At 32.7% G+C, this 72,089-nt stretch overlaps 3 protein-coding genes across 3 annotated transcripts in view; 2 read left to right on the forward strand and 1 right to left on the reverse strand.

Annotated features, from left to right (window-relative positions):
* LOC106110250 (GATA zinc finger domain-containing protein 1-like) overlaps positions 1–2,510 on the forward strand; it is a 2,827-nt gene extending 317 nt beyond the window's left edge. The window contains exons 1-3 of the mRNA XM_013292003.1: positions 1–763; positions 1,634–1,820; positions 2,159–2,510. The exon at positions 1–763 is cut by the window's left edge and continues 317 nt beyond it. Coding sequence (XP_013147457.1) covers positions 368–763; positions 1,634–1,820; positions 2,159–2,340 — 765 coding nt within the window. The 5' untranslated portion in view covers positions 1–367 and the 3' untranslated portion in view covers positions 2,341–2,510. The remainder of the gene's footprint in view (positions 764–1,633; positions 1,821–2,158) is intronic.
* Positions 2,511–19,877: 17,367 nt separating this feature from the next.
* LOC106110234 (inhibitory POU protein) lies at positions 19,878–52,750 on the forward strand. Its single transcript, XM_013291976.1, has 4 exons — positions 19,878–19,982; positions 40,731–40,787; positions 46,086–46,268; positions 52,043–52,750. The coding sequence occupies exons 1-4, from the start codon at positions 19,878–19,880 to the stop codon at positions 52,748–52,750; spliced, it is 1,053 nt and encodes a 350-aa protein (XP_013147430.1).
* Positions 52,751–66,141: 13,391 nt separating this feature from the next.
* LOC106110240 (laminin subunit gamma-1) overlaps positions 66,142–72,089 on the reverse strand; it is a 15,555-nt gene continuing 9,607 nt past the window's right edge. The window contains exons 16-29 of the mRNA XM_013291984.1: positions 71,877–72,001; positions 71,618–71,773; positions 71,368–71,488; positions 70,998–71,182; positions 70,739–70,856; positions 70,328–70,569; positions 69,849–70,053; positions 69,403–69,640; positions 68,912–69,114; positions 68,728–68,809; positions 68,510–68,598; positions 68,204–68,333; positions 67,801–67,894; positions 66,142–67,508 (exon numbers count right to left, since the gene is read on the reverse strand). Of these exons, the coding sequence (XP_013147438.1) occupies positions 67,358–67,508; positions 67,801–67,894; positions 68,204–68,333; positions 68,510–68,598; positions 68,728–68,809; positions 68,912–69,114; positions 69,403–69,640; positions 69,849–70,053; positions 70,328–70,569; positions 70,739–70,856; positions 70,998–71,182; positions 71,368–71,488; positions 71,618–71,773; positions 71,877–72,001 (2,139 nt within the window). The 3' untranslated portion in view covers positions 66,142–67,357. The remainder of the gene's footprint in view (positions 67,509–67,800; positions 67,895–68,203; positions 68,334–68,509; positions 68,599–68,727; positions 68,810–68,911; positions 69,115–69,402; positions 69,641–69,848; positions 70,054–70,327; positions 70,570–70,738; positions 70,857–70,997; positions 71,183–71,367; positions 71,489–71,617; positions 71,774–71,876; positions 72,002–72,089) is intronic.

The following is a 72,089-nucleotide window of genomic DNA, read 5'->3' on the forward strand; positions in this document are numbered from 1 at the left end:
CCGATTTCGACGGGATGGTAATTGACTTAATACACGCGGGAATACTATAGAGGACCATCTTTTAAATTCGGTGTTCACGAAATTTGCGGCCGTCAGCACGGTAGCCATATAGCTACCAAGATAAAGTAACTAATAGCAACGAATCGCAAAAATCAAGTAGGCACAAAACATCCAGTTAATAGACTAGCCTGTCCATTTATCGAGGTCCGAGAAGGGACCTAACTTCACAGAGGTGAGGTCCTTAACTGTCATTCGCTATAAATATCGATTTTAAATTTTAAATGGCATCCGAAACCTACAGTAAAGTTTCTTGTATTGTAAAGAAAATTCAAGTGTAATTGCATAGATTACAAAAAATCTCTCAGATATGCCTAAACCGGTGTGCGTGCAGTGTAACTCGCTAGAATCTTTACTCTGGCGAATGGAAGAGAATGGATTAATATGTAACGATTGTCATTCTTCGAATACCGTAAAAAAGAATTCAAATTTAGGTCCTACAGAGGCAAAATCTGAAAATCTTGGGAAAACAGAAGATAATGAAGGAAATATTGGGAAGGGTGAAGATTCTATGCCCTCTAAAGCTACGAGAAAGAGAACAAGAAAAAGTACTAGAGCAACAAGATATAAGTCTAAAACATCAGCTCCACATGCCAAAACTTCTGTGCCGCTTGGAAGAGGCCGTAGAAGCATTTTTAAACGACGGCCAGTAAAGGCTCCGACAGCTACAGCCACTGTAGTGACCAGTGATTCCATATTTTATAAGGTATTACACAAACTTTTTAATTGTCAATTTTAACTAAAATAACTAAAATTCAAATGTTGGAATAGAATATTCTAGTCTTTGGTAGATTGATGTAGCTATATGTGCAGCACAGTGCCTTATCCCGGCAAGCCATTGAGCCCCACTACTATCTGATTTTTAATTGCAGTGAGTAAAATTACATTTTGAGTTTTTTAAATATAAGAATATACTAATATTATAAAGAGGAAAGATTTGTTGTATTGAAATTTTTGTATGTATTGAAATTACTCAAAAACTACTGGGCCGATTTTAAAAATAATTATTTCTCCGTCAGAAAGGTAATTTATCTGTGAGTAACAAAGGCTATATTTTAAAAAGTACATGCAGTAGTATTTAGAAAAATCATTGATAAAAGTTAATAAATACTTGTATCCTGAAATTGTGTCTGTTGATCTCTAATTATAAATGATAAAACTAGTCATAGGTGTTCATTCAACATTCATGCATTCTTCACTACAATGGTTTTACAATTACTTTTTTGAATATTAAAATTAATTCATATTCATAGACATTTGCCAGTAGAGGCAAAAGTTGTAGTTTAAAAAAATGGTATCATTGGTACAACACTGCATAGAAAATGCTGACATTGCATGTGTTACTTATTTTTATTTCGTTTATTTTATTTATTTAAAGCCACTCAGCACATGTACAATTACTTGCTGCAATTAAAAAATAAGGGATATACCTATTTTTGTTTTTTAAAACAATAATGTTTATGCTAATGTAAAATCATTATTTTAAATTATCACATTTAATTTTTGCAACTGAACAGTTGCTTTATTTGGTAAAATGTATAAATTTGTAGTGTGAATTGTAAAATTATATTTACAGGGCAGTTATATGCAAGTTGGTGATATAGTTGCTATGGTACACGTTACTGGTGGTGTCTACTATGCTCAAATTCGGGGTTTTCTCACCGACCAGTACTGCGAGAAGAGTGCAGTTGTCACCTGGTTAATACCAACCAGGGCCAGTCCAAAGCCTGAAGACGGATTTGATCCTGCCACATATATCTTCGGTAAGCTTATAAGTACAAAGATTTTTCATCCCATTCTATTATCGAGGAAGGGAAGTGGATATAGGGGCAAAATAGAATATATAGATTTCGAACTGATGTCCAAGGAAAGACACCAGTCTCAATTCTAAAAGTATTCCTTATTCACCATATCCATAAATACTAATCATATGTATAATCAAGTATGTAAGACCTAGACCGGAGTTCTAGAAAGTTTAGCCCCAACTTTGGTTGAATCCAACATAAAAAATTTAAACATTCTTGCTTTTAATTTCAATCAAGGCAAATATGATTATTGTTATACTTTAACAAATACATAAAATAAATTATTTTTTTTATAGGTCCTGAAGAAGATTTGCCACGTAAATTGGATTACATGGAATTTGTAATGCATGCACCATCTGATTACTACAAGGATAGTAAAAGCCCTTATCCGCCATGTGACTCAAAACTCAATGATTGCAGTGGCTTTATTTGGACGACATTAGAACCGAAAGAAAGAAAACCTGAAAAAGCAAATTAAATTCAATATTCAAGCAAATTTAATTCACATATGTAGCTGATAATTTGTAATAATGTTTGAAAGCCTGAAAAACTGGTAGCTTCATTTTGAACTTCGCTTCGTATTACTGCACTATGATATCCATTTTTGTTGTTTATGATATTATTTGCAATAAATGACTTTTAATGCTATGGTATTTTGTTACAAACCAAAAATGAATCTTTTTCAAGTTGTTTAAGTCCAACTACCTACAATACGAAAAGGCATTCATCTTAAAAACTACTGGAGTTTACGATTGTAACTTGTTTACGATCGATCTAAAGAGATTTCTTTAGATCGATCAAGTGTTCGTTCCCCGCATATATATGTAAAGTTCAAGAGCTATCAGTTAATCGGCGGTATTTCCAAACCTATACAACTTAGGGTCCTTCAAGAAGCGAACCTATCATTTCCTCAAAGGCTGGCAATACATCTGTAGTTCCTCTGGTGTTGCGGATGTCCATAGGTGTCGTTGATCACCTCGATGTGCTCGCCGCTCGTTTGCCCCCTTTTATTATAAAATAAAAGTTAAAGTAAAACTGGCACTAAGGTAAAAGGAACATTTGTGGTTTCCAAACAATTAAGCATGTAATTATTATGTTACTCCTTTTCATAACGCAAAACAATGATTGATACAAGAAGGTATTAAATCTACTCTCACATCGTCTCACAGACATCTACTATACAACACAGATAGGACACTTGTAGTTTTTACCATTATAGTGTGTCTAAATCAGATATATTAGTTTGATAAATGACGCCTTATGAAGTATCGAATTCAATTTGTATGAAGGTAAATGCCATACTTATAGTGTATCTAAATAATTTAGATAAGTTTGACAATTCATTTCAAATTTAGTAGGGATGGGTTGTGTAAAATCAGTCATGAATCTTTTCGATTTTCGATTTTTATTCTTATAGATGTTTGAATCGATAGATTTATAATTAAAACATATGAATTAAAAAAAAACACTGTTTTTTTTAAATTAATAATGACACATAATGAGAGTAAATAAATGTTTATTACTACTATAGCCGTACGTAATCGAATTGGATTTCGCTATCATTTCTGTCATCGCTAATCTCTACACTATAATCAATACTAGATTGTCCTATACATTAGTTAATAAGAAAGTAATATTTTTTGTCGAGTTCGATAATTATTTAAACCGAATATCGATAGTTCCAAATTGTTCGCTATGCGTGTTTGTTTCGTCAGTACGATACCTGTCTATTAAGTATAGCATTTGCCATAGAAATTGAATTCGATTCTTCATATACGTCATTTATCAAACTAATATATTTTATTTAGACAAATTATTATAGACAGGTATCGTAGTGACGAAACAAACACACATAGTGAACAATTTTGAACTATCGACATTCGGTTTAAATAAATATACAGAACATAATATTAATATCACAACATTCAATTGAATTAATGGCAACTAAGTATCATTATTTATAATTTATCATACTCCATGTATCCTATGTATTTCCTTACTTCCTAATCCTTTTCCAAAATCCCGATTTTTCACTCTTTTTTATCATCTTTTTTTACGCGACTTGGTTCCCGAGTTTTTAAATTTGTCAGTGGCTAAATACACATAAGTGTGAAAGCCAAGAAGAAAAAGAAAAAAAAAAATTAGTGACAATTACTCGACAATGACAACGTCAAAATTGAAACAATGTAACAAATGTTATGGCGGCACAAGATTGCGGTCGACTAATCAACAGATAGCTTACTAGCGCTTTACGCAAATAATGAAATTATGGGTGCACCTCCCAGCTTCGTCTGCATCTTCTTCTTCTTTTAATAATTAGTAGAAGCTTCGTCGTTGATAGCAATGACAGAGACAGACATCCACACTTATGAGTTATGAAATTCTTGTTATTAACAACAGATGGCGTTGTATCCACACGGAGCGTTTACAGTATAGTTTGACTATAATAATATAGACCTACAAGGGTTATATTTGATTTTTGACATTGACAAGGGGGCGCTTGCTAGTTTTTATAGTTACCAATAAGCGAAAAATTCCCACCTTTCTAAAATCTTCCACGATGAAAACAAAACTAAACTATATCCTAATGGTTGTCTTATGACCTAAGTACCCATAGTAATTGTTTAGTATTTGAATTGATACATCTTCACAAATTAATACCGCGTTATGATTATTCAAGCAAAGACAAGGTACCCTTAATACTTATTGTTCGGAATTAACAATAACTAGAAATCGTAAGTTAGCTTTATCATGTTCATGGCCCTAATATCAGGAAATAAGTCATGTTTGTTATAAGGAATTTCCAAATAATAAACATGGAAACATTCGCACTTGTACTTCAGCTTCACTTTTATATGACGTTTTCAAAATGACATAGTTAGTTTATAAAATTGTCACCTGCCAAATGATGCTTCTAATTTGTATCATTAGTAAAAGACCGAAGATCCTAATTCACAAGATCGCACTAATGGACACAGATTTTTTTTTCGAGGCTTTCGAAGTTCGTTGAAGTTATTATAGGTAAATGGTAACCTATTGAAATTCAAATTTCACAGATCCTGTGGATTATAGATTGGTTTCATGATTTTTAATTGTACAAAAAATAATGCAACGGTGTTGATAGCACGTATTGTACAATTTTTAAACCGTAATATTTTAAATTACAAATAACATCACAAACACTTTGTTTCTTACAGCAATAAAACTTTTCCTATAAGCCTGTTTACAGGACCTACTTATTTACTATTTATGTATTGTAAACACTGTACAAAGGAAGTAGCCATACAGAAGGTAGACCGCTGCTATTCAAACTTGGGGTCTCGCTCGGAAATATGACAATGCTTCAGTATACGCCGATGTGAGCGCACCTTTATGTAAAGCCGTCGGGGCGCTAAAATGTAATTCTTGTTACAAAATTTTTCCATTCTATACTTTTTATGTTATCCTGTAAATACTGCAAGTAAAATTAAAAGAACAATACTACTAATGTTAGAGTAGAAGGAATTACAGTAGTAGATTAATACGTAGTAACAATCGTTTGCTACAAGTGTAATCTCCCGTTCAGCTCTCATTCTATTTATTTCCGTAGGATAATATTATCAGTCCATTTTGCGGAAGGTTGCAACGTTGTCTTTTACATGCTAGTGACAAAGTAAAAAAAAATGTATTATACATATTCTAGTGAGAACATCTTGATTTATTTTCTTAGATTATACAATTCTGTTCCCCAAGAAGTAAGTTAATTTCTTCTTTTGGGTTTTGTTACTTGTGTATGAAACTAATGCAGCATTTTAGAGCAACCCAGCCGTTATTGTTCCCAATGGGGCGGGCGCGCGAAATTCAACGCAAAGACTACCTACCTACACCTCCAAAGTTTATTGCGCACAAATTGTATGCATTATTTATTTAATTTAAAAGCGAAGAAACCCGAGCGCGATCATACGGCTCTACGCCGAAATGAGAACGCGAAAGAATGCGAGGTATAAATAAGTCGTCAGAGAAGAATATAAAGGTGAAAGAATGTTGTTTTGTATGATGATGCATAGATGCTGAACAACTGAGGCTTTTACAATTGTAGTCTTTATAATCTTTTTTTAAAAAAGCTATTTGAGTTTTATGTGTTTAATTATTTTTTTCTTTTGTTAACAATGTCAGAAAAATATAGTTAAGTATTTATACCTATTGGGACACATGAAAAAAAAAGGGTTTTGTTTGCAAAGTATCTACTGTGATATGGAGCAAAGATAGCGCCAATTAAATTCCACAATTAAATAAATATATGTAAATTTGCAGACTAATTATTGATTATCATCAACAAAATACAATACAACTACTTAGCCTTTGTTCAAGGGTTTCAAACAAAACACTACGGTATTTATGAATGGTTTATAGTTTTCGATAATAGATGGCGTTAGTTGTTTCGTAAATGATAACGTGTTTTGTTTTGAATCAATTCTATAAATACATGCAAGTTGTACCGAATCGAAAACGAAGAATGTTATCAATCTCGTGTAATAAGACTTACATTTGATCCTTTTTCTGTACCAATAAACATTTTCTTATTACCTTTATAAAACTTACACGCTACTCAAATATCATATTTCGATTTATTTTTAAATGATGGTCTTTGTTCAATATGTGGAATAATACTGTAATTATTGCTATGAAATTAGGAAGTCCAAAGTCAAGATTCTACTTCGGTTTATCGAACCTTAGTGAAGTCTGAAGAGATAAGACTATATATATAACTATATAACGTAAATGGTACCGTTAATGTAATTTTAAAATAAAAAAGGTAAACCTGTTTAAATAACTGAAATTTTGTTAAGGAGTTATATGCGAACGGTATTCATAGTTAAGGTTTTAGGCTTTTCGAATAATATATATCGAAGAAAATTCTTTTTCTTTTTCATAAGTTATTTAAAAGTCCTCATCGTTTTACGCATCCGAACCACGTCCTCGGATAGCGTGGCCAGATGACAAAATATCGTATAAAATACAAAGAGCACGGGGACTGCTTTGCATCTTTCATGGACTTTGAGAAATATGTGTTTAGCTCTCACATAGACACAAATGTCTACGGTACTACAGAGATTTCATTTTTTTCAATGTTTATAAGAAAGATTGCATTTGTAAATTCATGTGTTTTTTGAATTTAACGCAAACCAGGGCTTAACCCTCGTTCTCACACCAAATAGGCTATTCACGTTGCAAAATTTTTATAATGTATAAAATATTATACAATATTTATCATTGTGTCGATTAGTTTTTAAAATACACTTATGAGACCACAACTTAATGCCTGATAAAAGAATCAATTTATATAAATTCTATGGATCATACCATAAACAATATAAATAGTGTTTCAAATGAGTGTAGAGTGGGAGCAATTTCAGGTTTCGTTCGATGGTTATGCATGCTGGAGGCGTAATTTTAGTCCTTTCCCTTCCCATCTTTTCCATATAAGAAAAGGATTTCAGAAAAGAGCATTTGACGGTGAAGGAGTCACATATTTAGGATAAACATCCATTTTATATCTTTCTTTCTATCAGGGTAGGCAGCGCATGCAATTGCGGATATCTTTGGGCAGCGGGCACCTGATGATTTAAAAAAAAAAAACGGAACCTAATTCACGGTGCGGATTTTTGACATATCATGGTTATTGATTCATTAATACGCATTGGCTTGCTAAAAACGATTGTGTCCAATAAGTAGTAAAGTACTTTAACAAAAGCGGTTTTGTGATAAATATTTTTGTGAAACATACTATTGCTTCGACGTTACTGACATCGATCTTCAATAGACAAAACACTTAAAACCTCATTTTTGGGGTAATACAATAACAAGAGAAAAATAAATTATAGCGAAAAGTGTTAACGTCACATCATTGTGATTAATGTACCATTCGCTAACAGTACACAATTACAAGTCTAAACCCGCAAAATTGACAATGAAAATAATGTTGAGTCTATTAATTCCCTCGACAACCTATTAACAAGGGGTAGCACTCGTATTAAAATGATAAATGATTCTAATCATCATTTCTACATGACTGTTCTTATTAGACCTCCCTTGGTCCTATATAAGAAAAAGTATATTACTTTGAAGTGTAATGTTTAAGCGTGCACCAGGGTTCTTGTTAGGTTGGCTTACTTTACCCTAACTTGGTCGCTATGTGCGTTAACTTTAACAAATTACCAAAGCAATGAGAGTGGAGTTGTGCAACTCAGTTTTGTCTCGCAGAGGTAAGAAAGATGAATTGTTCTTTTGACCCTTTTCGCAAAAATTATTACACTCATCTAGAAAATGACTTAAAATTTGTTACCAAAACCCCCGAACGCCGTGGAAAGGAAACTTCTGTAAATTGTGTTTATTACGACGAATCGGTTGCAATTGTACTTACTTAATTGTTTAATTAGGATATTTGTTTATTCAGAATTAGTGATAGTTCTATTGAGGAAAGAAAATGATGATGAATGTGTTTTTATAACAAAAAGGAGAGCTAAGAAATATGAAATTATCGATTATTGTCAATCGAGCCATAATGTTAAAATTAAGAATAAGGATTAATAATATCAAGGCTACTATTATGTTGTTATAACAAATCTTTATTGCCTAGTGTTATTTGTAAAATAAACCACTTTTTATTTTTTTCTTTTATTGCCGCGGATAATGCAGATCTATGGCAAGACTCAAAATACATATTAATTTAAACGCAACCGCTAAAAACGGAAATTCAAAAGTTGCTCTCCCGAAAGGGTTGCCATTATTAAAATTAAAATTAGATTACGTTTTTCGGTTAAAGCCGTTGTTTTGCGAGGTAATTATCTTGGAGGGAGTGAGGTTGGTGATTAACAGCGCACGATCTAATTCGATAGCTGCTGTAATATTAACAAGCATCTCGGTGAAGCAGTTTTTGGTATGTTTTTGATTGCAGTTTAGTCCCGATGATAATTACTTTTGGGAAAGGGTTGTAGAAACGGCATGGATAAAGGGTGTTTTCTATTTCGGAAAATGTATCCAGTAACAAGTAAACATTACGTTCGTTTTCAACGGAATAAATATAATGGGTAATGTTATCATTAAGAATCTTAGTATAAAAAACTATTTAGTCTACAGAATGGTGAATATTTAATAGTTGTGTACTCATAACGTGAATATATTAAAACTAGCTGTAAAAGCTAACTGTAATTAGAAAATGTAATGATATATATTGAAGTATGAACTTCAAGTAGACAATTTAGATGGTATTATATTGAATCACTAGCTGTTCCCGTGCGGCTTTAACATTTGTCAAATTCTCAATTGCAAATGTCAAAACTACCGTTATCATGATAACCTTGCTTCCTTATTGTTGGCAGCTTGCAGTTTATGGTCCTATTCCAAAATTGAGTCTAATTTGTTTATCCTTATATTTAATAGCGTGAAAATGTATAGCCTAAAGCGTGACGTAAGTGTAGGGCTTTTTGTTAAAGAAAGAATTATTAGATTTCCTGCGATTGCTGACATCCTACGCCACGAAGTAGTTTGTATTCACGCTTTAATAAATTAGTATAGATGATTAACATTTAATAATCCTTATTATTTATTTATTTATTTATTTATTTATTTACAATATTTACAATTATTACAATAATACTGTCATTATATTAATGAATGGTGTAGTTTAATTTGAATCACACTGTACATAATTCCGGCCGGTTGTTACTGTTATTGTGATTATGTTCGGGGCCAAGTTAACCCGGCGCGGTGTGACAGTGTTACGTCTGTATACATTAATAATGGAATTACTTATAACTTGTATGCCCCCGGTGATAACTTGCTCTAAACATAGTTAAAATTACATAAGAAATTTACGCGAAGATTTTAATAATCCTTCATAGTAGAGAATTTATTTTCTATTAATTAATTTGATTATTATACACATACTAGCTTTCGTCTGCGATTCCGTATGTCAGGAATTAAATAATAAAAAAGTAGCCTATGTGTTCTTCTAGACTATGCACTACATCTGTGACAAATTTCATTGAGATCCGTTCAGCCGGTTGGACGGTGAAACTCTAACAAACATACATCCATGTAAACCCTCAATTTATAATATCAGTATGATTTTAGTTTTTTCCCCAAAGATCAAATGTACATTTGTGCAAAATGTCTTATTTTACATTAATTACTATTTCGCAAATGCATCTGGTACTGACGCCCGGCTTCAGGTAAAGCATTCTTTGATGGGATGATCGCCTTAAAAGAAGTAGGGTCACAATCTTTGAGATAAAAGAAGGAAGCAGATTTAGAAAATCTTAGTGAAATCTGAGAAAAAATGTTGTGACTATCTTCATAGTAACTCTTTTTCGAACTTTATTTGTAAGAAGTCCAAGTTAAATATTCTTAATATAAAAGTTTTACTTTTTCTTAGATAAAATGCTGTTGATTTTAACCAATGAGTCATATACCACCGTATTTGTTGCGACAAGAAGAACCAAATGAAATACTGAGAGGACATACGAGAGGCAATAATGAAAACACACTTTAATTTTCTACAAAATTCTTATTTAGGTTTTCTAAGAATTCTTTCTTTTGGAAAGCGGTGAAAATGTTAGAACGTAAAAGAATGGTTTAAGGGAAAATAAATTGTATCCTATAATAAAATTATATTGCCACAGAGCATCGTCGAATGGGCGGACTGGAACTTTAAGTCCCCTCACTAGCACCATCTAATCGGCATCCTATGGTCCCTATAAAATCACATTAGGGCCCACAGTATACGTCTGGGGTCGCTGAGGGCTGTAACAAATTTACACAGTTCTTTAAATACTAGATGTGACACGGAATTCATTTCAAGTTAAAAAAAAAATTACAAGCATAATTTTAAATAGTAATACTAATTTAATATTCTTACTTACATTTACTTTATGAAGTTATTTTTTAAAATAGCACAAACGAACAATATTACAATTAAAGTTTTCTTTAAATCTAAGTATATGTAATTGTAATTTTAATTTCTATCAAAGATTTGGGTTATACTTTAGAAAGTTATTATAATATTTTAAAAACAATAAACCAAACTATCTAGATATTTTAAGTCCATGTTGTTCACCTTCTGCGCACGTTTTTGTAGATTAAAAATGTAATTAATTTTTTATTGCGTACTCTATTGGCTTGTGCAAATGTTGTTTTTATTTTTGACTTGCAAATACGCTCGCGGCAAATTAAGTGAATTGTAAAGTTTACTCTGTCTATTCCTCTGTCGGATTCACAACAATATTATTTAAGGAACATATCATAAAACAAATAAAACAAGTTTACTGAGAAAAGTACTAGAAATTTAGAACTTATTTTAGTGCATTCCTATAAATCATTGTTATTTAGAAGACAAAAAGCAACCAATATCTAACTCCTTTGTCTTCAGTTCACATCCTTAGTTAATTTCATTTAAATTAAAATAAAAAGAGATTCTATTTTCAAATTTAATTCAAAAGTATAAATTCATCTTACTTCTTACTAATATTATAAATGCGAAATTTTAGATGGATGGATGTTTGTTAGAATTTGTAGCCTAAACGGCTGAACCGATTTCGATGAAATTTGGTACAGATGTAGATGATAGTCTATGCAATAACTGGTGCTTTCAATGCATTATTAACCTAACATTAAGATGCCGGTTACAGAATTGGCAGTTTTTTTTTAATAAAATTGTGAAAATTGTCACCGCACAAGTGGTTTAAGGCGTAGTTGTAAGCAACATTAAAACGTCACCCGTTGCACCGAAAATAATCAGATCAGGGGCACAAGTGGAAATTGAATTAGGGAGGATTTGACCCATTGGGCTCTGTACCCAAATCTATTACTGTAATAATTAACTCTGTGTCTAAAAAAACAAAGCTCAAAATCGTCTGAGTGGTAATAGATTGTGCTGACTTTTGAAATGCGCCTTTAACGCATTCTCATCAAAGGCGACATTAGCGCGTATCGAATGTATTGGTACTGCAGAGGGGTGACCAGCTAGATCAATGCTTATTTGTATCTAATAGCAAAAAAACCAACAGATGCAGACATTTTACGGGTATAATAATGTACTTAGTCGGATTTAGATAGGACCGCTTTGATCTCGGCTTTGCACTCCAGTGCTACCAACCTTTTATTGTCAGGTGACTGAGTATAACTTTTATTTTGGGTTCGCAGTACAATTGGCTTATGATTTCGAGTGCCGATTGTCTTTAACGAGGTGTGACGTAATGATGTTTGTGTTACAGCATTTGGGGGACCTCAAGACGGATTTACTAGAGATAAGTATTTAAAAAAATGTTTTAAAGATGAACAATGTTTTGTCATATTCTAATATGCGGAAATTATTAACTAACTTTTAACAAATAAATAGCCATTACCTATCTTTGGGGCACGTAGCTTAATGGGATTGTGGTTTATTTATCTGAAAGAAATTGTTAAATTTGATGGTTATTAACAAAGACCACATCACATCTTTTTTGTATTAAACTTCTAATTCTTTAAATTATTTTTACTTCATAAATTAAAAAAACTAGCTTCAAAAATTTATTTACGATTTATGAAATTAATTAATATTTAAAACATGTTTGTTTGACGTTTCATTAGCGCGTTGATTGACGAGTGATAATAATAGTTAAATTTGTAAACAAAAGTAACATATTTTAAGCAAACAATCACCCTTATCCTTTTGAGCACTCAGCCGTATAATCCCTCGGGTACAGATATACAATACAACATAATCGATTATACGCCCCGAAATTTATTTCTATACTAGTATTATGCAAGTTTTAATTCAGTGGCTCTCGAGATTATTGACATTTATAGTTAAGGTAATAAAGTACATTTACGCTTGGTTTACATTCTGATGGCGGCATCTAGTTGGGATTGGTGTTGTTGTACGGTTTGCTGGGCCATTTGTCGGGCTGAGACTCAAACCCTTGGTAAGCGCATGGGCGGAATGTTGTCGGTGTTCAACTCTAATTTTATTGTTATTTCAATTCCATTCGCTGTACCCTATAATGTATCAGTACATTTTTAGGGTAGTTTTTCTGACAATCATTGTTTCTACTGCTGACGTTTTATTGTTACTTGATTATTTATTACCACTGGAGAACGTAACGTATCGACAATAAAGGGGTACCTCTGTAGTATTAGTTCATCTTTATTATTAAGTATCTACTACAAAGTGACACACCATGTTTTTGTGGCAAAAGTTGGTGTTCTAATCTCCTATATAAACCATCGAATAAAAGTTTTCACGTCGAAGAATTTATAAATATAGTAAAATTTTCATAACCGAAAATAAAACTTCTACACGAAGCTCGTAGTTGACCGACGTAATACCGTCTCAATTCACACATTACGACAAATTTATCTAAAAAACTTTCGTCGGATCCTCATTTGGTGCAGAAAAAAGAACAATTTGTCGAGTTCTCGCGGGGCAACATAGGACTGTCAACAATTTTATTCGGTGCTGGAAGTTTCCGCGCCAAATAGTATCATAAAGTGACGTAATGGACAAAAGTGGCTCTAACGATGCGCCGGCTGTAAGACCGTCTTAATCTCGTAAATAAAATATTAAGAAGAAATCACTGGAACCGAGAGAGAGGGCAATGGTACAATTTTACGGCATGGAGATTGGACAGTTTATTTGTGACTTGTTTTTTTTTTAGTTCTTACACAAGTCCTTAGGTACAGTTGAGTAAATTTAATTTTGAAAAATTTGTGTCACTTTTTTTAAACAAAGTGCAAACGAAACACACATAACAGTGATCTATAATCGAATGTGGTTGACACCATATCTAGATGATTTACTATCACTGATTATTATTGGAGCTGGCCGACTCTATTTAATACCACTACTGATGACTAAGTTTAGTTAAGATTAACAAGCTATTATAAATAATATATAACATTTACCTGAAATATTATTAAAAATGCATAGGTCCAAGTTATATCAGAGATTTACAGTTTTGTACGTCCATGGTAAAACCACGAAAATGTCCCTTTGGTTTTACCTCGTAAATTATTCTACATTTTTCCTTCGCAAAGACATAATTAAGCCCTACGGATAACAATTCGGTTAAACTGGCCTCTTAACGGTATTCCCTTTAGACTCCATTCAACTTGAATTTTAATGCGCAAGAGTCGTCACTGAATGTTCCGTAAAATTACTGTAATTTTATTTGATTGATGTTAAATCGCATTGAACCATACGCTTTGTAATTTAAGTCTAAAAAATAAAGTAAAAGGATAACCTTTACTTTAGGTGATCAATTAAGCTAAATGGCGTTAATCACATTATAGTAAGCGATTACTGCGTTTATTCATAATCTTTTAGAATACAAATGACTTAAGTTAGATTCCCCAGTGAAAATCATTTGTTTTCTCAGAAGAGATTTTTCTCATTTGTATTTTCATTGAGAAGGATGGTTACATATTTCTCTATTAATGTTTCGGCAGTTTTAAATTGTAATTCATTTAGACATACGACGAAATATCACGCTTACCATCAACAAAAATACTTGGTATATGTATGTATATGGTATTTCAGATAATAAAAATCGTTACTTTTTCTGGATAAAAAAGTACAAAGGTAAATCACTTTTACAATTGTCACAACAGCTCCTTTATATTTCGTCCACGTTCAGTAATTCCCGAGCAAACACAAGAATCACCCCAAAAATTACAATAAAGAAATACTAGGTAAGTGCTCTTACCTTTCAATTTTGACCAGTGACAAATGACATGCAACTGCTAACATTTATTTCTAATTCAGTAGTCGTCTAACACGAATCGATAAAAGATGGAGGTCTTCATGCATTGGTTAGGGTAAAAGCCCCAAATTTCGTCGCGTGGCCAACACGTGCCTCTGGATTGTAACCCATCAGTTAAAGTTTACATGACAATTTGATGTTAGGTCGCTAATCGTTGACGATTGCAGCGGGGTTGTTGATACTAACTTTATTTGTCACCGGAATTTCGAACGTTAAATGTATCTAAAATTATTTTTATATGCGATTCAATTTAATGTATTAATTAAGATTTGCGTTTGGATGTTACAATTAAGTTTTACACAGAATAAATAAATACTAATCTATACTATCATAATAAAGCGTAAACACACACTTATTTGTTGCCTAAGATGTCAGCAATAACAGGATGTTTTTGAATAATTCTCATTGTAATAAAAAGCCCTACACTTGCGTCACGCTTTAGGCTATATATTTTAACGCCATTAAACTTAGGGGGTAAATATTTTGGATAAAATCTAAAATCTTAACTTCCACATTTATAATAGAAATAACAAGATTTGATGATCACAATAAGAATAAGTTGTCATAAAAAATGTGTAACATGCAATTTTTCCTAAAGGCAATTAAATGTTACCATTATAAATGTAGGGTCACACAGTGGACTTATCTCGTAAGTCTAATGTAGAAATTTAATCTATTTGCGATAGATAAACTAATCTATTCGCCATAGGCCCGCCACGTGGCGAGTTCTCTTTCTCCCTCGAGACCACATGACTTTTATCTCTCCTCCAGTTTCATCCGCTCTCAATGCAACCCCGTGTCATGCCTTAACTATAATGCTATGTATTAATTGTTATTAGACAAAGTTAAGTAATAAAGAAAAAACATACTATGCTTCTATTGTATAATGCTGACTATTTGACCATTTTATTTAATACATATATCGCGTGTAGATATATTTATAACCGGAAGAAATATGTTTGATATTATTTAATTCTTTAAAACCTCTATTTATACTATTATAATAATAAAAAGCCCTACACTTACGTCACGCTTTAGGCTATATATTTTCCATAAATTAAAATAGGGGGGTAAATATTTTGGATAAAAACCTTAATGTGAGAAAGAGACCATCAGTTGATGCCAACATCAAGGAAGCAAAATTGCCAAGGATTGCCATGTCATGTCATTTTGACATTTGCTATCAATATATTAATAAAATGTTCATAATTTCATGCGAATAAACCCGCACAGGAACAGCTAGTATTAGAATAAAACCCTTACGATTCTAATAACATTTTATTTCGTTCATTCTTTTTTTAAAGTTTTCTTTAATGTTATTTTTTTAATTAGACAGACGAGTTTCTTATTGCAACACGGACGACATATTTTATTGTATTACTGTAACAGAAATTTAAGTGAATAAATAGGTTACAAGAGTCCCGAAAGTATACTAAAATAATTCGAGCCCTCGATAGTTCTGCGACGGCACGTGACCTCTAATCATACAAATTGAGACATGCTCACTTTAACGTTCAGACAAACAATTACATAGAGTACATAGCAGGATTATTGTAATTAAATATTAAAAATAAAATAAAAGATTAAAATAACAAAAACGAAAACAAATATGACATACAGTAATTAAAAAAAAGAGGTAACATAAATTTATATTTACATTTTAAAATGAGGAGTCTATTTTAATACTTTAATTTACAAAACCAGTAAATAAAGCGAAAATAACAATAAAAGGCAATAATAATTGAGTTTAGCGCTCGCTTTTAATACAACGTTGATTATGGTTTTAATTGAGGGAACGCGAATAACATATTTCTTCATTTTCACGAGCAAAGGTTTTACCTCCATCCCTGGGAGTACCGTCCGCAGACACAAACATGCTTATAAATAGAAAATTATCATATGCTAAATACAATATCTAGAACAAAACTTCAAAACCCTAGACTAGACTAGATTTTTGTGATCTTTTGGTCACCTACATTTTTCATACTTTCCTATACATTTTTGGATGGATAATATCAATTACTAATAAGCTATTATAAAACAGACGCTCACATCGTTCTAAATATGACGAGCATAAATTCAAGTTTCCAACGGGCGAAAATGATTGAAAAATTTTAGGTGACAAAATTTATTATAAATCTCATGTATGTATACGAGAATTGTGTGAGTTAAAGCTTCCAGAAAACTTTATTGGTCGATTAATGTTTATTAACAATTTGTTTAAAAAAGAACAGTAAACCAAAGCTTTATCCCAGAGTATAAAAGGATTTAAGACAATTTATTTGCAATCGTTACGTCGATTTTCGTCGGAAGGGCTCGTATGCTTCCGGCGGATCTGTGGAGTGGGGGGCGGCCACATCCGCCGGAAGCTGGTACCCCCGTTCTATGTAACGTAGCCTACTATTGTCTCATTTCGTTTTATACATGTGAAACATTATCTGCTTACTGTTTAAGTAATACATAAAAATTGTTTTTTTAAAAAAAAAAAAACAATTAAAAAGGTGAAAAAAAAATTAAATGATGCGATAGTTAACCATCTAAATGTTGAATTTAAAATAAAATAATAAATACATTAACGCCATTAAGTAAACGAAAAAAAGTTTTACTATATATTCCAAAACTAGTTCAATGTCAAACGATTAAAAACAAATTATCCACGTACACGCCAACTAATGATGTTCTTTCTTGTTTGATCGTAATGATCTCGAACTAAACTTCAATAACATTTTTCCAATTACTTTTTTGATTTAGAAAAAACTGGCGCTTGACCAGAATCCCACTCGCTGTTAGATGGTCAGGCACTATCGGCTTTAACTGCTGGCGCCCTAGACGAGGTTTCTAGAGTGTACCTTTTTTGTGTAATTCACAAACTTTTTGTGTCCCTTTCTGCCTAGCGACCAGGGCAGCGCGCCCAGCACTAATACCGACACGGGCGAATTGGTAAAAAGATGGTACGCGCTAGTTTAGTAAGTACCCTTGAAGGTTCCCATATCGTACTTGGACAGAAACAATTACACCGACAACTTGTAAAACAGCCGGCCGACAACGCATCTGTAAAGCCTCTGGTGTTGCGGATGTCCACGAGCGTCGTCTACGACACTTGTTTGCCCCTTCTTTTATAAAATAAACAAATAAACCAATATGTACATTTTATTTTAGTATTTTTTAGTTGATTCAAAATAACAATTGCACAAATGTACGAGGATGTATAAGAAATTTTGCATGCTCCGACTCTGAAATAAGACAGATAAAAAAAATAGCTAATACACTCTGTGTTTATGTTTATTAAACGAATCGCATTATTGTGACGAACTGAGTACCTTATGGTGCATTGCTTTTCGCTATTGGGAAACGTTGTCTGCGCCCATCCGTGGTTCCGCGTCTATCTACAAGACCCTAAAAAGGGTACATTGTGTTTTGATGGTGCTTGATGTGAGCTTACAGCGAACTCTTTATGAGAGTTGTCACATAGATTTTTTTAAAATAACAAACGGTTTATATATCTTTATGTATATATAGTAATATAGTTCGCCGAGGTTAATAGAAGTTTCCTTATTTATAATAGAGGTGTACCAGTTAACATTAAAGTTTAGTTTTAAGTTTGAACTAAGTTGTGGCATAAGCAATTATTCTCCTGTAACTACTTGTTCCCTCACTCCAGCATCCGTCATTTGTTTTAACGAGTGCTCAATTTAAAGTATTTTTGGCTTCAATAGTAACACATTTTAAGTATAAAAAATGAAATCCGCTTAAGCGTCTGCCTTAATTCATTCGCGGTATACTCCCGAAGGAACCACAGCGAGCGATAAAAGCGTCATGCATAATGTACGGCCGGCCAAAATCGAAAAATTAAACTCCCGCCATCTGCCGGCCGAGCCCGGATAATTACGAGAAGGGTTGCTCTTGTTTTGACATGTATCCGTCCTTTTGCAGGGTTATGATCTCTGCTAATTTTGCATATACATATCACGTATCATTACTCTACCCTCCCCATGGGCGTAGGAGCGCGGTGCATTGCAGGTGCCTACATTTGTATCACAAACAACTAATAATTGTAAATGTACTAAAAAGGAAACAATGAAGTAGGAAAAACTTATTTATTTATTACTTTAGTGAGATAATATAGAAACTTTACGTTTTTATAGGTTTCCACTACAACTATTAGTAGTAGTCACATTAGTGAGATTTCTATATTATCTTAGTAATTTATTGGATGACAAAATTATAACAATATATAGCGCTTCGGTAAATAAACTTAACCGGCTTACATTTTGCTCGTAGATGCATGAAGTGTGCATAGAGCGTCATGCGGTAACGACAAATACTCTGTCTGCCAACTAAGTTACTTGCGAACTTGTTTAGATATACTCGTATAATTTATACATGTACACGTAGATAACTGTTTATTAATTATAATTATAATTATTAACTAACATTATACAGAGGAAAGATTTGTATTTTTGTATGTATTTGATTCAAGCAAAAACTACTGGGCCGATTTTTTAGATATAAAAGTATATCGTACATGCACCACAATCAGTCAATAATTTGCTTTTCTACTTTTTTTATAATTTGATATTTTATAATAACTATAAATAGATATCAACTAAATAATTTCACAATAACTGTGTTAGCATAGAACTTAGTAATTTTGTATATCAGTTTAGTTATGTATTGTCGGCAGGTAGTTGGTGTCAGTAAGATTAATATAATTACGGGAATTCTATGTACGCGAGACCGACAAAGGCAGAAGTGTGACAGGTGACTTTACCTACCGCCACCGGTACTAACATACGCTAAAACTTGTTTGTTTCCTTTCACTATCGATTAGGGCATAATTAGGGATTGTGCCGATCGCGTCACGTCTCATCCATCAGGCTTTCGGAGTTAGAAGCGTGAAAAGGTAACAGACACGAGAAGTGAATGGACCAATTAAATAATTCACTTAATCGTGAAGCCGCCGGCGGCGACGTAAACATGCGTGTGAGGGGTGCGGGGTCGTCGGAGGAGGGCTTTCTGGAGGGGCGAGGGCGTGGCCGGTGACGTCACAAGCCTCCCGGCTCAGTCGGTCATCACCCGGCGCACGTAGCGGTCGCGGCGACGCGTCGCCTTTTCAACCCCAAAGTACGATAAAGTCGCCAAGATTTTCGACCGCCAGTATCACTCACCCTCCAAGGTGTTGAAGTTGGAGGACGACCCTTGGGGGTCATGTGCGATGTACTCGCCGGACAAGATGAAGTCCGGTGGTGGCCTGATGGCGCCGCCGGGTTGCTTCCCGGGCCGGTACAGCCCCACGTACCGCACCAGCGACCCCCGGCGCTGCGTCCCCAATCCATCCGTGAGTACCATTCAATAACATAATACTCATCTCCATCATGCACACAATCTCTCACCAGGTACAACGTGATCAAAACAAAAGTTTGTTTACAGGCTATAGGTTATTAATAACTTTTACTTTTCAGGAACGTGAAGGACATTTTTTTGTATCTTTTTATTTGATTGCTCTGCGATTTATATTTGTTTTTCGCTGGCAAAAGCTTTGCGAGTGACATGGAGCTCCATGGGGGGGTGTTGTTTTTCGGCGAATGAAGTATTTTGTGATGCAAAGTTTTTAGATTCACAAGAGTATAAGTAATAACTATCTTTCCTCTTTCCAAGTATAAAGACTTAAAGCAAATCTTAAAATAAAACTGTCATCACTGAAAATTTGGTATTAAATTGAGTCTATTTACGGCGACGTCTAAGTCTGTAACAATCCCGTCGGTAACCTCGCTCTACTGAGATAGAACTTATTTTAGGGGATTTGTATTTAAAATGTAAACATTTAATTTAATTACAAATTTAAAAAACAGCAAATAACAATTATTGTTATTTGTTATAACAATAACTGTTTTGTTTTATTTTATTTTAAATTTGGTTTTTCTATATAGAAAATTATCAGGTACCGTAAAACAATATAAAAGCATTCGGATTGTTTTATACCTAAGCTTAAAGTGAAACGTAAAGTACAGCGCTCAAATGCGTTACGCCGACGGCTACGGCGTAGCAGCGTAGCACTCGTGCTATGAAAATAATGTCTTTATTTTATAAAAATGACTCATTGAATGAAATCACAAACAATATTCTTTTATTATATGTCCATTTATTTATAATAATAAAAAGTTGTACTACATTTTATAAAATTTATAAAGGTTAAAAGTATTTTATAAATATTTAAGCAAATTCAAACATGTTTTACAAAGGGTCAGTGTCAATAATTTTTGTAAAACAACGAAATAAAAGCATAACGTTTATAGTAAAAAAATAACTGAAATTGGAATAATTTGCAAAAAAAAACATAAATATGAAGAATAGTTTTCAAAAATCATTTTTACATTTTCCAATTCGGTTTTCGAAATGAATCTTGTGTTTTTGAAAATTCTAAAAACTATGCATCCATTTTTAATTTGATGAACTTCTTTCAGGTTTCTCCGAACATGTTTTAATTAATTATTTTTATTTTGTTTCAGCATAAATTTTGCAACATAATTTAAGTATAGTATATTCGACATAAAAAACTTCAAAAACATTATTTTAAACTAATTTAGGGTTTAGTCAAGTTAGGGTAATTGTACTAGAAGATTAACAATAAATGAAATCTCTTACTTTATGTATTTGCTTTATTCTTATTGGTCGTAGTCTCTCTTCTTGTCCATCTCTCGTAAGGGTGTTCACTCTATGCGGTTCTCAGTTATGCGGTAGGCATTATGCATAGTGATGTCGAGCGCGGTGCGGAGCTTATTTGCTCTGTCCAAATATCTATACCGTAACAAAATATTAAGATATTTTTAATATGATCAAGACCCGTCTCTGATTTTACCCGCTGAACTATTTCCGAATTCGTGAGCTGACATAGGCCATGGTCACGGCTAGTTTAAAAATCACTCGTTTAATATTAGACTCGCCAATCCTAAAGTGAAGTATAGAGAAAACTGGGATATCAAGCGATATTTGTACCGTTGTTTTGCCATTGGAACTTACGGTTATACAATACCTTTTATATAGAGAAATTGTCACCGCATAATTATGAATAGACGTCAAATTGAATCTAAAAATCCTTAATTTTGGTAGTCGAATATTAAAAGAACGTTTAAACAGGTTACAGCGTTTTAAATGATAAGGCTACACTTTATCACCAAATTCCGCTAACATTTAGACGTCTGGCTGATTGTAAACGGCAATGACGATTCGACGTGTTAAAGCTTTCTTCCTCAGCAATCGGCCTTGAATATACTAAATACGCGTATAATTATGCAAAATACTTCTCCTAATGGTTAGATTCTTCATTTGTCGTTTCTCTATGTTCGTTTTGATTATTCCTTTCATACAATATAACTTAAACCATTACTTATATTTAATACGGGAAAATTACTGTCGCATAAAATCGTTGTCATTTTATACTCAACTTGCTAAAGGCTCTTATGACGTAATAGGTTCTAAACTTGACGATTTCACATATTTTTTTTATTATAATAGGTTTATTCTAAATGCTTTTGTTATATCTTAAATTCAACCAGCCGTACCTTAAACACGTTAATGGTGCTCAGTTCTAACTGACAATTTTAACTGAAGTTTTGTACTGTTCCATTGATAGTTCAACTTACAGGTAATGTGTTTGCTACATTTTACGATTAATCTAATTGGAGGAAATAATTCATTACTGACATAAAATACTTGGGTTAATTATCTAAAAGAATACAGAATAAATCAATAACCTGGTTATTGATTTAGCAACGTTAAAAATAAAATGGAAAGTTGAAAAATTTAAAACTGTACAGAAGTGAAATAACATCAAGTATTTCTGTTACACGGAAAACAACTGAACAAATGTAATTATATTTTAATTGTAGAAAGAAGATATTCGTAGTAAAGTTTATCGTTGCAAATAATAGGTTAAAGTTACAAATGGCGCGGTGTCGTTAATATTTAAATGAATAATTGGTTCTAAATACAGATATTTAGGCTGCAGGTATAGTGGAACATGTGATAACGTCCCACCGGATACAACCCGTGCTGTATCGATTGAAAGTATGCATTAGCGTTCACTTAAACGGAACTGCCCTGTTTGTATCTACGATTTATTCAGCGCCCGCTACCATTATGGTGCTACCTTTACTTTGATTTATTCACAAGCTTATTTGCTTCAAAGTCCAACTGATCTATTTCATTTGTTAAAGTTGTATAGGTTTTGCAATCTTAACAATACCAATTAAATAACTTATATGTCAAACAGTATGGAATTTCAAAGGTACAATGCGAGTTTCCTCAGTACATTGAAAATACGAGCAAATAAAAGTTACAAAAATACTTAACAAATTAATACTGTGTATTAGTAACGGATAGCTATTAATAAGGAACAGAGTTTTAGTTTGGAACGTGTAGTACGTTTTTTTTCAAAATAGTATTTCCCAACTTTAGCCTTTTTATAGAAAAATAGAACGAAGATTAAACTCCTTCCGGAGTATGTAAAACAACTTTGTGAAATTTCATCGAGATACATCGCAGCAAACATCCATCCATCCACAAAACTTTCGCATCTATAATATTAGTATGATTCTGTATACACGCATATTTTTGACCGACTTCCCAAAAGAAGGAGGTACTCGATACGTCTGTGTGTTTTTTTTTATGTGTGTTACGGCATAACTCCGCCGCTAGTGGACCGATTTTGATAATTCTTTATTTATCCGAAAGGTAATGCTTGCAGGTGGGTCCCATTTTTTTATTTATTTTTGGAGTCAAAGACTACGACGTAAGCTAATAGTTTGGCTCAAACGCGCGACGAAATTTAGGGAAATTTTTGCTTTCTTTGCTTACGTAGCCTAAACTATAAGACTTACATAAAAATGATTTGTGGAAGAATTGTAGCCCTTTAAATGTGCTAAATAAAAGTCCGTAATAGCATATATCTATCTATTAAGGTTGTCGCACAATAACCACTTTTTTCATTAAAATATCGCTCGAAATCTATACCCCACTTTCAAAGCTTTTACTCGTGTTTGGTATGAATCCTTATCCAAATAAATGTGTCCATCATCAAGAGAATTTAAAGTAGATTATAAATGCCATTGGAACTATATAGTTACGATCAATAGTTTAGGAGATATCATAAAAAGCAAATTACGAGTCGCAGAAAAAAATACCAACTTGTAACAAAGTTTTCTTTCTTGGCTTACGTAGCCTAAAATATAAGACCTACATAAAAATGATTTATGAAAGAATTGTAGCTCATTTAATTAGACAAATAAAAGTCCGCGATAGCATATATCTATCTCTTAAGGTTGTCGCACAATAACCGTTTGTTTCGCGCAAATAGTCAAATAAACGCAATCGACTTCATTTAAAACGCTTTTATTCTTATTTGGTATGTATCCTTATCCAAATAAATATGTTTTCACGATAGAGTATTAAATGTAGATCATAATTGCCTTTTGCAGTATGTAATTCTGACCAAGATTTTAGGAGTTTTCAAAATATTAAAACTCACGTGCAACAGCGGCGCGCGGCTCGACAGAATTATGAGTGAATGGTCGCAACGATGTATTAGTTCTTTACTTAATTTCTTAGACAACTCATACTTTGAAAGCTAGGGATTATCGTACTGCGATGTTTAGATTCACTAAAAATCGAGAAATAAATAAACTTTTTAATAAAAAAAACAAAACCGACTTCCAAACAAAATAGACTAAAAACAAAATATTCTCAAAAAAAACAGTACACTAAAAAGTAACGAAATAATTCCTTGAAAATAGTAAACCTACCTTATTGTAACTGTTATGTCTATATTGTACAATTATTATTATTTTGAAGTCGGTGTCAGTCAATGTAGATTCATTACTTAAACGTTACTATACTTTCAATTGTCAATTGTTATCGTACAAATGTAGAAAGCCTTACGTATAAATATCACTGCATACTTAGGCTGACACCGACATCAAAGTAATAATAATTGTACAATATAGACATAACAGTTACAATAAGGTAGGTTTACTATTTTCAAGGAATTATTTCGTTACTTTTTAGTGTACTGTTTCTTTTTGTATCCATTTTTAATAGGATAGCCAAAATTATTATCTATTATTTTAACAAAACATTGACTATTAATATTTTTACTTTGTATTTGTAACTGTTGTAAAAAGTTAACAAAACTCGCTCTAAAGTAATTTATCTAATTTAAAAACAACATTTTTGGCCTGAAATTATAAAAAAATGAAATGCGAAAATCCAACCATAACCCTCTTATTTTTTCAACATAAATGAAATAAGCAATGTAATTATCCAGAATTAAAGAGAAATTAACACGTGCGAATCGTCCGCTAAGCAAATAAAACAACATATCTACCTAACTCGCCAACCGAACTATAACCTTCTATATAGCAACAAATCTCCTGTGTAGGCGCTCAGTTTTATTGCATTTCTCAGTACGACCTTCTCGTTTTGGCGCGTTTTGTAATTGCTAGTGGGGAGAGAGACAGGTAGAGTCAGCCGGTGCTATCTTATTTTATTCATGGAGGCGCGAAGCTCTGCGTGGCGAGAGAGCCTTATACGGTATATCTTGCGAAAAGCAAGGACGGCGAGACCTCCCATGGCCGACTGCAAACAAAACACGCCGCAAGGGTGAGCGGGTGAGCGGCCACCGACGATTGTTATTCGACTTATATAGTAACCTCTGCCTTCATAAAAGGAAGAATGATAATAATAATAAAAAGGAAAATGCATCTATTGAAACCTTTGATAATATGTAAACAAGAAAGGGACGGCCTGCCAGTTTCCGAATGAAATGCCGGCGTAGAAATATTAAAACGTTTGCTGTGTGATTGAAATATTTTTGCATGCTTGATTTTTTTCGTTTCTCTAATGTTCTATAAAGTCGTAAAATATTTAATAATGATTTACAACTATTAATTAAACATAAAATTGTTGTAAAAGAATTAAAGTTGTACTGAAATACTTACGTTATAAATATGAATAAACACTTACTACTTATAAATAAAAAATATCAACATTTAAAAATTTAACAAGAGTTTTTATTAGAAACATGTATGATATTAAAAAAAATATTACTAGGTACTCTACTCTACTGAAGTTGCAACATAATAAACCTTTGGTTTTCAACGTACTTACGTAGTTTAATTATCTATAGTTAATCATATAATTGTAATTGATAAACGATTTTTTGAACTTTTGTCTTCTTCGTAAATACTTACTGTTTGCGAAGTTCATATTTTTTTTAAATATAGGACTAATACGAAATCGAAGTTATTAATAAAAAAAATGTAAAAAGGTACATATTTGTAAAACGAAATAAATTTCAGGAGCTTGACAATAACCAGACATGTATTTTATTTATGTTTTATTGCCGAGAATCGTCGTCGTCTCCGGAGAGAGGATTACAGAATGCACTCTCATGATTTTTCATTCTAAATTCACTAAGACTTTTAAAAAATAAAATCTCGGTAAAGGTAAATCTTTATAAATTATGCAATAAAGTTAAAGAGTGGTTAATATGAATGTCAATTACAAAACTGTATTTTTTTAAGTTACGATTTCCAAATTATTATTTTAATGAATAGAAATAGGGTTTATTGCGCGTTCATTTAACATTTTATTAGAGCCCTGTCTCCTTAACAAGGTGAATCTGTATTTCAGAAGCCAAAAATTGTAACCGTAAATTTTATTTCCGAATTTGTAAATAAGTGTATTACAAATTCGGAAATTTGTAATACACTTATTTACCAATTGTTTACCATTTAAAAGTTTACAACTTTCAATATATCGCACATTAAACTTCGACAAAAGGTGGAATTATAAGATCAAAATCACGCAAATAAATCTCTACTTTAAAAATATAAAATGACAATTGAAAAATGAAGTCAATAAAATTGAGTTCCAGTGATTTTATCCCCGATTAAAGAGCGGCCAATGTTTTCACATCGAAGCGCTGTACAATACGGATTTTCTCAGTTATTACTCCACGAAAAACTATAGTTATATTTTGTATTTAAAAACTTCCATTCGTTTTAAAGTAATAAAGAATCCGATAAATTTTAAAAACAAAATATTTTTTTTTATATTTCACTATCATCCAAACTAAGTTATATAGATAGATCAATACATTTAGGGAGTAAACATTATTTTGATTAGAAGATTTGACTCAAATGGTGCATTAAATAAAATAGTTAAAAACTAAATTGAGTTTAAAGTTTTTACAATTTTGATTCGTATATAAATTCTTTCATCATAACTGAAGTTACATCATCACTGAATAATATAGGTTATATTTATAACTAGCTTGTGCTCCCGACTTTATTAACGTGAAATTAAAAAATATAGCTCATTTTACTCATAGATAAAGTACCTTTTTATTGGTGAAACAAACTTATAAATCATCCCAATAATATTTGAGTTATTTCAATCCATAAAAAAAACAAAAGTACAAATATTTTCTCTTTAAAAGATCAGTTGTTTTTTTTTTCATATTAGCGCGGATGATGTCACAAGCTGAATCTAGTCATAAACAAGTGAATAACAAAGTAACAAAAATATTTTCGGACATAAAGCATATTTTAAAGTATGTTACGTTGATAATATTATCCTGACATCAGATATTTCTTTCCGTTAACTTTGTTTACGTTAGTAGAAGCTGGTACTCGCTTTTGTACAATTCTTTTATCTTATGAATGCTTTAAAATTCCATATGACAGTTGGAAGGCGACGGTCAGTTTGAAGACGAATATAAAATATCAAATGTAAAGCATATTAACTTTAACATAGCACGAGGTAACACATTTAAGATATTGCTTTTTATAAAATATCACTTCTATGTTTTTAAAAGAATTCTATATTTTCTACTCCGTTATGATTAATTATTTCTAAATCCATACTAATATTACAAAGAATAATGATTTTTTTAGGTTTAAGGCAAACAAACGACTCGAATCAATACGTACTAAATGTGGTACGAGGTAGACTTGATTCTTTTTCAAATGGACATCGTAACGACATTAATTTCGTATTTTATGAAGTTTCTAACTGTAGTTAACGACTTTAAAGTTGTTTATTTTATTTCTTAATTCTGTTATGACAAAAAAAAAAACAAATCTATTCAACAGATAACATACATTTTATCAGAATAAACAAATATATTAATACTACCTATATGTTTTTACAGACTGTAATCTATCTCTGTTGATAATGTACCCGGACGCAATAAATCTTCTAAATACAAACTTTCTAACTTATAATATTAGTAAGATGACATTGAGTATATAATAAGTTACGTGAGCGACGGAACTCGATTGAAGCACATTTGCTTATTTTCGTTGCCGGTGTGCGGCTCAAACGCGACACAATACGGCGGTGCACTGAATATTTAACTTGCAGTTAGCGACACATTCCGAGTTAACTCGTGGTGCAGTTAAGTCATAATTGAGTGTGTACCGCTAACCGAATAGTTTGTCGGCCGCAAACTCCACTTCTGCAACTTTTTCCTATATAAAGTCTTTGCTTGTGAATCGGCTTATAGTCTATTTAATACATTTTTAACAATCTTTTACGGAAGTCCTAAAAATGTATAAATTGTATGAATGTGGGTTTGATTACGAATGTAGTGTATTAGGTACGAAATTTGATTAAAATGTACTACAGGGTTGTACAGGTTCTGCTAACACTTTGTAGGGTAAAACGCTGTGTTGTCTTGCCTTTTGCATGCTCATATAGTGAAATCGGATAAATTCGTACTGTTTGACCGATTTCCTAAATGAAGCAGGTACTCAATGCGTCTTTACATTATTTTATTAGCGAAGACTATAGATATGCAACCAGTTATATTATTATACCTGTCGATAAATTCGTAGCGGAATATCTTCAGGCTTATTGTTGTGTCTGGTTCAAATCCTAGATAACGATGCGTATCTAAGATCACAGGCCAACACAGGTCAGCGAGTATTCGAAATCATCGTAAATAAATAATGCCATCGTAACCGACGATATACTCCTAAATGCAATTCAATAGTTTCAATAAATGAACTGTCGGGTGAATTTATTCATTACATTACATTTCGTAATAATAGTTTCATTTATTTTAAACCATAAATTAAAATATATATTTGAAATTACAAAGCTATAGTTTTAATTTTATTTGTTGAATGTGTAGTTATCTTGTCGATATGTATGTACATATATACATACGTTTTAAATAAATACCACAAAAATTAACAAGATTTTATTTGATGTCTGGCCTTTTTACAATGTCTCAATTACGTTAGTACAATAGTACGTTACTAACAGTATAAAGACAACATCAGTAAACGGCTTTTCATTTATTGGTCCTGGTAAACATCTTTCGCTTCTCTACCTTTGTCCTTAGAGAGGTACATTATGTAGTGCTGTTCTATACATGTCTATCATACCAGGATTTACCCTCTTCTTACGAATATCCTCTTTTACACATTCATTATTTAGATTTTTAGTATTTCTGGAAACTTAAACAAACTCAGGAGATTTAGCTAGCTTATAGTTTAGCGATAGGAACTAGTTCGTTCTTATTAGTGATTCCCACTGCGACAGCTTACTCGATTGGCTTTCATCTACCGCCACGGACTCAATTAAGCTGCTTTTCTACTTGTGACGGATTAAACCGATTCCAAAACCTTTGCTTCAGCACAATCTCATTATTCTTCGACGGATTACGCTTGAAGTATTAAATGGGGTATGTTTAATTGTAATTTGACAGATAAAGAACCTTTTTTCGTTCTTTCTTATTAGATGTTAGAGTAAAATAACGAGATATCGCAGGCAAACTTCGTTAGCGCAATTTTTTTGTAAATCATCTATCCCATTCCCGCAGTCATTTACCTTCTAACAGCTACATATCTTTCAGTCAAAGTCCTATTAAAAATCGAACCACCCACTACGCCATTTTGGGAGCACGGAATTTTAACAAGAAGCCTATAATATGCCTATCCATGTCAGCTACCTTCCAGTGAAAGTCCCGTCAAAATCGGCCCAGCCGTTTCTGTGGTTATCCGGAACAAACGCGGCTTGCTGACAGACAAAACATTTTTAAATGCGATTTTAGTTATCAGCAACGCAAATATCGACCAGAAATCTAGAAATTTTCTGTGGATATTATGAACAGACACTCCAGTATTATTATAAGTATAGCTGAGACGAACGCGCAAATTATCTGATGTTAAGTTTATTAACGATATCCTTAGACAAATTCCAGTTACGTTGCAGATTTTACAGACAGTCGGAGAGACAGGGTAAAATAAAGCTGAACATTTAGTATTGTTTTATAATAAACTAGCTGTTCCCCTGTGGCTTCATCCGCATGAAATTTTCATTACATTGTTTACATTTATCAAATTATCAATAGCAAATATCAAAGTGACATGACATGATAAACCTTGGCAATCTTTCTTCCTTGATGTTGGCAGCAACTTATGGTCTCTTTCCCACATTAGGGCTTTTATCCAAAACATTTACCCCTAAGTTTAATGGCGTGAAAATATATAGCCTAAAGCGTGACGTAAGTATAGGGCTTTTTATAAAAAATATAATTATTTAAAAATATGCTGTAATTGCTGACATCTTAGGCAACAATGAAGTTTGTGTTTACGCTTTATTATAATATATATATTATATAGTATAGATGTTTCTTCATTGACATTAATGGAGTGAAAACATATTTTTGTAAAGTTATTTCGGACGTGGAAACTCACATTGATAAATCTCTATGTATTCTTATACAGAAGCAGCGACAAGCCTCAATTAGAACACAAGCACAAGCATTGTTTATTTATAGGTTTTGGTTTGAACTTGACATATAAATCCAACACTGCACTGAATATGGAATGAAGCCGTTTAGAATTCTGCACATCTCACTATCTAAATGTTAAATTGTTTTATATCGAATGAAGATTGATCGTACATGTTTTAATTCACACTTTTCTACTTCTTTGGGATTCCCCTGAATAAGATAGATTAGTACCTACTTAATTTTAATCAACAGTATATTATCTTTCTAAGATACCTTTGCCTACAAATTCGTTGCCGCGGATTACAAAAAATACTTCTTGTAAGCGTTTAACAATTTACTATAAAGTTCTATTTAATTAACTCAATAAAATTAAAAGTGTATTTCAAATTAACGTCTTTGACATGTAATAAATTATTCAGTTATATTCCATTATATTGTATTGTATTCGCGTGTACAATGGCTTTTCTTGTGTAATGTTAACGGCGACGTAACAACTTTTCTCTAGGAACGGAGTTACCAAAACCTGTTAAGCTGTAAGACGTTGGCATTTTAATAACTGAGAGAACGGCGGCGGCGCTTCGTAAACTTGAAATTAACTTGGTGCCCACGGGAGAGATATGCACTCCGCCATGAATAACCCGCCGCGTTCACTTCTCTTACCGACTTTAATAACGTTTTAATATAACAATGAGTTTAAATATAATTAATAGAATTACAGAATTCAAGTATCTCGATTATGAATTTTAATGATATTGTTTTAAAATATTTGTATTTTTGTATGTATATATGAATAAAAAATTAATGGGCAGATTTAAAATAAATCTCTCACCATTAAAGAGCTATACTATCACTGAGTAAAATCGCCATTGTTTACATTTTTCTAATTTCGCGTGGACGAAGTCGCAAGCAACAGCTCATATTTAACATGAGAAAAAAGTAAATAAACGTATTTTAATTTAAGATAAGCGGTAATGGTTCGATGTAGCTTGAGTTCGGCATTTCGTTAATGGCAATGAAAAGCAGATATAAAAGATTACTTGAATATTATTAGATTATCTTACTGTACAATTAAATCTTACAAAAATCAAGATGAAGCTATACAAAATTCGTTTACAACGAATATTGTTAAAGTATCGGAAGAATATGTATAAAGGAAATAAAATACAGTTGCGAGATAAGGAATAATTCAACGGTTGCTGGAATCACGCCGAGGCTGATCGGATGCATATTATCATATCTACATTTTAGGGGTGAATTTATGCGTGTTATCATTTTTACGAGAGGCCCGCGGTGAACAGTCGTAACTTGACAGCTCGTTGGCGCGGGGTCGAGGGGCGATTGGATTTCTTTATGCTCTACAACTTTAAATGCTTTGGATCAAACTTATTCTTTATACCATTATAAAAATATTATAATACTTAAAACCCTTTGCAATTGCTATATTAAGTGTTATAAGAGAACAAAGCACTGTAAATTAGACTGTTAAAACCGTTTGTATAAACTTAGGTATATTATAAACTAGAATGTAGGGTATAGATAATTTGTCTTTTATCTGTCAGTACACATCATAGTATTAGCGGAATAACTCTAATTTTTTTCCTTAACCATTTCTTAGTTCCACAGTCGACTTGCAGGAATCGAACCAACGACCACAATATCGGTAGACCGTAGCCTTAACAATCAGGCCAATGATCCTTGAATTATAAATGTGTGTAGGATTTCAAACAAATAACGTAAACGATGACACTCAGGGCCGGCCCGCTGTTGTCGGAAAATTCGAGTTATTTTTCCTCGCGCTCTAAACTGTCTGTCAAATGTTTTTATTGTTACTGGCAGATTATATTTAGGATTTAAAAGTATTGACGCATATTGGAATTATCAATTTATATTTACTTAAGTACGTTAATAAATCATTTATTGTACAGTTTGTTGATCATTCTTTGTTCTTTCATCGTGATCAACAGTCGCGAGTCACCTGTTTGACAAGATATTTGAGAGAAACGTTGCTGTGATTTCCAAGATGGCGGAGTAAATCTATACAGTTGACACTTAGTAAATTCGTAGAACGAATAGACGATTCGCTACGACGTTTCAATGCTGTTCATTGATTCGATTCGGTACGGATCACGCGATAAGCTATACTTTCGATAGTATACAAAACTAGTGTCGAAAAATTATATTTCATTGTGTACAAAGAGCCTTAATAGATTTGCCATTAGCAACTAAAGGCCTTATTCGTATCGATTACAAGATTGTGTAAAATCAGCGCAGTTACTTCAGCTTGTCATAGACTATGGTTTACACCCCCAAAGCGTGTGCAAATTCTCACGCCACCCCACCGGGCCTTATTACATAGATTTTTTAATTGATAGGTAATATATATTCTCCATTATTTATATTTTCTTTTAATATTTCTTTGTCAATTTATCATAAGTGCACTTATAAATCAAATTTAATACCTATAAAGTATAGTCTCAAATGATAGTTTTCTATTTATGTCATTAAAAATAAAATAAAGGGTTCCAGCAATATTTGTATACTTATAAAAAATCTTTTCCAATTATTGTACAGCGAATATAAAGTACACTTTTTACTGCTATACTACGTTGTACTGAAATATACCTGGATATTCATATATAAAGTAATTTAAAAACGGTATTTTTGAAAACCGATGTTGGTACCACTAAATCAGTATGGTGGGTAAAAAATATTTTTTTTTGTTTATTAATAACTAAGGGATTTTTACATTGTCAGCAAAGCCACTGTTGGCTAGTATTTTTTTATAGTATCATGAAAAATTGATAGAGGTGAAATGAAATATACTCTTTATTTAATTGTCATAGTGGAGAGTTATGATTATAAACAAGCGGTGGCAGTAATTAGCAACACGTGTGGCGCAGTGGTCACCACTCGGCTATGATTTGGGGACAGTAACGTTTCCGGTCCCTGGCACGCGATTTCTCTACACAATACAGAGGTCGCAAACATTTGGTGTAAATGAAAAAATTTTGATTATTAACTTTAAAATTAAATGCATAATATCACTGTTTTTTACTAAATACAAAAAAACGTAGTTAATTTTTAATATTTTAACATGTTAAAGTAAGCAACAGAACCCACGTTAACTTCTAAACAATTGTATTATTATAATGTTTCTATTTCTAACAATGTCACTCATATTATTTTTGTTATAAAAAAATCCGATATAGAGCGGGTAAACTTCAAACGACAATATGTCAATAAAGCCAATAAAGTCGTCGGAACTTTCTTAAGTAGTAAGTGAACACAATTTATCGATTTGAGGCGGCCTTTGCTACCCCATACGTCAGTTTACAGCCGATATTGATAGTCGGTGACAGGAGCCTCGCTGTCGTCCCCTATGCCAGTTTTTACACACCTTATTTTCCTGTTGTTCAACAAACAAGCAAACGATATACGACTTTATTCCAACGCAATAAGGGTGTAGACTCTTTTTACACACGCGGCCCTTTAGTAGAGTGCAAACAAAACTTACTCGCATCTAAGAAAATATTTTCTTTGAAAAAGCGTGCGGAGGTTTTCCCCAGTTAGAGGCTTAGGTGGATTTTCTTTTTTCTTGCTCAAATGCGGCCTTTTCATAACTGTCGGGGATCGATTCGGTCAAAGATTTGGTTTCTAAATCCAGTTTTATCCAGTTCAATGCCGTTCATTGACAGTGATAGTATTAGGCTCTGTCTCGCGAATCTTTATTTAGACTTTGTCTATTTACTTATAATATAGTCCTAATACTTCTTAGATTTAGTATCAATATATTAATACGTTTAGCGAAAACTGTGTACCTTGACAATTGTAAACACAGTTAAAGTTAACTTGTAGAAGAAGTGCATAAAGCTACTTTTAGTTCAAATTAAAATAATTTGGGTATTGAATTATAACTAGTCAAATTCGATCAAGGGTCGAGTAAAAATAGAACATGAGTAATATTACCTTCTTTGTGTTCCTCTAAAATTACTAGGTTTAAAAAATCTTAGAAGAAATACCTACTTACGATAATGATCGTATATAACAAACATTATTAAAATATTTATATATTTAATTATTAGTGACAGTTATTAATATAAATATTTAAAAATGAATAATGTCACAAATTTTATTATAGTAGGTAAGTAATGAAGAAAAAAAATTTACGGCGCAAACGAAATTACCAAAATAAATGACAAGAGGCAGGTAGTTGGTTAAACCGCTAAAGTAGTCTAGCACTTGTCGTAAAACTTTAATACAATTCGCCGACCGTTGACGACCGCTGCATTTACGTGCACCGCAACGGAAGTGTGTAGTTAAAACAAGATGGCGGAGGGGTGCGGTCACGTGACCGCGCCGGATTCACCCCGACTTCCGGCGCTCATTCACAAACATGTCAAGTGTATTGCGGGTAGTTTGATAATTATCGGCGTCATTACTTCAACCCCTAATGTTTTTATGAGTGTTATTTTATAACGGTGCATCTGTTATGATTTTGCAAAACGATGAGTTTTGACACCCTAACGTGTAGTGCACGATCGCCGCTTTATTTTATTTTTTAGATACCAGAAGTAGTGTAAACAAAGACATTTGTTTCGTACTGTGTTGTTATGAAGTAAATACATGATTTTTTATTAACGAAGACAAGAAACACACAAATATTGCAAAATTCTTGACATCATTACTATAGACATCAGACATCTATGTAATTATAAATACATGTTAGACTAGCTTTTATTAGCGACTTCGTTAGCGTAGAATTTAAAAAATAGGGTTAAATATAGCTTGTATGAATAGTTTTTTAAAAGCCAAATAGTATTTGATCACGGTTTAGTAGTTTTTGAGTTCATTCGTTAAATACAAGAATACAAATCATTGACTGAGATGACGGGAGATAGATTAGGGAAAAATTAGACAGTGCGCCGACTCTACGGGAGTAGAATAAGGACAGGGAGAAGACGGTAATGATTCAACAATACTCTTTATAATATTAGTATAGATTTTCGTTTTTATGAGCCTGTCCCACCACTGGCTGTTAAGGCTCTGATAGCTTAAAAATGAGGTCACTGTCAGATAAGATAACAAAATCTACGCGTTGGATTGTTATCAGACAATTTACAATTTGGTGGGACAGGCCCTAAGTTTGATAAACATTAAAGTTACTACTAAATCAAATAAAATAAGTTTAAGTTCCTTGCTGTCGTAACTTCTTGTGACATACATATTCCTGAACTTTGTCTTTTCACGATCGATGAGGTTAAAGTTCTTACGAAGAAAGAAAGTAGTGAAGTCCAAGTAGTGAAGGAAACTTCATAATACGTCGATATTCAATTTCGCAGAAGTCATTTAATATATCATTATTTCAAGACTTGCTTATTGCTTACGGTTTAAGAAATTAGAACAGGTTACATTTTATTCATTATGTTTTTGCGTTAAAATAAATTTTTGTTAACATTTTTTATATTTATCTACCTATGACTGCTTAGCCTTATCTTTTAATACTACATGTTACATATTTACTTTGTTTCCGTTCTTTTCACTTAATTTATCATCATGTGTACTTTCTGATTATATTTAATATATATATAAAAAAAACTTTTCTTGTATTACATCTTTGAGACATCCATAATAAATTCAGACAAAAAATTGTATTGCAATTTATTGCTCAAATTTCATTAAGAATAATTATTACACTTAATTATTACTGACCAATAAAAAAGATAACATAATTGGGTCTGACAAAAACTCGCTTTTCAAAAGCCAATAATTGCTTGAGATTAATAACCATTACGCTCATTCCGGATGCCTCTGTCTCCCCTCAAAGGACACAATAAAAAGCCGCCAAAACGGCGTGCGTCTGGCTGTCAGTCCGTCTGTGTCAATCAATTAGACTGGCGTAGAGCGCAGACCGGCACGCAGCGTCAAATCTGTGGCCCCGCCCTATATTGATCAGGCCCGCCCAGTTGCGCTGAAATTTGTAGTGCGCAATACGAATTTCAGCGCCGTTATGCTTCTACTCTTTCGTGAACCATCCCGTTAAGAGGTACCACGTTCGAATGTTTTGTGGCTGACGCTCGAGTTAAATGCAATTTCTACGATTTTCAATTGAGCAATGAATTCGAAATCTACAACTCGGTTGAGTTCGGTGAAAACTAAATGCAATTCTCTGTTTACCGTATCGGTTACAATGTTCGTTAATTCATTTGTGTACATTGTACAAGATAATTGCATAATGAAGACAGCCGCCTAAAGTACTCTGTAAAATTTTAATCAACTTGGTCGTCTCTAATTATACTAAGTTTGTTGTACTAGTATTTACTAATAGATTTAATCGTTTTACTTTTGACCAAGAAGCAATTTACTTTAATTAGATCTTGAGTTACAAATTATAGAATGGCATAGGACTTGGCGTTTTAATTTATTTTTATAAAATATTATCCATCTTTTAAAAAAAAATATGCTTGTAAATTTTAAAGAGATTTTCTCTGTCCTAAAAATTTTCAAACCATGCCTACACTTGTAATGGGTATTACCAATAACAATTAAACCAATTTAACAGTTGTACTGCAAATGCTTATGCGTTGCACTTGTCCAATTCATAACGTGTAATTAAATGAAAGAATTAATGAAGGAATGCATTATACTGAAAAATGTATTGCGCTGAATTAATAATAAATAACGTTAAAACTTTTTGATCTCGTGCAAAATGCAAATGGTGAAATGATTAAATTTGTTTTACAACTAATATACAGTCAGCTGCACAAGAGATTACACAACTTTAGAAACTTCAAAGCTTGAATTCGTGCATTCTATTTTTGTGACCTAACGCGTATACAAGTTTCCGATGCTTCGTTATTGTACATATATTTATGCTGACTGTACAAATTAGCGTATAAAATTTTTAGAACAACTACTTTTGGTGATGATACACGGTTACCAATTCCCAATCTTCTACATAAAAGAAGTTACTTTGTTAACTCAATTACACTGACTGAGAGTGTCTATTATTGCGGTTGTAGGCTCTTATTTCTGGGTGCTAGAGAAATAGCACAACCATTAAATGGCTTAAGCGTTCCAGTGTCTATAAAACTAAGTACCCTCCATACCTACGACCACATTGAGACAGCCGGGGCCGTAACGCGAATGGCGCGCTGCTAATGAAACTCGTTAACGATTATTGTTACATCTTCACTGATTAACCCTTATCTACCTACCTACACAGCACATAGTATACATCCCTTTAGGTTGTTAATTATTGTATTTACTCTATCTATCTATTTTGATGATTTTGATTTAGAGATTGTTCTGGTTAGATAGAATATTTTTTAATGCATAACAAATAGATAATTTTTAAATTCTTACTAGCTCTCGCCCGCGACACCGTCCGCGTGTAATAAAAAAAACATAAACGAGCTTATGTGTTCTTCTTTTTCTACATCTTAAATTTTAATAAAATCCGTTCAGTCGTTTTGGCTACAAATCCATACATCCATCTAAACTTACGCATTTATGTTATTGTATGAAGTATGATATGATGATTCATGCTCATTAAGAAGATTTTTATTTAAATCTAAGATATTTTTACGATAACTTATGGTTTAACTATTTTTAGCGTACTTGTCAAATAAGAATAAAATGCAAAGCCACTTCGAGAGATCAGAGTTGTTGAAAATTGTGCTAGAAAATCTAGGATAAAATTCTTTCTCGTAGCGAAGACAGATATAGCATTCGCCGTCAACTTTTTACTGCGCTTATTGAGTTTTCATTGTGGCGGAATTAGTAGTCACAGAAATAGATTGTTAGATATATTAAGTCGGTTTTTGTATTTAGCAATCAGAAATAAGCTGATCATACTTACTTTTAAGGTCGAAAGTTTTGATTGTAAACCTTTTAAATATCACTATGTTAAAACCTTTGTCTAGACGGAGCTAAATAACTTGTATGGTAGAAAATTGACAAATGTATTCAAGATGTACAAAATCTTATGTATTTTATTTTGATTACCATAAACATGAAAGTGCTATTGAAAAACTTATAACATGGTGGTACATACAGTTTTTCCAATATTTCGACGTCAGAACGGGTGTAAAAATCCATTAGGCATACACGTTAAACCTCGTTCGAAACTGCCGATAGAGTGCACCCCAATTATCAATTCACAAAATCCAGCTCGCATCCGAGTCTTTTAAAAGCCGCCTCCCTCTCAAGACCCCTGCCCCAAAATAACTCCTCTCCGAAGCATTAAATACAATATCTTTAAATTGCTTCTAAGTACCGCTACCCTCATTGGGTATTTTTATCGTCATTACCATAATCTTCTAATATCTGTCCCTTTCACTCCTCGCTTATTAGAAATCGTCGTCTCCCTCTATCAAAGCTTTAAAATTCCTTGGCAAATTTAAGGCTCATTCTCTCATGATTTAGGTAAGATTGTTCAAAGTTCTCGGGTACTTTGGATACGATTATGTCGGTGTAATTGCGGGCATAGCCGTGAGTGCTTTGCGCGTTTTTTAAACTTGAAGTTTTAAACTTCCTACTTCGTGTGAAACAGATCAGGTGGCGCCGTACTGATAGCCGTGTCCATAAATTAAATTGTCAGCGTTAATAGTGAGTAATTACATTTGTAAACTCGGTACAGACTACCTGCCATGGTAATTGATTGTGGAACAATACATTTAGCAAATAGTGCAGACTATTTGCAATTACTTATGTTTTGCGAGATTTATTACGCAATTGGATAAAGGTGTACACGGTTCCATAACATAACAAAACTAGCGTAAACTATGGGTATACTTCTTCATTTCCCGTGGTTTTGTAGGACATAAACGACCAAACTTACAAACATTTTTGTACCTTATAAGGGTTTATTCAAGCACATGCAGCGTTATGTACGTATTCTCGTTTCGATATCTTTTAAGGTTATTTTTGGTTTTAAAGTAGGAAAATTAATAAATTTTCTATGTCCTTACATTAGTCTGGGATTAGTTAATAGCAAACGAGCATCCTTACTCCTAAATCCCAATATTCATTTCTAGTGAAGCATAACGAATAGCTATTCGTCAAAATGCTGTTCTTTCATACATCCTTATGTACATTTTAATAATGTTTTATTTATTAATAAACTACAAAATTATTGAATCATCAACAAAGATGTATGTATTAGTTATAGGCACAAATATGTTAAGTAGAATTAAATTATAAATTTGAGGCTAGTACGCGCAGCACCTCGGGGCGATTTCATATAAGAGTAGTGAAAATTATACGAAAACAAACGTTCAGTATTAAAAGTTTTTAGTGGGTTCAGTCATGGGAGGGAGGGGGGAGGGAGAGGGTCGTTGTGGGACAGCGGGGAGGGGTGAACCCTCCCTTATTTAGTCAGGCCATTTAACAGGCGCGGCAAAGGGCTAAGAATTAATTATTTACGAGACCAGGAGCGGAGTCGTGCGGAAGATGTCACATTGAACTCTGGTCTCTCTTATATTTCGCAACATCGTTTTTCGGCTGCTAAAATGAAATGTATATCCCGTCAAACCAAGTTCAAAGGCTATCATATTTTAATTAAACATAATATTTTCAACAGAATTTCCTCGTATATATTATTACGATATAAAATCCGAAGCGAACTTTTTTGTTTGTTTTTAATAATTATACAAAAATATCAAACAAACCAACACTAGAATTTAATTTCATTTATTCTTTGCAATCGCAAATTGGAATACAGGTCCGTTTCATCAAACGATTCACTTATATAATTAAAGTGTCAGTGAATTGTTAAATAACAAACCTCTCTACAAATTACAAATGTTCATTGAATGAACACAGCAATTTAAAGGCAATGTGACATGTAATGGACGTTCAAGTCGTTCGAATATTTGTCTAACCATTTAGAAGTCTTTAAGGTATCGTAGAGAAGTGAGGGCGTAACCGAATGACTGCTTCGGAAACATGTGTTATAACCAAAGTACTACTAACCGTTTAAAAGGTTTCAAATTATACGTTCTAGTATCGAAATTATAGTTCTGAGTACAATATTCTGTCTATAATATATTGATTTAATCGGAATTATATAACGACCAAATGAAGGCCACTTAGTATATTTGTTATTATGAATCTTGCCACTATGTTCTTAAATCTAGATGACACATGATTAGCACGAATTCACACACGGAGTGTTTTACTGGATGACATCAGCGTGATAAAAGAAAACAAATATCCATATCGTTTGCGATTGTAACTCTGCATGTAAAGCACAATAAATTAATCAAATTAAGTTTTTTTTTTCAGAGCCGAATATTGGAAGACGCATCACTGATGTGCAACTCGTGGTCACCGAGGCATAATGTAAGTAATACTTAGGGTTGCTGTACACGGATAGTTTAAAGCAGTCGACAGCTTTCAGCATTCTAGTGCTGCTAATGCTGAAGGCAGCACGACGCGGTGCGCCGATTGCTAGAAGCTGTCAGTGTACGGCGGGCTTTAACATTATCTGTTACATGATCTGGCTTCAGTTAATTTCAATTTATCACTTGCTTAGCGAATAAATGTAGCGATCTTTGGCCAAAGATTATATTATTCGTGAGCTTTGCGTTTACAGTCATTAAGAACGAGTACTAGTTGAACACATATAATGCATGTTTTATTGTAGATTTATTTAAATTTAACTTTATATAGTATAGGAGTCTTTTTTTGGAGATGACACCAGGTTCTTGAAGTCGCAGACATGATGGAAGGAATTTCGTTAAAAATTGAGGTACCCTAAGTCGAATATGAGAGAATGCTTTTAAATTTTCACTGAATCGAAAAATAAATTCACTACTAGACAAAGTGAAGAAAAGTTCGCTTTCTTATCAAGTAAATTTTATTTCTTAGAACTCGAAAAGATGAGAAAAGGTCTTTCTGGCAAAACGTCCTATTCAAAAGTTTTAAGAAATAATTCAATGTTATGTCTTAGCCAGGATTATAAAGATATTTGAATACATTTTTAACAAGACATTTTAAGAAACTTTACAAACGGTATACAGTGTAGCATAAACTTGATTGATAGATACATAACTAAGTTATTATTTTATTACATTTTACAAAAGTCTTTAACGATAATTGGAATTCAAAGGGACTAATAAAATGTTAACACGTATATTTAATTAAAAATGTCTGTTCCTTATACACTGTGTAACTGAATACTGAAATTGGACTTTTCAGTATAGAATTTGAGTTGTCACAGAGCAATGAATTGTAAAGTGGTCACGGGCTGTAATTATGACTGCCACAGTTATATTTCACCACTAAATGTACAGTGAGTTTATTATAACATTTTATGTGAAATGCATTTAATTAGTGAAAATTTGTTAAGTTAATTGCATTTTACATGAACGAACAAAATATATGGTAATAAAAGGTAAAACAAAGCTTTAGTAAATTCACATTTAACATGCCATTAATTATTAAAGTATTATAGTATTGAAGTATAGCGAAAATGTATAGTGTAATATGAGCCTTAAAGTAAGATTATTTTCGTATTGCTTTAACTTAAAAAAAAAATCTTACTCCCTTTGTAAATAAGAATCACGGCTTACCGTGCTAGGACATCATTACACTGAAAACGACCTATCGTTTCATCCAGGAAAATAACCAAATGCAGTTTAAGCGTGAATAATACAGAAAAGGGTTTGCATTCGTGATTACTTTTGACATTTACGTTCGATGTATCGGATTCCAATATAGAAAGAAACGGTAAAAAATAATTGATAGAACAGAAATTGGTATCGTGATATGTCAGACTGTAAGCGGAAATGCCTAACGAATGAATACGATGAAAGGTAGCATCCAATTATAGCTTTCATTGAATTTATAGTAGTTATTGAGTGTTGTTTATTTATTTACCTGTTGCTCAATAGTACCGGATAAATTAAATTAATATTTTATCGTCATAACCATACTAGTAAATGTTAAAAAATCAATTCTATTTTGTTGGTTTGATAATTTAAAGACGATGTTTCTTCACACTTTAATTAGTGAAACTGAATTGATTATCAAATGTTAACTACGGCTTTTTTACTACTTCGTATTTGATTGTCATTAATTTTGCACGTACACACAAAGCGGTCGAGAATTAATTCGTCAAAGGATCAAAAACTACAAGCCAATAGCAGCAATGTCGCAAGATTACCATAGTAACCTTCTTTGCCATTGGCTAACAATTGTCATATGTACATTTGTATTTTGAGATTAGAAAGTTTCAGAGTAAAAGCAAGTTTTATTATTTCATGCGGATGAAGCCGCATAGAAACAGCTAGTAGAAAAGAGGATTAAAATCGTTGAAAATGGAAGTTGAATTTTTATGAAATTAACGTTGTTTTCACCCTCTGTTGTTCCGTCCGATGTAATCGTCGCGGCTAAGTGCACCTCCTGTAATCCTACTCGTTGTTAAGCGCCACTACGGTGGTACACTCGCGTGGAAAAGTCTTTAGATTATTCAACAATTTTATATCCGCCTTAATCCGGCGAAACAGTATTAAAATGTTGTATATTGTATAACTTAATACGTACATAATTGTTATTAATAGGGGATTATAAAAGGGATTTTTAGTAATAATGAGCCTACTTTAATAGGAATTTTTTACTGCTATAGCTATAGCTTTTGAATAGCAGTGTCTAGAAGCGAGTTGTATCATCGTAACCTTACGATTACTGCCAATTTCGTACCAAACTATCTCCGTCGTGAAACAATTATATCAAATAATTACATGATATATTTGACATATGTTTTCCGAATCGAATTTCAGCAGAATATTCTCTAAGATACATTAAAATCCCACTTCGTTTGGCCGACTTATTTTCACTATTCCGCTAACAAATATGAATTATATATCTCGGGTCGGTACCCTTATGTTGTAATTAAAATTATAACACGACTTCATCTGCATTAGGATTAGTTTAGTCTCTAATAGTAAATACCCTTTCTATATACAAAATATTAGCTTGATTAATGGAGATTACATTAATCTTACTCGCGATGTATTTACATTTATTTCTTGGCTTATTAAATAAAACTATGTACAATATGATTATTCTGAGCCGGATTTATGTTGATAAAAATTATATTTTGTTTTCAATAATTATTTTTGTTTGAAAGCGATAAGTTGTAATTAAAATACCAGCTTTTCCCGCGATTCCTACCGTGTGGAAGTAAAAAATTGAGTAGCCTATACGTTTTTCCACACTATCCTCTACATCCATGCTTAACGAATTTTATCGTGATTCGTTCAGCCATTTAATCTCTAACTTATCTAACGAACATTTATACATCTATTTAAAATTTCGAATTTATATTATCAGTAAGATTTATATAAAGAATAAATAAATATGAATACGAATATTCAGCACTTTAGTATGCATCTGTATAGTGTGTTGACTAATCGGGCGCTAAGACCCCTCAAACCCAAAGCTCTTACATCTCTGTGACATTTGATACAGACATTACGTGGCACAGATGTATCAGGGGATCACGAGATGTCGCCAGTTAACCCTAAAATGAGAACGTTGATGAGTAATAATAGTAATGGAATATTTCAATATACGTAAAGTTACAGTTATTGTTTTCAATCTATCCTCTATAACAAAACAATTATTTTATCATAGAAAACAATGATTTTGTCTAATAACTAATACCAACTTTAATAAAAAGGTCCTTAATACGTCTGTAACACTTTTATGCTTGTTATTACCCTTTCATCTTGTTGGATTGGTTAAAAAAAATATCTTAAAAATGATTAGAATTGAACAAATAAGACAAGGTTTTGAATCGATCGATGTCGGAACCCCTTTTTTAAAATCATATTGTTTTACCAAAAACAGTAGCAACAATAATTTTCGGACATGTTTCTAAGTGGAAACTCATATTTCAATGTGCGCAAGCTTGTTGAATGACAAGAGCAATTGGAACAGTAATTGTCGTTGTTCATGCCTTACCCTAGCGATGGAAATTACTTTTTATCTGTTGGATAGAGGGTGGGGACGATTTGCTTAACAATTGCAATCAGTTGGGAGTTTGTAACGCCACTTCTGTAACACGACTCTAATGATTCGTGAAGGGTGAAGGGACAAGTTTTGATTCCCACGCTTGATTACATCACCGATTATTATTACGATTAGTTTTTCAATATAATTTTATTGTTACAGAAGTTATTTTAAAGCTGTAGAGCCATTTTATGTTTTACACTTAGGTTCGTTTATAGCAAAATTAAGTCTTAGAATAATTTTACTATTGTTGTTTTTATTTCTTATGTGTGATTAGTCTAATGAACCGATATACGATCCTTAAATAATACACTTGTTAAAATTGCTTTTAATTCGTTATTAATCAGCTGAATTAATATATTTTGATGAATTCTTTTAAGGTATTACCAAAATTACATGTAAAATGGTTGTCGAATGATTTCATTTTCGCTCGGCTTACTTTCAATAAAGAATCGTATGAAAGTCGTAACATGAAAAACTGAAAGATTTATTACATTTTTAGTTAGTTAGTATTACGGTTTCCGCAACACCAGGACTATCGCGTATTTTGCGTGAAACAATTGTTAAGTATGGTTTAGAGATTATTAAGAATTCATTGTCAAACCGAAGAGTTGGTCAAGCAAAAAATAGCGGACCCTCCCAATATATTTTGCACATACAAAATGAAGTACAGTTCAATTTGGACGAGCAATTCAAATGCAAGCTGTATCGCGCAAGTGGAGGTCGGAATAAAGAAGCAAACGTGTGCACCGGCGGTAAATCGAAACGGGAAACTATCACTTTAAAAGTGGTCCCTGGCACTATAAAACTGCCTATTTGGGAGTCAGGCGGCACACACCGCATCTGTCGGAAGCGAGTTCGAGAAGCCGTGGAAGCAAGTAACGAGTTGCGGAGGAACGCGGGGTCAGAGTCACTCATAAATAATTTAAAGTAATCCGAGAAAAACCCCTGTCCGCGGGCCGCCGGTTGAGCAGCCATGACTATTTGATGTGGCCTACGTAATATCTCTCGCGAATTAGACCCCTCTTTGAACTACCTACGGTTGTTTGCACTTCATTATATTTGTGATACAATTAACATTTACATTTACTTATATAAGTTTCACTTAATTTTATGTAGTGTAAATTACAACTTTTAAGTATTTCGTAGTACTTATACTGCATGTTCTATAGGTATCTTATAATTTTTTCAATAAATTCATTTGCTGAAGTATCTTAGAAAATTAGAGGACGATGAAGATTTATTTACATTAGTCAGCATGACTTCCAATATACATTTTTTTAGACAAGAGAGTCTTATAGTAGAAAAGATTACTTCACGTTACTCTTCTGTTCTTTCTTTAGATGTATGCATGTACCATTTGCTTTTTATGAGTAACTTTTACTACACCTGAGGTGAGTCGCTTTTAGGGTAGTGGGTTTTGGATATCAAGATTTAATGTAGGAATTACGTTATGATTCTTGTTTTGTACTTTAGTACCTACTTATACCTATGTCTTCAAATCTTAGGATCATTGAAGCATTTTATCAGGAGTTTATTTCCACGCGTTTGTTGGCTTTTATTATTTATGTATATTGATATTGAATTTGAAATTGGATTGTTGACGTAATTGTATTTCCTCAGGGCGATCTCTTCAGCGGCCTCAACGATGGGTTGCTGAGTCGGGCGGAGGCGTTGGCTGCGGTTGACATCAGCAAGCATCAGTCAGGACCGCAGCCGGGGCCGCCACTGCCACAATTGAAGCATGATATGGTGTACCATCACGGTGTCGGGGGGCCACCATCCCACAACGCTAGACCGCATCAGGTACATTTGTGTCTAAACAGTTAGTTGTTCGAGGCGTTTATCGACAACCCGAAAGACATTCTACATTAGTCTATATCCGTAACTCATCAATAGAGTCAGATTCAAGAATAGTTCGCCAAGCGAGGCTTTTAATACCATTAATTAGAATATCTTTTATCTACTATCTAACTTTAAGTACTCAACCAAATGCTTATATGATTTAAAATTGTTAAAGCAAAAAATTATTCATTTCCCAAAAAATATTCGAAAATAATTCAACTTACTTCGAAATGAAATGCAATCAGCATTTCGTAACATAACGCACATGTATAAGCATATCAAAGGTAAAGTTGATAGCAATCATACGAATCAAATTTCGTTGCTATAAAACTAAAGCGGACTCATAAAATTGTTGCCAAATTGGTACGCTCCTCGCCTCTGTAGCGACATAAATAATAATAATAGAAGTAAATGCATTTCTCTATGCCCCATACACCTTGGAAAATCTTTGAGAGTTCATATGTCGGTAAAGGAGGGTTCGTTCCTCGGGGATTTGCTTCGAGTGGGGTAGACGAGAGGGCTGTAACATGTAAGAAATATATGCGCTACACTATAAAAATGAGGTAATTTTATGCACTGTTCGATGTAATGTTGCCGATTGTGTTGCCGCCTCTACAATTTCGCTTAAATATATTTTTACATGATTCTAAATGGAATTACAAGTAGCATTCACAAAAAAATAAAAGAGTACTTTATTTTAATGAAAAAGGGAAATATTTAAGAGTAAATATTAGTTGAATTAGAAACGAATTGTTATCTTATGACTGCACGAATACAGTCTGGAAATTTAGCTAACAATGGCTATCCTAATAAAGGCACTTCCGTCTGCCTGTCCTGGCGAAGATTAAAATTATACTCGAATATGCAATATTAATACTTTGGATCATGAACTGGAAAACGGGTTATGATATTAATAAATTATTCTGAGAACTGAATATTGAACTATTTTGATATGTTTTATTCCTGTAATTTAAAACGCGTACCAAACCGCATAAAATATTGATTATGTACTGCTGGGTCATCGATTGTATAATTTCTTATTATTGTGAGTTTTTTATATACATTTTATATCAAATCTAAAAACTTTCGCAGCGACAACCCTTTGTAGATAACGGAATACAAACGTTATTTGTACCGCGTAACATTTGATAGCAATTCCTGAAAGAGTTTTACCTTATCGTAAGAAAGTATCGCAAACACTACTGGTTTTAGGTTTTATTAAGCGTAGAACTCCACTGTCATGATTTGTATCAATTGCTATTATCTACGGAATTCTACGGTTATAAGCAATCTTCTACAATCGATTACGGTAATGTCTTAAGTTATCACTTCAATTTTTTTTTTCAAAACAATGACATTTTGAGATTAAATTATGTCGAAAAGTAAATTGCAATATTTACCTCTTCGTGTTTTTTCTTCTAATAAACTACTACTAACGGCATATCAAACAAAAAAATTAACGCAGTTTTTTATATTGTTTCAAAATTGTTTCAAACTACAAACCATTTTTTTTTCATTTCGTTGCTATCAACAAAAACGACTTGAATAAACAGTAAAACTTAAAGTAAACTACGGAAAAGGGGTAGATAAAAAAAACAAGTGTGTACTCGGGGGAGTACAGGACACACGGCCGTTTTTACTAGGTTGCCGTGCAATTGTCGCTTCTGCCACTTGGGACAAGTCTGGAGGGATATGGCAGTTCGTTGTTCGACGATGCTTAAAAAATCTACAATGCCGCTTTTTTGTTTTTAATAACACGACATTGCGTACCATGTTTTAACGTTTAGATTTTTTCAAACTGTGCTTAAGAAAAGTAAAAAAACTAAGTGTTTTAATTCGATTAAGCAGAAAAGGCATGTGGATTATAATTTTTTCCCGCGACTCCGTTTGCGTGGAACTAAAGAAAAAACTAAATTACCTACCCTATGTATTCTTCTAGACTATGTACTACATTTATGCCAAATTTCATACAGATCCGTTGAGCCGTTTAGGCTAGAAACTCCACCAAGTAAACATTCGCATTTATAATATTAGTTTGAAGTATGATTGTCGTAAGCATTGTGTGTTTAATAAGATCATTGTTGTGATTAAAAAAATGAAAAGAAATGAATACCTCAACTATTTAATTTAACTATTCTAGACAGCTCTGTATAACAACAACTTCACTATTCAACAAAGGGCGTTACCTCTGTTATAACCACGTATCGCGTGTCTCGTGCTTTCAATGATAGTAACAACGTCCAGACATTTTCATTTGATATATAAATAAAAGAAATTCTTGTTAGAAATAACATCATTTTTACTGTCAGTATATTTATTCGTATTTCATATAGTCTGTCCAGTAATTTAAAAATAAAATAAAATAAAATAACATTTAATCTTATCACCACTACAACACAATTTGGAATAAGAGAAAAAAAAACACACACACAACAAAGTAATAATAAAAAAAAAAAAATAATAATAAACACGTAATTAACAGGACAAACAAAACAATTGAAATGTGTATGCAGTGCTGACCGGATTGGGTCCTCGCTCACATTTGTAAAATATGATTACTGTTTCGACAGAATTGGCATTTCAAAGCGCGTATTCGGACCCCGACGGACGGTCAAAACATCATTTAATGGCACTCGTCAGGTATTCATATCAACCCTTCGCACTAACGCTAGTTTCATACTGCAGGTAGACAGCGCAGTACTACTATTTTTTAATCTTCACTTACTGTCAAAACAGTTCGACAATATTTCAACTACCGTGGTACTTGTATAAACATGTAATCATCACTCTCATTCTCTTTGCAAAAACAAAGACATGTGTCACCTTAGTGGAGTTTCGCGGCAATGTCATGTCTCGGGGTTGTGCGTCCATGTAATAACAGTAATGCACTGTTTCACTGTTCTGCCCTTGTGTAAACCTAGCATTATTCGTGTATAACCGACGCTAGTGTCATATTTGTTCCATATGCGAAAGAGGTGGGGAAAATTGTTGGCCCATACGACAAGCGGGTAATACGCATGTTAATAGGTGTCATTAAATTCCTGCTTCTGTATATCAATCAGATTTATTAAGTTTGAAATTATTGAATAGTAAAATTAACTTCCGTTATTTGTTTCAATCGAGATAGACATTGTGGATTATATTGTTCATCTTTAGTTGAAACGAGCGGTTTCCTTGCGGCTTAATCCGCATGAAATTTATTGTTTACATTTGTCAAATTCTCAATATCTTTTCGTTCCGAAAAAAATCCAAATACAAAAATGACAGATAAACATTATGACGAACGCGTGTTTCGTGGCCCGACAATATCCCACCCCGAATAAATTCGGCCACTTGTCCAAATCATAACGTTATGATACAAATCACTATTAACGGAATATAATTTATTTAATATCCACTTGCAATTGTACTGGGGTGTGGGGTTGTTCATATCGATTTGATTGCTTAGGGCTTAGTGTACTTAGTAATTTCTTTAATGTTACATTTATTTATTGACATTTTAGTTTTGTGTAATAAGTAAATGTTAAATTTTACTGTAATTAACATGCTATAGAATACATTTATAATTATGTTTTATATTAAGTAACTGTTGCCCGCGACTCCGTCCGCGCGGAATTAAAAAAAACATTGTAAGTATGAGTTCTTCCAGAATTTATTTTACATCTTTGCCAAATTCCATGGCGATACAAACTTTCGCATTTATAATATTAGTAAGGTAATGAGTAATCGAAATAAATTACTTATGTAGTAAAAATTAAATCATATATCATATAAATATTATAAATACGAAGTTACGATGGATGGATGGATGTTTGTTAGTTAGGACGTTTGTATCTTAAACGGCTGAACGGATCTCCATGTAATTTGGCACAGGTTTAGAGCATAGTCTGGAATAACACATAGGACACTCACTTCTGTTTTTTTTAATTCCACGAGGACGGAGTCGCGGGCGAGGCTAGTTGTTCATAATTGCGTATACATATATTAAATAATCAGTATTAAATTAAATTAAATCAAAAATATTTAGTTAAAGGGACATCAAGTTTCATCAATAAATGAAGTCGTATTTAATTATTTCAAATACTGGTAAACGCGCGTAATGGGTTTTAAAGCGATCACATATGCGTTTTGTAAAATGAAATTGTAAAGTAATTTTCCTACTTAGTAATCATAGAAAAGCGACGCAAAGTGGGGTGGCGATACATTATTATACCACGACATACGCCAAAGCCCCATCAATGTCGCCCCACGTGTGCTTACCCGAACATATTGTACGTGTATTTGAAATTCATACACCTGTGCGGTGAAACCTTTGCGGTTTGTACGGGTATAGAAATTAGATGTCATGTTTGATAAAATTGAGGAAAAATTGCAACACGAAATTATGTACTTACAACAATTACAAATAGAAATACAAATACAAATATTTTATTGGTAAGAGAATTACAAGAAGAAGATATTCTAAATAAAAATTGTGTACATAAAACAATCATGGTAGGAAAAATTCTTCGACACTATAGAAAGCTTTTTTTATTAGCCATGACTTAAGTTTATTTTTAAATGACACGAGGTTGGTAGCCGCTGTGACGTGGTCCGGCAGTCGGTTGTAGACGGCGGGCCCCATATTATTGTAATCTTATATAAAAAATATATTAAGACTCTGCTTTTACAAAAAAACTTGAAGATAAAACAATCTATAATGTCAATGTTTTTACTTCTTAAATGAAAATATGAATGTTAAGTTTTTTTTGTAAAAATATAGTTTGTCTTTGATAGAACAACACAAGGTATACGGTATTAAAAAGGAACAAAGCAAACCGTTGGAGGCATGTAAGTTTACGTGCAACACGCGGCTAGTGCCTTGTAATTGTGATCTACCGCTCCCCCGGGATCTCCCGTACCGACTGCACCTAATACAGTACCCCTGGACGCGCCACCGAAAAATTGTTAGCGAAAGACATACGACCTGTTTGTATAGTGAGATAGATAGCCTCCGGTATATTGACAATTGATTTAGCTAGACCTCCGTACTTCATTTTATTTATTACGAAAAAAATAATACAAAGACAAACTAGTAGTGTTTCTAATAATTAAATACTAACAATACGTTCGGCAGAAAAATATGCGATTAAAAGTTTGTTAATGCAATCGTTCTCGCTTTTCTCTTAATTGTCATTTTTGCAATACTTTAATTTGTTTTAGTAACAAATTAAGTAATAGATTAAATTGAATATGCGGTAGTTGTCTTACATTCTATTAAAACCAAAGGAATTTGTGCTAAAACAGTATATTTGTTATTCACTTTGATTAGAACAAATCATTGAATGAATATAACAAAGTTGATACATCTGCATACGCATATTCGCGTGCTTAAAATACTCATTTTCTTTTCAAAGCCGGTCAACAGCATAGGCATATTGGTAAAACACTTGCAACCAATCAACGTCACAACAGACTCACCCTCCTATTGAAAAAAAAGAAGTGTTTGCACTCATAAAGAATGAGTGCAAATCTGTACAAAGATGATTGTTTATGTTGCCATATCGTCCCCGAGTAGCGCCATTGTTACCACCCCTGCTTTATTTACAATAAAATGTCTGATTTAACATGAATGCAGAAGTTAATTCGGCGCACGACAATAATGATTCCGTCACACCCTCTCTACTAATCCTCTTAATAGTTATAATTTTGACAGTATGATAAAAAAGAATTACAAAAAGCCATTTTTTCCACAGATGGGCCACCATGGTATGGAAGGACTCGATATGCTCGATCCATTGACCTCTTCATCGATGACAACTCTAGCTCCCATGGGTGAAACGGCACCACCGCATCATCAACTGCACGGCTACGGCGCAATGAACCATGTCATGAACCACCATCACCACCCAGGGGGCCTGACTCACGCCCCACCCGCTCACCTTGGTCACCCCGCGGTGGCTCTTCATCCCGATACCGACACAGATCCGCGAGAACTGGAAGCGTTTGCGGAGAGGTTCAAACAACGACGGATTAAACTTGGCGTAACACAAGCCGACGTGGGAAAGGCACTTGCAAACCTCAAATTACCAGGCGTAGGGGCTCTTTCACAAAGTACAATTTGTCGATTTGAGAGTCTAACACTCAGTCATAACAATATGATAGCTTTAAAACCCATACTTCAAGCGTGGTTAGAGGAAGCCGAGGCACAAGCTAAAAACAAAAGACGTGATCCTGATGCGCCCAGCGTATTACCGGCCGGTGAAAAGAAAAGAAAGAGAACCTCGATAGCGGCACCAGAAAAGCGAAGTCTAGAAGCTTACTTTGCTGTGCAGCCTCGCCCGTCTGGAGAGAAGATCGCGGCGATCGCGGAGAAGTTAGATTTGAAAAAGAACGTGGTACGTGTGTGGTTCTGTAATCAAAGGCAAAAGCAGAAGCGGATGAAATTCGCGGCGCAACACTGACCGGCGGGAGGCGGCGCGGCGCTGCTGTACCCTGGCGCTGGGTACGGGTACTGAGCCGCCTGCCGCTACATTCACGGCCTTTACCTTCATCTTCAAGGGCCTTTTGATAATATGTCACAACAGCGTCAAGAAACGAAAGACACCTTACATAAGCAATAATAAGAACTCGTTTTAATATCATTCTTTTAACACTCTCAAATCAATCGCAATTTAGTACTAGAGTAGATGTTGTAGAACTTCATGAGCCAATTTATCTTTTCGTAAAAAAGAATTTTTACATTTTTTTCGAGACACAGGGTATATAATTGATTATATACAAATTAAATTAAATCGCTTCATCGTACATAATTTTAATTTTGCGGTGATGTTTGAGGGCATCAAAATGTAGATGAAACTTTAAAACTTTAAAATCAGGATTTTTAAGAGAATGTGCCTTGCAAATATTCAATATTCTGTGTTTAATGTTAGAAATATCGTCGTGGCGCGTTGCAGCTGACGATGAATACTTAGGATTGAGTCCTTATGATTCGTACATATCAAAATACACCAAACATTACGTCTGTAAGTAGATTAGGACTTTAAACTTGCAAATAATTAACTTAATAAGTTTAAACTTCGCTTTTATACAATCGGAAGCATGTTATATGACCTAATCCAATACCAGACCTCTTCGACAATTGTTTATTAATAATTTTTTGGGCCTTATATTCTTGATTTTTAAAAGTGTACAAAATAATGATAAGTGTATAATTTAATGGAAAAAATTGTAGATAGGAAACTATGTTTTAGTCTAATGTTACGGTTCTTTTATATTTATTTTGAAGGGGTTTTCTACGTTTCACAAATGGCACAATTTTAGACTAAGAAGTTATTAGCGACATTTAGCCAAAATAGTGTTAAAGACATTGTAAATAAGTCACATTTCTATTAAAAACTAGACATTAGTCAAACTATAGTTACTAAATTAATGAATTAGTACAACAATTGGGTTTTTTGAAACATCTTTTTATTAATAAATCAAATTGTAATATCCAGTTACGTTTTAAAAAGGATATTTTTTTAAGTATATATATCTTCTTTTTACCTTTTAGCTGGATTATTTACCTGGTATAAAGACGCATTTGAAAAATAAATTTGCGAATTATAAATAATATTTTTAAACGATATTTTGTAAATATAGAATACAAGTTTAAAATAAGTAATAAAACGTGCAATTTAGATCTCGGTAATAATTAATTAATAATTAAGTGATAGGAATTTGTTAAGTAATCAAAAAGATTGAAACAAACGTACTTAATCTTTTCTCAAATCTAGTCACTGCTTTTATTATTTGTTTTGTAATTTATACTTTATAAGGATAATCAATAATTTTTATTACATTCTTACAGTAATAATAAATTGTAAGTTGTTGAATTTTAGGTTATATTTCATAATTTTATTTGTCAAACTATCGTGATGTTAACACGTAAGTGTTAAGAATATCTTAGAGTGATATAATTTTATTCAATATTTGAAACTTGTCAAATTTTCTCTTTTATAATCAATAGTATTTTTTATTTATATCGCACATTGATGTATTGTTACGATTCCTTACCTCCGATGGACATAAGAGTGCTTTTTTAAAAGAAAAGATTCTATTTTAGTAGTGTTAAGTCTTTATTAAAATTGTTAACATAAACCCCGAACACGTACACCATAGGAAGCACATATCAGAAATACGCGTAGTCATGTTTTTCGAAAGCCTTTTAAATAATAATATAAATATTGTTTTATAAAAATAATTTAACGATAAAACTTATTTTTGTAAGGAGCAATTCGCAGTTATAAGAAAGAGTTTCGCAGTAATGAGATCGTAATACACCAATATATTAGTTTATCATTATATTTATAGTAGGTACATATGAGTAGTAACAAGATTAAAAAATAACTCAGTCTAATATTAAAAGGAAATGACTCCACTAAGGACCAATATTAATGGACCGCTTTAACCGGTCGGCAGCAGTTGACGTAACTATGAATCACCACTGTCGTAGCACTTGTATAAAATAATGATGTAATTCCGCGCATTCTCTTTGTAAAAACAGAGACAATAATATTTGACAATACAAGCGTACGACAGTGGAATTTAACAGTACACGATCCGCTTTTTGTCGCCACTGATAAATGAAACCAGAAGCGTGCCGATTGCTTGAAGCTGTCCGTGTACAGCGGCCCTAGGCAAGTGAGTGAGACTGATTAAATTTTATTTGAAGTGATGATGATAGTTTGTTGTAAGAAAATTCAAACACGAAGTATGAAGCACGAGTAATAAAGCTTCATTCGGGGCTTGCAAGCAACTAAGTGTTAGTATCAAAAGTTTTTTTAACTATAATGCTTTGTTTTCACTACTCAGGTCAGTGATCGAATTCAGCGCTGGAGTATGCACAGTGCATTCCAGTATAGTTTTACTTATTTCCAGTTTTATTCCAAAACTGAATTCGATGCCTGGTTCCATATAAATGTATACAAGTCTTAATTGAATAAAGTGTTAAAATATTAATTTGTGTATTTACCTACACATATTAACACTGCCGTTTAAAAAATGTAAGGTAGCTAAACCCCGTAAATATGAAAGATTGAAGAGTTTTTAAATACTATATATGTTTTAGTTATTTTTTTAAGCTTCTGCAATGTAATTATATAAAAATTATTAAAGTACATATAAAAATCATATATGACTAGTCACACCGTCAAATCCTGTCTATTATTTCAGATATTAACGAAAACATCTAAGCCGCGGGTTATCATTGTCGCCAAATGCTTACGAAATAAATCCCAATCTTATTATTATGAACTAAATCTTGTATACAACATGTAAGCACGAGCGTTGTGTAGGAAACAGACGCAATAATATACATAATATTGCTAACTCAAATTATTTCTTGTTTATTGCTTTCAATATTGAAAACTGTAGTTAGTCATTTACTTTTAAAATGTACAATAGATCTCGTAACAGTTTTATTAAACCAATTTTTCCATTACATACGTAAGATTAATTTAACAAAGAGGGTTTATACTTTTGTCAGTATATTTTACGTAATCAGCAGATATTTTGGAAGAACCAATCTTGTGCGTAACTTTGTGTCAAAACGTGAAGCCTTTAAAACGTTAGTAGTTCTAGTAAAGAAACACCATTATTAATAATTAATTCATTTATTTCTAAATTGATTTTATAAGTTTCAAATACGCTTTTTATACGCTTTTAATGTAAGTTTTTGTTATATTCTTGAGTTTCCATTGCTTAAACACAAAAACATACTGTTATGCTACAAGTGGATCAGCAGTGGAAACAAACGGACAACATTGCTTGAGTTATTAAATAAAAAGAGGATTTCACGGAATATTACCAACCATTCTGGTTAGACGTAGCTTTTGTCTGTATAATTTTAACAAGGCTTATAAATTATAGTTTTATGTACAACTAAATATATTTAAAATTTAAAATTAAGATAAGGAAATGCAATAATAAAGTGTAATGTGACACTAAAATATAATTTCATTTGTAAATAATTGAAAGAAATAAATAATGAAACGAATTTTACCGCTGTAATCGTTATAATGTGTAATTAGTTCACCAAATCAATGCTAAGTTAAGTAGTTACTAGTAGTTTCTCTTGCAATTCATTGATTCTTAATTGTATGATTATTATTATAAAATAAACTGAGGAAACTTATTTCGAAAACCAATAAACAATAAATCAATAATAGACATATTAGTATAACCTTTGTTTTATTATTACCCAAAATATGAAGTAAAAAAAGTTAATTGTGGTGAGAGGAATAATCTGTACAGCATACTTATAGAAAAGTGTGATTTTATTACTACACTGAGACAGACAATATTAGTTCGTAAAATGTAAACAAGGAATTAAGGATATTTACCAAATTCGACATGTATAAACAGAGCAAATTACTTAAAAGAGTCTAAAGATGAAAAATGACTATCTGTCCCAGCTTTGTTTGGATGACAAAGAATATATTCGATATATCTTTTCTGCCATGTCCAAATCCTTTCTTTCTTCTATGTTCAGCGATAAGATAATTTTCCAAATTTATTGAAGTTAATTTTTGAAATTGGTTCAGTTGTTTCTAAACTCATAAAGGACAAAGATTCAAATGTTTATAACACTACACGCATTGCACAAACATTTCTTACTTACCAAACAGACTTATCCTTTTCTCTATGCTATATTTTATCATCTAGAATTATTCAGAAATAATTCAATGGGCGTAGTTAAACGTAGTGAGACGGTGGCAGGGGTCAGTTACTCCCCAAGGGCGATGACTTACAGCCCGGCGAAGCACTAACTCAAACATTTGGCTTTGCCGTCCACAGTACTATATTGGTGCTTCAAGATATCGGGACGAAATATACAAAATTTTAGTTTACTTATATTTATTGACAGAGTTCCCTTGAGATATTGAAAGTCAAAGATGTTGAAGTGAAATTGTAATAATGGAATTAAATATAAAAATAAAACAAAGATACTTCATATTGTTATAATCGTAAGGCGTTTAAATTTTTTTTTTGATTTTTATCACAAACCTTGGAGATTTGACGAAACGTTACGTCTCAAACACTTCATGTAATAATGAACTCACTTTTGTACTCACTTTCACCTTTATACGAAATTTTAAAATTTTGTTAATTATTTTAGGGCTTAATTAGAAATAAACTCTGTGTTAAAAAAAGCTCAATATAAAACAAAAAGTATGTCTTTATATCACGTATATAAATTATTTCACCAAATTTTTATTTTTGTAAGGAAATAATAATTATGAACACATAGTTGATACCGAACCTTTTCTATTTTCTTTAGGTTCGAATGATTTCTTGTGTCCATTTTCAAAGTTCAAGTTAAAAGCTTAAAAAGCTATTGTAAATGTTGGATAATTGAATCATTTTTAATTTGATTACGTTTGAAAACCGAATCAATTACAATATGTAAACTGAAGCTGTATGGTAGGGAGCGGGTGGCGCCCGGGGCGGTAGCATGTTGATATACACCGAATTAACGACCCCGTATTTAATTCCGAAACGAGTACGACAGAAAGAGTTTTAAATTTCCGTCTGTGTGAGAAAGTACCACCTAGTAAATATAAGTGTATTTTAAATCGTTATTTTAGACAGCGGCTAACAACGGAGTTTTCCTGATGATGAAAATAGGTTTCAGTCCAATACAAAAAGTTGCTACATCTACTGGTACTATCTAGATAAGATAATCAACAGTAACAAAATTACTAAAGAAACATCAAAAAAATAATTCTACATATTATTTCATTCTGTTACTAAAGGGAAACGAACTTTATATAGCTAGTTTTTTAACTAGCTTTTGCCCGTGACTTCGTCCTGGTGAATTTAAACAAAATAAGATAGAAATGAAAAAGTATATTTGAGCCTATTCGTTACAATCAAACAAAGTTTTCCTCTTTATAATATTAATAAATGTAGATGTACTCGTTTAAGTTACTATTAATTTTATTTGATAGAAGTTAAAATGAACATGTATTTAAAATGTTGCACAGATTGAGGATATAGTATTTAGTTGGTTTCTCGGCTCGGTGCGGCCGTGGGGGTGTGTTTGCACAAGCGTCCGCCCGAGGCGAGCTTTCCCCTTAGTGCGATGATTGTTCCTCCCTAATATTGGATGTATGGAGATTGGTCTCGTATTGTGTAGCACAAACAATATTTGGCTAATCTAGCTGTTTGGTTTAACGTTCTAATTGGATGAATGTTTGCCGATGTTTGGACTGATTCATGCTGCGTACCCAATGGAATTTAGCAATAGACCTCGCCAACGATCTTACATCAATTATTATCATTGACGGAATAGCAATTGTCAATTGATTGTTTTAAGTGTCATGTATTTAATTATTAATCGTTATTGACATTACGAAAATAATAATTAGGGGAAATACAAATTACAATCAAATATGCTTATTTATTACAACTAAACTAAACTCCTATTTGATAGTTCTTTTTATCAAAAATCAATTTATTTCACCTAGTAGGTGTATGTTTCAAAAGCCTTTTGTCAACTAGAACGCCACTACATTGAATTAAAATAATTTAAAACTTCACAAACGCAAGCTTAGACTTCATGTGAATATTAAAGTAGTGGGCAGAGGTTAACAATATTTGTATCAAGGATTTAATGTCCACTTCAAATGCTCTGTGACTAACGGACTTATGTATATTACTCAACCGGTCCTTTCACTCGAATGCTTATTTGAATAGTTTTCCTAAATTTTATGTTTATTAAGATGAAAATTAATTAACCCTGCGTAAACTTATTTTAAATATTTACTATTTTGTTGAAGAAAAAATGTTGTTAAAGATTAACATTGAGATCAATTTCTTTACCATCTCTCATTAAACCAAAGAGTAACATATATAAAAGTTTAAAATTTAAATTCAACGAATTACTATTAGTGAGTCTACAATCAAGGTGATAAATCCACGGTACTTAAAACATATCTTACTGAAAATTTATTAGTCCAGTCGGTGAGTGCCTCTTTGGACATTACGTTTAACAATAACAGTGATTTAGTGACGCCCTAGGAAAATTTAGAGTTCCCCAGACGGCATGGACACCCCATGCGGTTGCGAATTGATTTATTTATAGTGCAACGTGAGTATCCAGGTTCACTCTGTGATACCATCCTTACATGATCACTGATACAGTTTCAGGACATCGAAATATCAAATAATCTATACTATTATAATAAAGCGTAAACACACATTTCTTTGTGGCTTAAGATGTCAGCAATTACATACAAGCAATTACGGCATAATCTTGAATGACTCTTTTTTCAGTAAAAAGCCCTACACTTACGTCATGCTTTAGGCTATATATTTTCACGCCATTAAACTTAGGGGGTAAATATATTGGATGAAAACCCTAATGTAGGAAAGACACCATAAGTTGCTGCCAACATCAAGGAAGCAAGATTGCCAAGTTTTGTCATGTCATGTCATTTTGACATTTGTAATTGACAATTTGACACATGTAAACAATAAAATAATTTTATGCTGATGAAATCGCACGGGAACAGCTAGTATGTAGATAAAAACCATCCATTTAATCTTGGTAAACAAAGTAAAATACAGAAACTCGTTCGTCTAATAACTTCCCACTAGTTACAGAAAATCGGTTAATGTTTTAGTACCTTATAAGAATATAAGAAAGTATCACTCACGTCGGCAGATAAAGATATTTAGATAATATCGGTTGATGTTAAGTATTCGTATTCCTGTACATACTGTTAAGACGCATAAGTCCTATGCGTTTAGACTATAGAGAGTTAATTTATAATAATAATAGAGGCTGGGCTAATATAGTTGGCGGGTGCAGAAACAATCTTGCAAAGCTAACTCGAAGACAATAGGAGCGCAGCGAGCGGAGCTGACGAACAATAGTCGCTCCGCTCGCATAAGCTAGCTACTGAAAATTCGCCTTAGGTTTATGCTAACATTATATTATCTTACTGCATACATGTACATATTTATTGCTTTATTAATGGTCGTAATCTTTTGTAACTGCAAAATTGTTACGGCTACAGCATTTTGTGTGTAGAGCAAATGAAATAAATTGCATAAAAAAAAGCAATAGGAAAGTTCACGGCAAGTTAAGTAAAATAGTTTCTAGAATTTAGAAATTCCTACCTAACTCAAATTTTCCGAATATTTCAACACTACCTTTTATGCCTCTCAACTAAATGTTTAAACAAACCAAGACTTATTTCTAAGCGCAATGTAGCGACTTTCTACGGTACGGGTCATTTTCAACTTGCACAGAGTTGCACCCTAGCTCCTTCCTAGACAAGTATAATAGTGAAGCAAAATATTTTATCGATAATTTTTGACATTTTTAAAAAAAATCAGTAGTAATGTTTATGTCAATTTTCTAAGAGTCTAGGGCGGAAGAGTTAGACAACTTTGGCATGTTAATTGCCAGTCTGTAGGAGAAGTTACTGTCCTGACTTAAAATGCTCCTAAAAAGAAATGTCGCTTGTTTTTTTACATGCAAAATACCGAATTGCTAAATTAGCGGAAAACTAGATACAATTAAATTGTATATTTAAAAGTTAAAAAAAATACTCCACCGATGTTATCGATGTAAGTCATCCCATCTCTATCTTTATACAATTTTTATTAGCAACCCTCATTACCAGTTTTTTCGTGTGAATTGTTCAGTAGGCTTGCCAGTGATTTTCCTAACTCTTTGCGGAACGTTCCATCTGCCAGCGCGGCACTTTCCTGCAATCGTGCTAGTCATCTCATTATTTGAAAGTGTGACTCCATTGTTATTTTTAGACACGACTACAACTTTCGTTTTTAAAACTACGAAAGCTGTTCGTATACTTCTATATACAATTAAATCCAATTTTATTTGTTGAAATTTTTGTTTACGAATATATGGTCTAAATTTAAGATATGGGCGACTCTAATGTATTAGTCTATTTGTTGCTTTGCTTGTCTTAGTAAAAAAGTATGAATATTCAGAACAAGAAAAATGTACATATTATGTGAGGTTCACTTTTTTAATAAACATCCGTGTGACAATCTTACTAATATTATAAATGCGAAAGTTTAGATGGATGGATGGATGGATGGATGGATGTTTGTTAGAGTTTGTAGACTTAACGGCTGAACGGATGTCCAGGAAATTTGGCATAGATGTAGAACATAGTCTGGAAGAACACATAGGCTACTTACTTTTGTTTTTTTTTTTAAATCCACGCGGACGAAGTCGCGGGCGTAAGCTAGTAAACTTATAATTATAGGAGCGGCTGCGAGTGTGCGTTAAATTTTTAAAATTATTTACATATACATTTTAATTTAAACCCATTAAAAATTTATTCTAGACCCACTTCGGGTCACTGCGCCAACGCAGTAAGTAAGTAAAAAATTATTCATCGTAATCAAACGCTTTTTTAAGTTTGGAAAACTGGTTGAAAATACATGGACATTATATTTAACAGACGTAGGAAAACAAGTTAGTTTTAATTCCAAGGGTATTTTTATCCAAATTCGTTTAATATTTGTACTAAAACAAAATAAAGCAGGAAGGAAGCATAAAAGTCCATCTTTATGTTATTTTTCCGGTAAGCTTGTACACCGTTCAAGTTTTACTTCTTACTAGAATCTGAAAATAAAAGCTAAAGCTGTATAAAGTCTATGTTTAAGAATATTCTTTAGTTTCTTGTTCGTCTTAAGATAATCTTAATGAAAAACTTAATTCTAAAAGAAACAGAATGGAAAAATCTTCTAAGTCATTCTGCATTATGTGTCTTGAGCTGATTTTACAATAGTTATGCACTTTTAGAATACCTATGTATACAGTGAGAGACGTGTTGGAAATCAATAAAATGTTGACCACGATCCACGATTCTTAAACATGATAGCTCAATTCGAGACAGAATAATCACAATTTTAATTTCTTAAGATCTATAACATCTATTCCCTCTGTCAAAACCACTGTGAGAAAATATTTTTATAAATTATTATTTGTACATATCTTTCCCTACTTATAACAAATGAATGATATGAGCGTATTTTTTAAAGTTTAATGTTTGATAAGATTTGAAGATAATTAAAAAAATATGTACGATATATTCCTATCTTGACGCACTTAGAATGTTTTCTAAAAACATTTTATAACAGTGAATATATAATAAATACTGAAGTAATCACTTTTAATTACCAAAAACGGGGAAAAATTCTGCCGCAAGGGGACTTATTTTATTTCCTGTGAAATAAAAAAGCGAAGATATCCCAATCTTTTTACGACACTTAAAGCTAACTTAGTTGCGAGTTTTCCCCGCGTTCTACACTTTCATTAGGGCGTCGCTGACTAATTAATTTTTTTAAGTCCAAATTAAAGTAGCGTCGAACAGTGCTCATTCGTGCGAAAATTTACAAATTTATACTTCGTATTATTCGCCCGGGGGTCTTCAAAATGACTTTTTTGGTACATTAAAGAAACGTAATTTTTAAAGTTTAAGGAAATTTAATTCATGCTTATAAAAACTTCTTGGAATTAGTTTTTAATATTTAACTCTAGATTGAAATATAAAACTGGTGTAATTGTTACGTTACCAAGGATCAGCAAACAAAAGAAGTCTCTTTCTTTCTATGGTTTTCTATTAACAGTAAACATAACCAATACCATACCTAATGTAAACTCAGTGGATAAATGCGTCTTGTATGCCTTAGCGATTGTATAAGAGATACGTATAAACCATTCCTGTATTCAGCAAAAAAAATTATCTAATAGGTTAAAATCTCAATAGCACATTTCGAAGGCAAATGGTACTCATGTTGTGAACCAGTTCAGGTTTTAAAAATTGTGTTTCTTAAGATTCTGTTTCGCTTTTTCAACAGTATGTTAGACACCTAACTCGCGACACCTAACAAAGAAATACGTCAAGAAAAATCGACTGAAGTCTAGCAACTGTGTGTCCAACAAAACATCGACCCACATTCAGTCCAATGACATTTATTTTATACTATTCAAATGTACGCAGTAGTGACCTGAATACATAGAGTATAGATTTGCTGATTTGAATGTACTTATCTCGTACACGATACTTTGTTGCTTTAAATATTACATTTAATGCTTACGTTATTTAGTATGATGCCCACACACACGTTTTGATGTAATCATACTTCATACTTACTTATATTATAAATGCGAATGTTTAGATGGATGGATGGCTGTTTGTTAGAGTTTGTAGCCTAAATGGCTGAAAGGATTTCGGTAAAATTTGGTATGGATGCAAAGGATAGTCTGGAAGAACACATAGACTACTCACTTTTTGTTCTTTTTAATTCCGCGTGAACGGAGTGGCGAATGAAAGCTAGTCAAAATATAAAATGTTACTGTATTTGCAAATTGTAAATACATGTGTATGTTAAAACAAGTACAAGGTGAAATAGATTGTGTCTGCATAAAATTGACAGAATCACAAGCAATGTGTACATAGTTTATTCGTGCCCGGAGGCCGTTTCAGAATTCATCGAGTTTTTTTTTCGACAGAGCCAACCGAAACGTGCCGCGGGACGCTATCCAAGTAAAATTATTATTGGTGGTATTCGGACGAATACATGTACTGTAGACATTTTAAAAATTGCAACAAAACAGAGAGAAAACGTAAAACTGTAGAGTACGGAATGTATCGTATTCACTACTTGTTTAGCATAAATAATTTGGAAAATATAGGTTTAAATAATGCACAGATAAATATAAGGTTTTAGAATAATTTTTACTTACATTCGCAAAAATGTCTACAAAATATTTATATGCGTTTTATAAGAACCTTATGCGGATTTTGAAAGTTTTTTTTAATTGTTTATTATAATTTGTAATATTTTTAACTGCAGTCGTTTTAATAATTAATAAAAAAGGAACTTCGAGACAATTTTCATAATCAGTTTCCTGATTTCACCCAATTTCACATCACGCTTAATTCGTTCTGGGAGTTAGTTTCGTACGAACGTAATTAAGGAAAGTTTTTGGATTATCTACCTTGTTTTTCCACTCGTGATGTCCAGCATAAACGGACCCGCCACTCCCTTCTCAGTGTTCCCAATTTAGAGAATAAAAGAGAGGAACAAACCAGATTGTGGATCTACGTATATTGGTCACTATAAGCAATTTTTCGGCCACTTATTTAGTTTTACTTTATCGCCGTATTTCGGAAACTCTGCGCCCCTCGACAGTGAGATATTCACCAATTTAGTTGCTGTAAATTTGTTTTGTTAGCAACTTGTTTTCGCTCACAGCGGATAACTATTTTCCACTTTGAAACCGTGCGAGGTAGTTACACTACTGGACATTGTCATTCATATGCACAGTGTGCTACACGGAATGAGCAACTTGGGGAAAACAATAACTAACATTTTTCGCCATTTATTTGTGTTTCTTTTCAAAAAATTTGAAGATTAAACTACATTACTTGAATTAAAAATTGAAAAAAAGTTTATACAAATGACATGAACATATAAAAACTTTTGATTACATGACACCGATCAGGGCATATTTGATAAAACTTAATTACTTAAAAAATTTGTACCTGCGTTGTATACACTTATTAGCTACCTTCGAAACATATATACCTTTAAAACATGTCTGGATATGTAAAGAAGGATCGTTATTTAAAAAAAAAATAAAAGAAAATTCAGTACAATGCTCGCCATAAATTGTACTACTCCCGGGAATTGTAGCGTTTGCATACTGCCCGAGTAGTGTGACCATATTTAGCTTTCACCAAAGAATTTTATCTGTTGATCGAAAATAAGTATGTTTATTTTTATATATTATGTAAGTGTATTTAACCACAGAAATGTCGACTTGATTCAAACAACAATCAAAGTAGGAGACTTTAATTTCTGCATAATTGACATTTGACAAGTTACATAAGTTATACAATTTAAAAGGTATTTTTGATTTACAGTAGTTTAAGTATATAACATCCATTAAAATATCACCTTAAAGCAACATTAAAGTAGTCTATAAATTAGTAACGTTGTAAACCTGTCTTTTTTATCCAAAAACGTTTACTTTTTTGGTGGACAAAATGATTGTCTCATATGACGTTAATTAATGGTGTCTCTATTTTCAAGAATACACATACTTTGGGTACACACACAAACGCGATTCGTTTAGGGCCGTGCCACTTACTGGCTATTTTCACGTTGGAAGTACATTGTTATTGCTTCTACTTTGAGCCAATGCATGATTTCCCGCGTGGTACATCCTTAAACTTCAAAGAGTTTTATCATTATATCATTTAAGTGCCTATGTTATGTACTTATTCTAGACGAGCTGGTTACTGCATCTTTATGTCGAATACTTGAAGTAGTCCACAATTAGGACTACATGAATGTTTAGTTATTAAGGAATTGGTAAACCTTTATCCGATAAAAAATGAAAATAAATAAAAAACGGTTTTTACCAGCGCTTGCTTATATATAAGTCGTTACTTATTTTAATTAATATGTAATCTGACAGTTTGTTAATATTGCCTAAGAACGTCAGAAATATCTATTAAGAAAAATGCTAATTCGTTTCTTTTAATGTAAATTGGAGCTCTTTGAATTCAATTTTTCAATTAATGCCATAGTTTATTAAGTATTTTACTACTCTAGTAGTTCGCCAAACTTCTTTCTCTTAAATTCGAATTAAAATCGTCTTTTAATTTAAACTTTTTAAGAGGATGGATCTATCCATATTTAAAGACATTTAAGTGTTGCCCTTGAAAAAAGGTTTTTTGTATCACATGGAAAAAGTACTCGACATTTTTGTGTTAGGTAACAAAGATTCATTTAAAGGTAAATAAAACAAGGATTATTCTTGTGTTTTGTATTACGAATAAATAAGCTACATTACATTTATATTAATACAGTATCAGTATAGTGTAAAGAAATATATAAAAATAATTATAGGACCGTAAAAATCTAATGTAATTTTTACCTTCGTATGTCTTTGGCGAGATTGATGTATAAGAAATATTTTTGAAAGATATTACGAAAGTTATAAAAAATATATAGTTATAGTATATTACTTAACAGTGTTAGTTGTTTATATTTACAAATCAGAAACAGAAAATATGGCACATTATATATGTGATGTAATTAATTATAATGAATGAAAATAAACTTAGTAAATCATAAAACTTTAGTCTGCTAAGAATTAAAAAGTACAATAAATGCAAGCGTATAAATGCAGCATTGTAAGTACATAAAAACTGTTTTTAATTAATAAAAAAAAAATATTTTACGAAAAATTCTTTTCAGTTGCATACGTTTTTTAACACGTCTTAACATATTATAATAGTAAATTAGGTGTAATATTACAAAAACGTTTTATGGCATAGAAATAAAAACACATTGTGTTTATAGATTGTAAAAAAACACATTTTTTACCTTAACTACCATTTGATTTATATATATTATAAATTATATTACGTAAGGCATATTAAGGCATTTCATTACTAACATTGACAATAGCATAAGGTTTTGTGTAAGCAATTTCTACAAATAAAATACGACAGTTCATGTCTAATGACATTAATTAATATTAATTAATTATTTTCCATAACTAGCGTGAGTTAGTGATAATAAAACTACTGTAACTTTTCATGAAGCACGTTACGAACTCTACAAGTACTAAAAAGACTGATCGTAACATGTTTTATGAAAATGTTTTAGTAATGTGAACACACGGTTAAATACATTTATTATATCATTCAATTGGATATCATGCAATATGTTAGGATCATTGTGTTTCACTTGATCTCAAGTCAGTAGACAAAAAGACATACATTAACAATAATGATTCGATATAATTTCATTTTGACAATTTTGCAAAATAAAGTACATTTTTATTATTATAACAACAAAACCTAATGATTATAAATCGTATTAATTTGTAGAATAATCGTTTGGAGGATTTTAAAAGTAACATAACTTAGAAATTAATATAGTCTCAATCTAGATTCATTTAGTGTATTTATTCTTTCTAACGAAGGTTGCTATGGCTTCTAAGCTATAATTATATACGTCTATCTAAAGCTTGCCGGTTTACTGGGACCTTCGGTGGGTTCCAAAACGATCCGCTTGAAGCAACCCGCTGGCAGTTGATTGAGTATAGCCTTAACATTGTCCACTTCACCGCGGAGATGATCGTGCTCGTCTTGATATTGCTTAATCCATCTGTAAAAGATTAAAATCACAGCTTGACTTAGAATATTGGTAGGGCATTATTATAATAAATTAAATGAAAACGGCAGCAATCACATAGAAGTAGTACGATGTCGATACCGACTAGTTTAATCGAGTTTGCGAGGGATCGACCGCAAATTATTCCCACTCCCATTTACATTGTTGAAGGCCCTTGATGTACTGGAAATTAGTCGGTGCCGACAACGCGCTAACTATTCGTGAGTGGAGCCGTTGTTGTTTAGTTCAGACGAAATACACAAATAACCTATTAGTTGAACAATACCTTTGGTGATTATTTTTAGCTTCTGTTAATGTTTTTATTTTGCCGTCCAAGTCCACTTTAAGCAATGCCTTTTCTGCTGCATCAAGACTGTTCTCTGTAAGATGAAATTTTACAATGTGTAATTAGTTTTAGTATTTAACTATTTAAATAGAAGTTATCTCTTTATTGGTCACTACTGTCAAAACAATAGATAACCGTTGTGTACCACATGTTTATATAGTTAATACTTAAAAAAAAAACATAATCATGTTGCATTTTTTTGTAGTCATGGTAAGAAATATTTTTTATGCATGCATAAATTTGAGGTAACTACAAGTTGATAAGGAACAAACAGTTAAAAGGTATGTTTAGACTCTTAAATTGCGTTGAATTTAATTATTTTGATATTAAATATAAAACTTACGAAGCCTATTAAGCGCATTGTCGTCCAACGTTGGAAGATTCTGCAATTCCTCCATGATAACCTTCAAATCCTCTAGACCTTTTGACACTTGTTTCTCCGCCTCTCTAGCGTCAGTATTAGCTTGCCCAACCTAATGAAATTTAAATAGTTATTTAAATTTAATTTTACTGATCATTTTAATTGTATATTGGCACCCCAAAATTTAACATGAAAGGTAAAAGAAAAAAAAGAAAATAAGGAAGACTTTGGGATGGTGGATTTGCAACATTTATTTTGAGTACTCATTAAATCTATAAAACGGTTTACCTTCATCTTAGCGTTGCGAGTTAATTCCAGATTTTCTTTAGCTTCGGTCTCACGATCTTCTATGTCCTTCGCAGTACCCTTGACACGTGCTGAAATGATATAGTGATATTAAAAAAAAAATCAGCATACAGAAAAATGTAGGTTACAGGAAAGTAGGGGAAAAATCTAGGAAAACTTTATAAACTTTTGGAAACATTTGTAAACTACGTTATACGTACTTGATAATTTATCAGCTTCATCTCTAAGCTTGCCAGCTTCAACCCTAGAGGCGGACGCTTTCTTTCTTATCTCGTGCGCTGCCTAAAATATAAAAAGGAACAAACATGTAGCATGTACCTATAGTAAATAAACTGTTACGGCAACACCTTTGACTACAGGAATATGTAAAAACTGACGCCTTACCTCTGAAGCTTTATCAGCGTATTCCTTTTGTGCTTTTTGTGCTAGATCTCTAGCCTCTTTAGCTTTATCACTTGCGTTATTCAGCTCTTCAATAATACTTGAAATACTCTCATCAGCTGCTGCGACTTTTGCTTGGATCGGTGGAACATCTAAGGCAGCTTGGTCGGCCAGTCGCCGGGATTCCGCTACCTGATCGCTGAACTCTAGAAATCCATAATCAGAGGTGAGGGTAATAACACTTTAACACACATTCCTAGCTTTTCCTTCAGCCTTCCCATAATACGTAACGACAAATTCGTACACCGTGATTTCCAGTCCCAGAAGGGGAAGAGTGATGAAATGGGGATGATTAGAGTAAATTCTTATGCGAAATAGTACCATTCGTTGTTTAAGATAAAATATGGTTTCAAGAATGATAAGAAACCTGTGGTAAGGATATAATAAAGTAACTACATGGAAATAAAATATACTTATGAATTTGATTTAAGTACCTTTGAGTGTTTTATAAATTTCGTTAGCCTCCTTAAGCGTAGCTTTGGTGAGTTCAACATCTTTTTTAGCTTGTGCTTGTAGTACATCAAGTTTTGCTAAGAGATCGTTAAGTTCTTCTTGCCTCTCATTACCTTGTTCTAACAAATCTCTACCTTTGAGAATCGCCTCGTCTAGATTTTTAAGAGTATCCTCATTACTGTTCATCAACTCTTCAAGCATAGCAGCTTTTTCATCTATCTGGAAATTAAGAATCCCTTACTTTAACTTAGTTTAACGGCTTGAGTAAAATTACGATTCGAAGTAATCTCCAAATTAAGAGCATATCCATTCGCAGGATAAACTTTTAAAAGACATTTCGAACAATTCGGTTCTTTTTCATTTTTTACTGTCCAGGGCTAAGATATTAATTTGCTTTGGTCTTTATAAATTTTAATAAGTTACTTACTGTTCTGTTCATATCATTTGAATCATGTCGAAGTTTGTTGAGTTTAATATCTGGCAATAATGTTGTATTCACTTCCGCGTACAATCCCAAAGCATCGTCGTAAACAGATTTAGCTCTTGTCAGTGCTTGGTCAGCTAGTTCCATCATACTGCTTAATTTTCCTGACGCAGCATTCAATTCGTTGGCAAGAATTTGAACTTCATTACTAGGAAAAACAATTAACTCTTACATAATGTGCCACGTTATTTTCTTTAAGTCCTATTTTCTTTAATATACAAATTATAAAAAAATTACTTTTATTATATGAATCTTTACTAAAACATATGTATATATATTTCTTTCCAAATATTTTGGCGATACAAGTCCGTGACGAGCTGCGAAAAGCCCTCCCCACTGTTACACCTAAAATTGTGTCCGGCGCAGCTACTATCGCGCCGTTAGGAGTTAGGAGCCGCCAAGATATATGAAAACTGCTGTACCTTATATTTGCCTGTTTATTAATACCATCTTTAGCAATCTTGTTTGCTAACAAGGAGGTATTGTACGCTTTTTCAGCTATATCTCTAATATTCCTTGCTTCATTTTCTAGTTTCTCGGCCAGAAGACGAGATTCCTTTGCCAGAGCTGACATATCAACGGATTGTTTGCCGAATTGATCAGATCTGTTGCGGGCTTTGGCTAACGCTGCCGCGCCTTCGCCATCAAGATATTCTAATGCACTCTGAAAAGAATTAGAACTTTATTAATGGAATTTAGTTTTAAAGTAGTACGGTGATATTTTCTACTTCAAAATTATATAGCATCAGAAATGAGACTACTGAAAGATGTCACTGTTCAATTTTATAAAGTCAACAAATTGACTAAAAACTATATAACTAAGTAATACATACATTTATCTCCTTCTGCGCGGCTTCGATAGTATCTTCAGCTTTAGATACATTGCCTTTGCTTCTTTCAACAGATTCATTGCCTTCGTAACTAGCGTCCTCTATTTTGTATAGCATATCTCTAAAAAACATACCAAGTTAGCAACGCTATAGAAATTTCAAATCTTTTGACTACTACAATTATGATTGTTAAATAGCGTTTAGTGGACTCTACGGCAGTGAGTCTATGTTTTTAAAGGTAAGATCTTAAATGTGTACGAACCTGATGTCGGCAAGTCTATTTGCCAGTTCAGCTAGATTGTTGGTCAAGCTAGACCCAGGACCGTTACCTAGTTCAGCCTGCGCTTCTTGTACTAATCTCTCTATTTCAGCCCTAACCCGTTGGAGTTCTTGATCGAAGTCGGCATTCTCGACTACTGTTGGCGCTTTGGAAATTTTAGCTAGAATCTAAAATACATTTGCATCGGTTATATATATTGTGTTTTACTAATTCACATTTATATACTCGTAGAAGTATTGTTTGGAATCTTAAAATTTTATTACGCTTATTAATTGAATTTTCTAGGCTTACTAATAAAATTGGGTTAACTTCTGATGTAGGTAATATTAGAGTGGGATTTACGTTTACATACTTCATCTAATTCCTTTAATTTGCGTCGATGGTCATTGACCGCGTCTAGCACTAGGTTGTAGCATGGCGGACAATCCTCACAACCCTGTCCATCAGCTCTCCGTTTCTTGTTTTCCATGCACCTAAATCATATAAAATATTTTGAAATAAAGTTTAACAAATAAGAGGACATATTCATAAACTGGCCATTATATGGAATGAATGATGATGAATATGAATATATATGAATGATGAAACTGGCAAATACACACCGGTCACATCTACGTCCTTCAACGTTCTCTTGGCAAGAGCATTGACCGCTGACGTCACATTGGTAGTTGGTAGAGCCCCACTCATCACAGTCGCAGTCTAGGCACCCCTCCACCGAGAATCCATAATGATATGCACGGCAACGGTCGCAATGTTTGCTGTTAACAAACAAAATAACAGATGTGACCTTTAAAAAAGCGTCTAAGGAACATATTATTATCAAATTTAAGTAAGTAAATATAACCAAATATAAGTCCTCACCCATCAATACCCGGTTTACAATAACATTGTCCAGAAACTGCATTGCACGTTGTGTTATAGGAACCTTCAAGATTGCACTGGCAAGGAATGCAGCCCTCTCCAGAATCAATGTTGTAGTAACCATCCTAAAAACAAATGATTATGTTAGAATCTATTGAATCTTGAGATTTATTAAGGTATTAATCGATTGTATGAATTAACATAATAATTTCT

Source organism: Papilio polytes, unplaced genomic scaffold (genome assembly GCF_000836215.1).
Source record: "Papilio polytes unplaced genomic scaffold, Ppol_1.0 DF820711.1, whole genome shotgun sequence".
NCBI lineage: Eukaryota > Metazoa > Arthropoda > Insecta > Lepidoptera > Papilionidae > Papilio > Papilio polytes.

Bases quoted from the DNA above. Each gene is read 5' to 3' on its own strand.
- LOC106110234 (XM_013291976.1), top strand. From the start codon at position 19,878: ATGAAGTCCGGTGGTGGCCTGATGGCGCCGCCGGGTTGCTTCCCGGGC. The intron at 19,983-40,730 runs GTGAGTACCATT...TTTTTTTTTCAG, and splicing joins GCTGCGTCCCCAATCCATCC to AGCCGAATATTGGAAGACGC. The intron at 46,269-52,042 runs GTACATTTGTGT...TTTTTTCCACAG, and splicing joins ACAACGCTAGACCGCATCAG to ATGGGCCACCATGGTATGGA.